The sequence below is a fragment of the Alosa sapidissima genome, chromosome 7 (genome assembly GCF_018492685.1).
Source record: "Alosa sapidissima isolate fAloSap1 chromosome 7, fAloSap1.pri, whole genome shotgun sequence".
Classification (NCBI taxonomy): Eukaryota; Metazoa; Chordata; class Actinopteri; order Clupeiformes; family Clupeidae; genus Alosa; species Alosa sapidissima.
In genome coordinates this window covers 23,838,556-23,904,402 of record NC_055963.1, presented here as the reverse complement: position 1 = coordinate 23,904,402, position 65,847 = coordinate 23,838,556, and the positions used below count along the sequence as shown (strand labels likewise).

At 40.9% G+C, this 65,847-nt stretch overlaps 2 protein-coding genes and 2 long non-coding RNA genes across 6 annotated transcripts in view; 2 read left to right on the top strand and 2 right to left on the bottom strand.

The window, feature by feature from the left end:
- Positions 1-9,565, bottom strand: part of LOC121714010 — a 24,489-nt gene extending 14,924 nt beyond the window's left edge. Inside the window, exon 1 of the long non-coding RNA XR_006033004.1 lies at positions 9,452-9,565. This is a non-coding gene — a long non-coding RNA (uncharacterized LOC121714010). The remainder of the gene's footprint in view (positions 1-9,451) is intronic.
- A 3-nt stretch (positions 9,566-9,568) lies between these two features.
- On the top strand, positions 9,569-34,343 carry LOC121714012. The gene is made up of 3 exons (XR_006033006.1): positions 9,569-9,580; positions 15,280-15,288; positions 33,474-34,343. It is a non-coding gene; the product is annotated as an uncharacterized LOC121714012 (long non-coding RNA).
- si:dkey-8e10.3 (serine/threonine-protein kinase SBK1) lies at positions 17,444-27,367 on the top strand. 3 transcript variants are annotated; one of them, XM_042099130.1, is made up of 5 exons: positions 17,444-17,493; positions 18,271-18,368; positions 23,632-23,798; positions 24,621-24,823; positions 26,139-27,367. In XM_042099130.1, the coding sequence occupies exons 3-5, from the start codon at positions 23,636-23,638 to the stop codon at positions 26,796-26,798; spliced, it is 1,026 nt and encodes a 341-aa protein (XP_041955064.1). In that variant the 5' UTR covers positions 17,444-17,493; positions 18,271-18,368; positions 23,632-23,635; the 3' UTR covers positions 26,799-27,367. The 3 variants fall into 3 exon arrangements, with proteins under 3 accessions (XP_041955064.1, XP_041955063.1, XP_041955062.1); XM_042099129.1 differs by lacking the exons at positions 17,444-17,493; positions 18,271-18,368 and adding an exon at positions 21,858-22,054; XM_042099128.1 differs by lacking the exons at positions 17,444-17,493; positions 18,271-18,368 and adding an exon at positions 21,858-22,062.
- Positions 34,344-35,734: 1,391 nt separating the features above from the next.
- LOC121714008 (scavenger receptor cysteine-rich type 1 protein M160) lies at positions 35,735-61,362 on the bottom strand. The gene is made up of 17 exons (XM_042099127.1): positions 61,306-61,362; positions 56,963-57,280; positions 50,262-50,369; positions 47,454-47,651; positions 46,744-46,962; positions 46,258-46,542; positions 45,150-45,461; positions 44,315-44,602; positions 43,844-44,164; positions 42,220-42,504; positions 41,428-41,727; positions 41,049-41,327; positions 38,828-39,109; positions 38,353-38,487; positions 37,790-37,894; positions 37,393-37,512; positions 35,735-36,241 (listed from the first exon to the last, which is right to left on the bottom strand). Exons 1-17 carry the CDS (start codon positions 61,349-61,351, stop codon positions 36,060-36,062), a joined length of 3,783 nt encoding a protein of 1,260 aa, XP_041955061.1. The 5' UTR covers positions 61,352-61,362; the 3' UTR covers positions 35,735-36,059.
- Positions 61,363-65,847: the final 4,485 nt, after the last annotated feature.

Genomic DNA, 65,847 nt, shown 5'->3' with positions numbered 1-65,847 from the left:
CATACACATCCACATTCATCCATACATACACACAGACATGTTCCTCCATTTTAATAACACACGTAGACCCAACTCACTACCCCCAACCAAGCTCATTAATTTTATTGCATGGGGATTAGCTAACTGTGCACACAGACAGAAGATGGATGAAGACAGCTGATGATCCTACCCATCTTCTGCTGAAAATCTTGCCAGAGTCGTCCGAATTAAACACACAAACGTACGGCTGCTTAAGTTGCACTTACGCTCAGATAACGCTCCCATTACTCGTGCACATAAGGGTTTTCAGACGTCTCTACAGATAGAAGAAATCCTCTGGGACTCCTAGGTAAATAACATTCAGCTAGCTTGTGTGTATTCACTGTGGAAGAAATGTAGCTTAAAGATCTATAAATACTGAGAGTCTGAGATATGCATCAGGCAATCAGGATACTGAGACAAAGTCTGTGTACCAAAGACACAATCAATTGTTTCTCACACATACATTTATGCTTCGCATCGTATCATAATAGCATTGTATCATTACACCTCCCTGCACACACACGACTTTGTCAACACAATGAGTTCATTACAAGGACATTAAAAACTGGGATAAGAACATTTCTATCGTCATACAACACGATTTGCCATCTGCACACCAGTTACCGGAACAGAAGTATCAAATGAAAAGAACTTTAAGAACTAGGTTAGTCTCCAATGGAAGGATGAATTGAAAAGGCAATAGAAGTGTCAATCATAAGGAGCATTACAAACTAGGTTAAGCTTTAACAGAAGAATCCATTCAAAAGTGTAAGATCGTACAGAAAGTAGTATCAAAGCAAAAAGGTTTAAAGGTTAAAGTCCATCTTTGTCATTTTCCTCTCACATCACCAACTCATCCTTTACATTGCTAATGAAAGACAATGGGCATGCATTGGATTGGAGAGGATTTAGCCATGTCTATTGATTAAACAATTTGAGGTATGGTATAAGTCAGTGCCTAAGTAAACGTGTGAGAGCTCAAGTGAGTGACAGGATTGAGTGTGAATAGTCGCAAATGAGTAAACAATGCGACAAATCAACAATGGAGTTTATCTTCCAAAACTTTTCATAAATGATTGACTTTTCCAATTACATATGAGGCTTTCCATATTCAGCTACTTCCATTACATTTGAGATTTTACTAATCTCAACTAACTTTTGAGTTTCAAAGATTTGTTTTGGAAATGAATAGTCAATAATCACAAAACTGATAAATGTGAAAGTCACAGGAGTGCTTCATTCAGGATCACCGCAGGTTAGAAAGTCATGGTTATTCCAGATCCAGTCAGGACTCTTCAGCCAGGGCCACAGCCCGGGTCACGTATCCCAGACCTCCCGCCCAAACCCACCCCCATGCCCATCCCCAAATCCGCTCATGTGGAAACTGGGCGGCCAGAGGGTACGGACAGCTCTTGTGATGTCCCCAGGCCTCCGAGGTCACTTTTTGACATTAATGAGACCCCAGCTATTGTCTGGGAGGCAGACCCATGACACTGACGGTCTGTGGGTGATTTATATGCATGCGGATGGCACCATGGAGGGACCATTCAGGGTTAAGCACTTCAGATACACATTCTTACAAGTTAAAGTGACCAGTTAAGTGTCCTATGACCGCAAAGAGTCACCCCCCCCCCCCCCCCCCCTATTGTTATTGTCTTTCTTCTGCACCATTCTCTGTGCTTGGTGGTCAGCAGGCAAAATGCTCTTGACATAAGGACAGCTCGTAAAAAAGGGGGTGCTTCAAAGGACTGTTTTGTATCTTTGGAAAGAAAAGAACAGATTTTGGAGACAGACAGAGAGACAGAGAGAAGACCAAAAAGGTTGAGAATAGTTGTGGATGTCCTCTCATTCTTTGGCAGTGGATCAGCCATACTGTGGTCTGTGCACACTACAACATGCACTATCACTATACGGGGGCTTATTTGTGTCTGGCACCTCTCACTGTTCCTCTTCTCCTCCAGTCGCTGACGCTGTTCCTCTTCTCACTGACTGCCACTCCCTCTCTTTTCTCTCTCTCTCTCTCTCTTTCTCTCTCTCTCTCTCTCTCTCTCTCTCTCTCTCTCTCTCTCTCTCTCTCATGTGCTGCATTTTCTCTATCTTTCTTTCTCACAGTGTAGTCACCCGACCCAGTTAGAATGAAAAGGAAACATTTCTCCCCTATGGCCCAGGCCCCCTGTGAACTGCTCTGAAAAAAAGACTACAGCCCTGTGAACCTCAACCCCCCCCCCCCCCCCCAACCTCATTCCCTCTCCCTCCCTCTCTCTCTGTCCCTCTCTCTCTGTCTTCCTCTCTCTCTGTCCGTCCCTGTGTCTCTCTCCCTCTCTCTGTCTCTCTCCCACACATGCACACACACACACACACACACACACACACACACACACACACACACACACCCTCCCTATCTGACCACCCCACCCTTACCCCTCCCTGGCCTCACACCCCCTCCTCTCTCCACTTCAGAGAAGACCATTGAGACGCACTGGCCGTGAAACAGGATTGGGGAGTGAAGTGGCGGGAATCCTATCAGTGAGGCCTGTGAGAACCATGCTCTTCTCAGGCTTCATGCCACTCCCCTCCCCCCACCTCCACCCTCTCCTACCCCTCTCCCACCCTTCTCCTACCCCACTCGCTCATAGATGGGGGGAGCATCGCCGGCGGCCGCATGGTGGCCATGCGAGATGGCCACGAGGGGACAAAGACGGACACCGAGAGAGAGAGAGAGAAGGTGGGGGTGGGGCTGTGGGAGGGGCTGTAGGTAGGGTCAGGGGGTTCGTGGTCGTGGTGGCGGGAAAGAAAGAGGGGAACACATGAAAGGACATGAGACTGTTGGCAGGAAAGAGAGGAGTACAGAAGTGATGGGAGAGGAGGACAGGAAGTGAGTGGAAGAAGAGAAGAGGAGCAGGAAGAAGAAAGGAGGGAGAAAGGAGATGAAAAAATAAAGAGGAAGTAAGAGGTGCAGTAGAACAGTTTATAAAAACAAAGGTGAAGGCAGACCCTAAGAGATTGTCTGCCCTCCATTCTCAGTTACCTTTGCAGGGCACCCAAAGCTTTCCTGCAAACCAACACAAACACACACACACACACACACACACACACACACACACACACACACACACACACACACAGGAGTATTTGTACCTTTACCAAGGTCAGTCGGTATAACAGGAGTTGGTCGGCCTGGCCGCGGAACGGCAGACGTGGAACTCCTTTCTGGTGATTGATGAGACCATTAATGAAGCCCAGGCTCACGAGCCACAAAAGAACTGCTCCTCCATCTTGGAGCTAGACACCAGCGACAAATGGACATACTAAGAAGGGAGAGTCAATAAAGCATCTGCAGAAAGTTGCATAAAAGTATCAGTATATTTGGCAGGGTGTGTAGGGTATAGACAGACAGACAGACAGAGAAAGAGAGAGAGAGAGAGAGAGAGAGAGAGAGAGAGAGACTGCAGTCTGGGAGCTGAGTGCTATCCAGTGAAAGGTTGCCGACTCCCATTTCAGAGGTCTAATGGAGCAGATTCAATATGAGACACTTAGAGGAGCGGGCCGGAAGACACAATACAAACAGGAGGTTCAGAGAGCTGCTATTTTCAGCCTGGGCCCCCTCTGTGTGTTTCGTGGAAAAACCTCGATAGCTTAACATGCATGGTGGTAGTGGTGGTGGTGCTATTTGTTTAATGGTCCCCTTGTCTAAATTAGTAGAACGGGAAAGCCACATCTGTGTGTTGCAATGAACGGGTAGCTCAGTGTATTCTTAGAAGTCATTTGTGGGAAACACCACCAACCATGGCTCATTTTCTTCCAATCATCCAGACTCAGGGTCTGCTTTTTTTGTGCAAAAAAAAACAGATATAAAAATATTAAAATGCAAATGCGCCCAGAACCTGCACCTGCATTTCAAATGAATTTATGAGTGTACAACCTACAACACCTGGAGTCCCACTTTCTGGGGGAAGGTAGATATATTATTCTCAGCTTGAAATATGCACCACATAATGAATTTGAGCACACATGCATGCTTTTCCTCTCTCTCACACCCCAGAAATATGACCATTCACTTCAGACCTCTCAATACGCATTACTGTATCTGTCATTGCTCTTTTAAAACAAACCCCCTGAACTTGTGCAAGCGTGAAAGTGGCTGTGCGAGCGATTCTCTTCGGAATGCTAAAACACTCTTGAAAGGCTCCTCTCCTCGCGGGCCGGTTCCCCTCCTCTGCCTCTCCTCTTTTGTGTCGCACGGTCAACTCGCTGGTGCTGGATCTCACACAAAGCCTCCTGAGGAGAAAAGGGTCCAATTTTTGCCGCCGCGCCACACACACAGCCAGCGACACACACACACACATACACACACACACTCCCACCAGGCTAGTCAAAAACTCACAGCAAACCAGATCTGACCAGAGCAAGCCTGCCTTCATGCCAAAGGGGGGAAAGTTGATGTGAGAAAATGTTAAATTGCAAATTTCTAAATCAGACTTTTGAAATTGAAAATTGGTAGTTTCGTTCACAACAAAATTATTCTTGTTTCATGTCTACAGAGTTGTGAAAATGTTTTGATTAACAGGGAGGGTGTTGTTTACACAGGAAACCATAAATATGATTTAAATGGCAGCCATTGTTGTGACGGGGCTGTTGGCTTGTAAACAGTCTGTATTCAGAGCGGCTCAAGGCGAACAAGGGCCCTCTTTTCTCCCCCTTTTGATATGCTATTAAAAGACTATCGCCGACTTTGTTTGCGGTGATGGGGTACGCAGTGGCCGGCTCGGAAGGGCCCCCTTTGAGTGGGCCTGAAGGGAGATAGAGAGACGCTCGTAAATAGAAGCTAAACTCTTGTGAAAACTTCCTACTTGGTTTCCTCTGCTCTGACCCTGGCTCCATCCCACCCACCATGCCCCTGTTGGAATGCCTAATGGGTGGGTGGCACCCGGGCCTCGCAAACATTCCACGACTGGGATTCCAACTCTCTGGCTGGTGTGGGATTGGAGTGGATAGGATAGGGAAGGGCTGGGAAGGATGGGTGAGTGAGCGGGATCTTGGGGTGTGTTACGACTGCTATTCTCATGGCCCCTGCTGGACACGGGACCCCACAAGCCTCCACGCTCACATGCACCAGGGAAGAGCAGCCGCCAGAAACAATTACCACTGATGGGGAGCCCTCCCAACCCCCAACTCAATCCCTGAACCTCACAACCCCTCACTCCCCTAAACAAGGCCCGGGCAAGGGGGGATCAAATTGAGGTCAAGCAGTGGATTGATAAGCGTGAACTTGGACCACGGGGTTATGCAGTACCTTCAGCAGACTTTTTAGTCAGACTGAATGACACGCAGCCTTTTTTACAGGGACCTTATGTTATAGAGGAAGCGCATATCAGGAATTTCAGTGAACGGGTAGACTAATTGTGAATACATGGTTGGGGGATGGGGTCAATTTAAAAGACTTTAAATTATTCAGTGCTGGCTGTGCAAAAGATAATCCTTTATCTTTTAACTGACATGACAGACACATATAGAATTTCACACTTGAGGAACATAGCATTTTAGCAGCATTAAAAATAGCCTTATTGCACTGCATTATTACATTCAATTATTAAATGCATTATTGCATTTAAAAAATAATATTGTGTATATTATGGGTCATGATCTTTGCAAGAGTATAGGACATTGAAAAATGTTGCTCAATGCAAACACTTGAAAAAAGATCATGATGCACTGAACAGCTCTAGTGCTTATGTGTGTCAGGTAAGGTGAGCACCTGAATGGCGGGAGTGTGGTTGAAGCTAATTTCCTCCAACCCCGACATCTCCACCCCACCCCCACCTCCCTTCCAAATTGTCTTCAGCCTGCTGCAACCCATGCTTAATGCTATTTTCACCAGTCTATTAAAATGACATCTGAAATTAAACCATTTAAAAACCCAGTGACCCTGATATTTTCAGAGTGTTGGCACAAGCTCCAGAAGTGTGCAGTTTCAAAATGGCTTTTCCAGGCCCTTTCGTCTTCCCGGCCACAGTGAGACTTGCTGCCATACTGGCATGCTCTATGGCCAATCCGTGTCTCCAAAATGGTGCCAGAATCACAGGGTATGTCCTCCGTCCTGACATTTCAAGGAGAAGGGAAGGGCTCCTGATCCCACCCAGTGGCCATTTGTAAAAATTCAGGGAATCTTTCCAGCCATAAAAATCCCAGCTTGTTTTATGCATAAAAAGTCCTATCACAACAAACTAGTGGCATTTGTTTTCTGTTTCATTTTTATGAATTTTACAATATTTTTGGAAGAATGTCAGTCCCTTCCCCTAACAACAGCGACACATGCTGTTCCATGCCAGTAGACATATCAATAAAAACAACATGACTCAGTCTTATTAGCAGGAACTGGGGGTGGGGGTGATGTGTTTGTGCTAGTCAAGCAGAAGAAAAACAGACCCAACTCAATCTGACTCACTGGGAAAGTCTGACGTCAGCCACAGAACCGAGCACTGACCCCGTGGCATCCCCTCACTGTAGCACTGACATCACACACACACACACACACACACACACACACACACACACACACACACACACAATCCCCCTACTGACGACATAACTAGCATCATCAGAAACGCTTTGGGATTTGCAAAACACCACATACCCCAATTCTTGTTTTGGCCACAAGGACAATATTATGTTGGGTGCGGAGAAGAACAGATTGAATCACATTAGGATTGCCCATCATCACACTGTGTTCGTGTGTACATAACCATGTCTGTAGACATGTGTGTAGGTGTGTTAGAGAGTGTGTTAAATATGTTTGTGGGGTGTGTGTGTATGTGTGTGTGTGTGTGTGTGTGTGTGTGTGTGTGTGTTTCTGTGGAGTGTGTTTCACTCTATTCCACTCTAACATATTCACATTGAGTGGGTAACTACTTCCATCCAGGCTAACGAGACAGCCAAGGAATGAGCGCTAAAATGGCTGGGCTCATGGGAGGATGAGAGGCTGAAGGTGAGTGTAAAAGTCGATGTGCCATGTTTCAGTGGACGATGTGTGTGTGTGTAAATTTAGCCAGGCTTTCAAGGCAGTGGCACTCTAGACTGCAGGGTCTGGCCCTTAGCCAAATATCCCTGTTACCTTGGAAACCATTCACTACAACCCCAGAATAAGAACACAATTTTTAATGATCTGGCCTTTTTAGAAAACAAAAACAAATAAATAAATAAACAAGCTGGACCTTTGATCCTACAACACAGAGAGTGGCAGAAAGAGATAGAGAGAAATATCAGCATATTTAGAACATATAGTTAAAAAGGCAGAAAAAAACTGCTCATTCTATGAACTCATTTGAGCAAAAACAAAACAGTCTGCTACAGAACCCAGCTCGTTGTAAAGGGCTTCACAACCATGACTGTAGGCTTAAATCACGCACAAACCCAATTACCAATCGAGATATCTCAATCTGCGCAGCAGGCACTATAGTGCAGCAGAGAGGCAGTTGGGAAAGAGCAGAGGAGTGAGGGCCAATCTAATCATCTCTCCAGCAGGAACAGTAGACCATGCCCCGAACTCATTGGCATTAGACTGGAAGCTCTCTGCCATCCCATAATTCTGAATCAGTGAACACAGACAAGCATACGGCGCAAATACAGTATGTAGTTCGTTCACCTTAAAATAATGGCAACAAACTCATTTTGATGTTACAGTAAGTAAGGATACGAGGTCACAGACATTGCCCATGCATGCCCTTAATGCCTCATATTGCACTATGTAATGTTGCTGTTGCGGGTAGGAGCGTGATCCTTTTTAGCGTTTTTTGTCCGTAAATCAGTGCCCAGTCTGTTGAAAATCTACGAAAAGGGACATTCCTACATTGTGTAACTTCAAGGTTCACTGTGGTGTGTAGTTATGAGATGTTGAACAGTTAATGTTGCACAAATAATGTGTGTTATAATAATGTATGTAATGTGTGCACAAGGCAAATGGGCCAAATGTTGCTTAAAAGCATGCCTACCCCATTAATATGTCTCTGTGTTTGTTTGTGTTTGTGTGTGTGTTTGTGTGTGTGTGTGTGTGTGCACGCGCATGTGTGGTGTGGGTTGGCCCTTCTGGAGTTAGCCAAAGATGGCCAGTGAGTTATAATTCTGTTCTGCAAGGCATGGGTATGCTATGGCCAACAACAACCTGGAATTAAAGACAAATGTGTTCCATGATTGTTCATTATTGTGTTCTGTAACAGTAGGGGGATGTCTGTTCAGAATAAATAGACAGAAATTTATGAAATTTATGAAGAGCCCCACCAGCATAGAGAGCCATCGTCAGGGGGAATTCTGTGAAAATAATGTGACCGGGTCTCGAGCCCGGCATGAGGCTTACGGTTGACCTTTCCAGTAACAGTGACTGATTGAGCAACCTCCACAATCTTCGGGCAAGGAAACGCCTGGAACAGAGATTGGGGTTGGCACAAAGGATGAAAGATCAGTTTTTTGTGTGATTCGCGGAAATATTGGGTATTAGTGTTTTTCAGAGGTCAGGTAAAACCAGCTGAATGTAAATAAATAAAGGATGTTTCACAAGATGAGCAAATGGAAGAAGTTTATAAATGGCTTAAGAGCTCCCTCTGCTGGCTATGCACCATCATGTGTACAGTGGTGACTTGTTAATATTTCTTCCTGTATACTATGAACTTCATCTCCTTTGAGTGCCAATAATGAAGTTGTTCCCTGTGATACAGTTTAAAAAGGTCATGACCACAGATTTCTTTTGTTTCTGAAACGTGTGGAAGTTGTAGTGAGAGGAAACTGACACCCCTTTTGCCAGTAAATGGCTCTGTCACTTCTCTATTCCTGTCAGCCAGAAACCAAATTTCACTTTTCGCCATGTCCACAAACAGCGTTTCCTATTTTCACAAGAATCCGTATGACCATACATAATGTACTCTCTTTCTCTCTCTCTCTCTCTCACACACACACACACACACACACACACACACACACACACACACACACACACACACACACACACACACACACACACACATTGTGACCATGTGCTTACAGCACAAAACAAATACACACAGCCAATGGGAACTAAGCAGAACATCAAGATATTTCTTAATTTCCTTGATTGCACATAAATCTATTTAGAGTACACACAGTACTGACTTTGGTAATTCTGTTATTGCACATTCTTTGGTGCTTGCATAATCATTTTTTGAGATACACCCCTAGCTTGAGATTTGGAATCATAAAGAAGAAAAACAAAGAAAATGCATATAATCCTTATATTTAAACTAAAAGAATGTATAAAGAAAGAAAAATATGTTTTTGACAGTATATATACGTTATATAGTGTCCTGCTACCAAGACAGCCCTTAGATTTAACTATTTCAACTTAATAAACCCGTTTAGAAATAATTTGGATGGTTAAATGACCTGTTCCGGTGAAAACAGTGACTCTCCCTAGCCTGGTCCTACCAGACTCTCGTACATTTCATAATGTACAGAGAGTCTGGCCACTTTCCATTGCCAAGCGTTAACTTCCTTGAAGGCGAGTACTCTGTTGAAGTTTAACACATAACTTTCAGTGTCCCGCCGGCGGGACGGTTGCCCCCCTCCCCCACCTCCCCCCAACATTCTAAATCAATTGTGTGCACCATATTGCTATGTAGCATAGTAATGTTATACATTTCAAAGCTTTGACTCTTGGGAATCCAAAAATGACAACTTTTTTCATGTACAATCTGTATAGTGCTTTACATTCTTAGATTAATCTTATTATGTCTCAATTAAATTTGATCCAAAATGCCCCCCTCCCCCCCTTCCGCTTTTGGTGCTACCCTGACTTCTGGCTGCAGTGTAGCTGCAGCACAATAAGTAGATGCAACATATTGGGTACTGAAATATTCACAAGAATCCATAGAAATGGAATCTTCATGTTGTGTTATCCAATATTAGTTGTACAGATGTATAGTCTATCTTATACACACTCATTGAACCAACAAAGTAAATGCAAAAATAGAGACATTTTTGTAATCATTCCATATTTAGTGTAGTCATTCCATATCAGAACCCCTGAAGTATAATCCAAATACAAGCTTGAAACCTCAAAGTGTTACCTTTCATTTGAGACCAGGATTATGCTTCTACACAAAGGGGTTCATGTGCAGTAAGCATTTGATTGTCAGTATGCATTTTGGATAACAAAAAGTCCTATAGGGAGTATCCAATTCATTCTATATTGATCTACTTTTGCACACAACTTCACAAGACCTGGTGCTAGGGCTCAGTTGTGTTTCTAAGGGATATCAAGAGACCTAGAGGGCTGAAATGTGGTCAGTTCAGAGATGCTTGTAATCCGGCAGAAAGGAAAAAATATATTCTAGCCTCTGTAACTCTTTGTGAGTACATCACACATTTATTTTGATTGTTTCCTACGAAAACTAGAGGTTCTCAGCTTTCTATAGAGGTCCAACATTTGATGATAGGCCCCAGAAGAGGTGGGAACAATGCCAAAGGTGGGAACAAGGCACAGTGCAATTTCAGGCAAAAACTTGAAATTCTTTTTGAGAGTTATGCTGTTAAAACTATTGGATCTGCCCAGAGCCACTCTGGATCTGCCATAACCAATCTCTAACGTTTGGTCGTGACGTATGCCTGGCTCAAACTAGCGCACGACCTCAACGTCGTTCTCAGCCACTCCCGCTGTTCGCTGATTGGACCTGCAGATTTTTGCAGGAGAAAACCCGCGAATATACCACAGACCCAGACGGTGTACTGAAGGGGAATGAAAATTGAGCGGAAGTACGTAGGACGGCAGAGCCAGGCTAGACTTTCCCCGCTTCCCCATAGCGTCCCCAGGCGGAAAACCTTTTTTACACAGTTTGAAATAGCATAACTTCTCCAGCAGAGGGGGGAATATAGCTAATCCTACCAAGGGGGGTCTTTAAAATCTAAGCATCAGACCAATATTAATGTAAGGTAGATGACAAAAGGTATGGGGATGCTTTCATCCCATACCGAATGAGCACCTGCAATTGGTTCCTTGGTTTTGGTTGATTTGAAAATTGGCTTGAATGAGAAATTCGCTACACAGATCTGCTGAAAAAATTCAAAAGTGTTCACAGATTTGTCTGGGTTCACCCAGGTTACAACATAAACATAAACAAATGCGAATTCCTGCGCAATCACAGACTGCACCTTTAATCTACATTTACCAAAAAGCCAGCATCCATGTCGCTTGGCCCTATGGTCTTTTCGGTGATTTCATAGGCCTTCACTTAAATTTGACTCACTATTGTAAATTTCAAATCTGTTATAAACACTAGGCCAATAATTCTAAAAATCCACATTAGTAGTTACTTTATTCAAATGCATTAGTATATTCAATTTTGTGATTTATTTTGACACATGATTTGATACTTGATGAGGAAGTGTGTAATGGCCAACGTGGCCTATCCCTTTCTGACAAATCAGAAGCGATAACGTGACTGGGTTTCTTAGGTTCAGTTATTAGACCTACTGTGAGAGAATTAGTTCAAGAAGCATAACAAATGGACAGTTGTTACTGGTTAGCTAAATCTGCTCAAATTGAAGCTTGTGTGGTCTTTCGGGGGGAGTTGTGAGCGCTGGGATAGAACAAACCCACACGAGCAGATAGCACAGTTGGATCAGCAGGTCCTGTCACACCTCATCGCCAGCCTGCCACCTTTGACTGACAGGGGAGGGACCACCGGCTAACCAGACGCTATGCTGACGCACCAGCTGCCTCCAACTATGAGCCAAAATGGCCTCTCACACAGCCCACGCGGCCTCTCTGCCCAGCGTGAGTGCTTTATTCCTCCATTCCTCCATCTCGCTAGCCTGTTGGACCACCCAGTTGCCAGCACTGAAGCATAAACAGAGACAGTAACTGAAGCGCTGGTAATGTCACGACCCGTGGTACAGACGTGTCTGGGAGTCGTGTCAGAGTGCTCAGTCTGCTTGGTGGTATCTCCTTACGTCTGCCTGCGACTGTCAACTGTGCACATATTTCATTCTTACTATATAGAGAAATATCGGAGATGCTTGGCAAACATGTATCTCTTTGGCCCCAAAGGAGTTCCTTGATCATGTTAATTTTTTGTGTTATCAAAACCTTGACACCCTTCAGTGGATAAGTCTTTACATGGGGAACCACCTGACCAAATTCTTTTATCAGCCTGGGTGAACTGAACCCAGACAAACTTACTGTAATCGCAAATTTGAATTTCCTCTGAAATCTCCATCTGGAGAGGATTCCATTGACACGGGTTTCCAAACTTCGTTTTTGACTTCCAGGGGAGTAACCAGCATTAAATGAAACTTAAATTGGTGTATTAAAACTCTTACCAAATTGTTTCAGAAAAGCACAAACATATATTTTGTGTAAACCAAGGTTTTAAATGCAGTTGTACTCAATTCCAAAGAAAATACACGTCAATTTCTGTTTAACCCGCCATGCATCAGTGCAGCCCTTAGTTGTGTTGAATGCACTGCTCTATCTGTCATCATATAAAGCCCTCCCCAAGCCGGATAAAGCTATATTGTGATTGGATCTTGGGTTTTGGGGGTTTCGGAAACAGGTGTCAATGGGATCCTTTCCAAACTGACCTGCAGAGCACATTCAAATTTGCTAACAGGTTCGTCTGGGTTCACCCAGGCTAATCTTTTATCCTTGCACTGACAGGAATCCCCGGACTTTAGCTGAATTCAGTGTTCATTTTTCATTAGCAAAATTGCCAATATAAACCTGTGCCAAATGTGTTCCAGCATACATTTTCCTGGATTAAGGCTGGAAATACAGATGTTGGGGAGCTGGTATCTGCTGATGTCTGCTGCATTTGGAGCTGGGTCAGTCTGATGCAAACACTCATACTGAAGTATGTTTGCACCTGGCTGATAATGGTCCCGTGTCCCTATAGTGTCTCAAAGAAATTGATGTTTGTAAGTATTTGGGTAAAATTTAATAGAGGGATTAACTATAAGGTTTCCAAGAAAAATCATTCTTACTCCCGCCTTACTTCCTTCTCTGCAAAGTCTACTGAACAACCAACTGTTGTTGCCTCGCCTGTCCCCTTGATGTTCACTCTAATCCCTTCTGTCACGTCCCAGTCTAGGGGTTTTGTGAGACATGAGCAAAAGATAGGAGACGGCCAAAAACGGAAAGTAACTGCAGAGCATAAATTCAAAAATATTTACTTACAAAAAATATAACAATAAGAAAAATGTGGAAGAACAAAAATTAAGGCTGCCCAAACGAAAGGCCTCAAAAGTAGGCCCAGGTAATCCCCAGCCTTTTCAAGGATACAAGGATACAAGGAAGTTTATTGTCACATGCATATAGTTGCTGGAAGTAAGAAATGCAGTCTATTTGTGCATTTATGGGGGGGGGGGGGTGCAGTAGAAGGGGTTTAGTAGATTAAGTGACAAGGGCTGCATAAGAAAGGTGGGGGAGGATTGGGATTGGGCGGGGGGCACCAACAAGGAGCACCCAAGAGCAACAGGGGCAAGGAAAAACTCCCTTACCAAGGAAGAAACCTTGGGCAGATCCATGGCTCAAGGGGCTAACCCAACTGCCAGGGGTCTTGGTGTGTGTGTTGGGGGGGTGACAGGGGAGATGGGATAGTGTGCTGTGTATGTGGGGAGAGGGCAGTGTGCAATATGTGTGTTGGAGAAGCTTCATCATGAGACAATGTGCTGTGTATTGGGGGGGGGGGGGGGTCAGTGTGCTGTAAGTATGTTGGGTATGTGTGTTGGAGAAGCTTCCTGATGAAATAATGTGTATGTAGGGAGGGGGGGGCAGTGTGCAGCAAGTATGTAGAGGAGGCTTACTGTAGCAAGCAGTGTGCTGTATGTATGTGAGGTGATGACAGTGATGATGTAAGTGTGTGTGTTTTTTTTGTGTGTGTGTTGGGGATGGGGGTGGGGTGGGGGGTGGGGGCAGAAAGGCTAGGCAATCAAGGACATGGATAGATAGATGGAGGAGAAATTATATAAATAATATAATTATTATTATATAAATAATAAAATAATAAAAAGTTCTATGGAGATGTGCAAAAGTTGGAGAAAGTCAGATATGTGTGTGTGTGTGTGTGTGTGTGTTTTGACGTGTGATGAAATAAGAAAATAAATAAAAGGTCTGTAGCATAGGGAGAGGGATGTAAAAGTGTACAGTCATGTACTGTAGGTGTGTGTGTGGGGGGGGGGGGTCATGAGTGCTGAGGAGTGAATGAGTGCAAAGTCAGTATAGTGTGAGTTCAGAGTTGGGAAATGTTTGAGAGTGCTGAGGAGTGAATGTGTGCAAAGTCAGTATAGTGTGAGTTGCTTCGGGAAACAGGCAGAAGCGACAGTGGCGGCAAAAACCAGAGCGCGTGGCTTGCGCAGAGCAACGGAGCGATACAGCATGGAGTGGTAGCGGCCAACCCAAAATCCAAGAACGCCCCTCCTGTGATGTAGGAGGCCCCCTTTTAAAGGGCGGAAACCCAATCACAGTGCAACGCAATTAGATAGAGATAGATAGATAGATACTTTATTGATCCCCAAGGGGAAATTCAAGAAGGAGTAGTTTGCCCAAAGGACCGTCTGAAATTAACAGAGCACAAGACACAGAGAGAAACAAGCAGACAGAAATACAAAAAACATGCAGATGTAACACCTTCCCATGTTCTTCTGTGTTCCCGGCATATTTGATATAGGCGGGCCAGACCTAGCGTTCATGGGCTTCGGAAAAAACTTTTTCCGAGTGAAAACATCATCATACCGCATCATTCACGTCAGGTAATGTGTGAGTCAGAGGTCAGAAACTGGGGCTAGATTTTGCTAACAGAGTTGCCCAGTTAGGGGCTCGTCATCACTTTTGTCGTCACGTTGTAGTTCGTTTGTAGTCCATGTGGCCTTTCATGTCCAACAGTTTTAATGTGAACTTGGGAATTTGCCGTTTTTGTCACTTGAAAGCTGCATATCTTTCTTTCACAAGCGTCTTACACTATATTTTAAGCAAATACAGTTGTTTGTTTAGGATTAGTGAGTGTATGTTTTAACCTTTGTTGTGGCATCCGTGTTTGTCACACATTCCGACGGCAAAGCACATGAACACTTGCTGTCGGAAAAACAAAGTAGCCATGGGGGCGGTCCATGTCATTCCGAAGTGCCCTGAATGCACCAAGAGGCGAGCTAAACTGATGACGACAGCGCTGCAACATTGGAGGTCAGTAAACATTGATCGTGGTGTTATCCAATTGCGTCGAAGTCCGGAATCATTCAGAGAAAACATTGGTCTAGTGTTATCCAATTGCGTGCAGTGAGATTTTCAAATGCATGGTGCCGGGTCGACCCTCGAGTTGGGCCATTACATTGTTCGTGGCCAGACCCTTAATCTTTCTAGATTATCAGGGTCTGGATTTTCCATGCTAGGCTGGAACACAACAGAGAAAACAAAGAAAACATTTCACAGCAAAACATTACTGACTATATCACCAAAAGACACCACCTAGAACAGGGGTGGGTAAACTTTTTGGCTCAAGGGCCACATTTTTGGGTTTTGAAAATTGACCGCGGGCCGCACAACTTCCCACCCATCCCCACACACACACAAAAATACATTTTTTATAGCCTATCATTTAGTATCAAAATTAGTTTTTTTTTTTATATATTAACCCATTCGCGCTGGATGCTGCATGACGCAACATTCTATCTCCCGCCTGATACTGCATAGCGCAACATTGAATCTCCCGCTGGCGCAGCATGCTTTTTATTTCATGTTTCTAGGTGCTACAGAGGCTTATATATTAAATTTTGGTAGGGGGATAGGATTCTATAGGCGTTTTTAGCAGGCATTTTAGGAGTAAATGGGTTAATTGCTTAAACAATACTGCTAATTTGATGCTGTTTAACAAATGTATAAATTGTGCACTGTCGCTGTCGCTATAAGAACAATTCACGTTTATTTCTCAATGATCTTCTGCCCACTCCGCTATGGCTAGTGCTGTACCTATGGCTGTGCCCTCTCACAGTTTATAAATGGTCAGTTGTGGTAACTACTGTTGCCTTCATGATTTCCTTTTAAAAGTTTCTTTTGAGAAGGAGATATCAATTATCAACAATCAACTCTTTCTCCCTCTGGTGAGTGCAGACGCGTTCCCAATTAAATGGAGTAGCATAACGTTCAAGTTAGATCTGCTGCAAAGGAGATAATTAAGAGTAGGCCTATCAACATGATGTTGTAACATTGACATTGTAAACGTTCTCTAAGGAGAGTGAAAAGCAGTTTGCAGTAAAGCTAACCAACGTCTCTATCGCAGGAAAAAAATATCAGCCTGATAACCAAATAAAAAAAAAAATAGCAACCTGATAACCAAATTAAATGCTTGGCGGGCCGGATGAAAGTGCTTGGCGGGCCGGGCCGCAGTTTGCCCACCCCTGACCTAGAATGTTGACAAGCTTCTAACAGTGCCAGAAAGGATCTGGGTGTTTGCTCTTTTAGGTTGCTGGCTCACTAACTTTATATGAAAACTCACCTAATGCTGCTGTCAAACCACAGCAGATTGCACTTCATAATTCAATGATATAGTGTAGATGAATCTTTTTCATCTGTAGGCCTACCCTAAAATCAAACATGTAGTTTTGACAAAGGTTCAACAGCAATTCAATGCCACTCCTTTCCATATTATTGTTAATAAATATATGCTCAAACCTTAATAATAATTTCAAAATTATACTAAAGTCGGAAGTCCAGACTGTTTATGTTATCTTTCAGTTTACAGGTGACAGTAATACTAACTCTGCTAGTACTGCTCTCTACCAATAGAGAGCAGTGTTACTCTAGGACATGCATTTTCGGCCCTCTCAAGCACCACCACATGGCATAGATGTGCCATTTAACCTATAGAATGCCACAGAGACGCATTCTCATGGGTTATATATAGGGAAAGCTTTAATTGCCTTGCTGTCTGAATAAAGGGCAAACGTTAAACTTAATTCATGGCTCAGAAATCAACATCAAAATGATTTCATGTGAGAGGATCATCATGATGGCAGCGACAGCACGCCCCTTGTGATAAAAGGCTACTGTGTACGTGTGTGTGTGTGTGTGTGTGTGTGTGTGTGTTTGTGTGTGTGTGTGTAGTACATGTGCGGGCATGTGTCATCAAATGTTAACCTCTTTGAGTAGGACTCATCAAAGTTGGTGGCAGTATTGGCAGAATGTCGCTGCGTCCTTAATGATGTGGCCTGTCCTTTTGTGCTCAACATGTCAGCATGTCGTAGGTCACAGGTCTTCACACATCATTATGAGGACCTGTAGAGTCCAGATGCTATATTTATTTAGCACAGTTGGTGTGTTCTGGAGACGCATCAAGGAGCATCACACCCAGTGGCATCATATCCAAATCCAGTCTTTTAAAGAGGAACATGACCCTGGGAGAGGTAAAGTGTTTAAAGGCCATTTAACAAGAGGAGATAAACTACAGCATCCATTACATGGTAGGCAGTATGCTTGTTTTTACATTGTGAGGGGATGATTTTGACCATGTTGATTTTTATTTTCGTTATCACTCACTCGGGCCATTGATTAAATTAAGATAAAGTTAAATTAATTGAGAAATGGGCATTCAGTTCTTTATAGTAATATTTTAACTGAATCTCTGGCTGTGATCTCAGTATCTAACCGATACCATATTGAATGACTTTTATTCTGTATGTCTATTGTGATATCCAGTACAACTGTGACTATAATTGGTAATTAGCCCGTGAAAACTATACATGTCTGTTTCTGCACACACTGGTTTTGATTTCTGTGAGAAAGTCCATCGGAGGGTAATATTTGCTTTGGCAAATTCAGGCTGAGAATAGTATCTGGTGAACTATATTGTGACTCATAGCAAGCATGTGGCACACTACCACACACGTGTGCACGCACACACACACACGCACACACACACACACACACATACACCCTTTGGCAGTGCGACAACTGGAAGATTACCTCAGGGTATTCTGTGCTTTGTTGACATCGGATTTGTTTCTTGTATTGCAGTGAAGGGGGTAAGAGGGGCTTTTGCATGTCTCTGTTGAACCCCCCCCCCCCCCCCCCCCCCCCCCCCCCCGCAAACCACCCGCCCCCCAGCCCAGAGGAATTCTCCTGCCCGTTTATTACTCCATAGCACAGATGCCTCCACTGTGCACAGTAGACCACTGTTACACTTGTATTTAATCATGACCTCTTCCATAATCACATCCAGCGCATGTGTTCTTCTGCAGGTGTTGGAAATGGTGGGAAAGCAAGGCACAGTGAGCGGCTGAAGCAGTCTGCTGAGAATCGAACTGCACAACTGCGTGACTGTCTACTAAATGTGAACGTAAATATGCTATTAAAAGTACAGCATGACTGGCACATCACTTCAAAGCCTTTGTATTTACACCCCAGCATGTGTTTCCATTGTGTAATATTCCTACCTTGGCCACCCGTGGCATTCGCATAGGACACATGGTGGTTCAAGTTTCCATTGTAAATTACTGTAGGTATGTGAATATACAGTGACAGACAGCTTGTTGAATACCACACAGCCTCTAGGACCTTCACAGCCTCTAGGACCTAACACACCTCAAGGACCTTCCAGTGGATCAATTTGTTTCACAAAATGGCCGCCTGGCGATGTTAATTGGCCTGAAAGAGCTCTGGCCAGTTCATCATTGGGAGGGGGGGGGGGGTCTAGGACTCTGAACTCTAAATGGGTCTTCTTCAGGACTTCATGAGTGCCTACTCATCACCTCAGGGTGACGGATGCGGGTGAGATCCAGTACTAGGTCCGGCGCTTCGCGGCTTGCCCCTGGCTGAAATGATATCTCGCGTCACTGTCCTCACCCACTTCATCTGCACCTCTGCTGTAACCCATCTCCTTCAGAAACTCTTTAATAACCTTTCTATATTAAGTCAGCTGCTTCCTGTGCCTAAACCCACTTGCCTACCACCTACTACTGTGTATGTGTGGGTGTGGGTGGGTGTGTGTGTGTGTGAGGGGGGGGGGGGGGGGGGGGGCATATTGACCTATTAATAGATGCATTGCAGTCACTGATCAAAGATAGTGTTAGTGATGGGTTAGAGAGTTGGTGAAAGATGATTGTTGATATTTGAACTAAACTGCCAAAAAATAGACCCCTCCCTTCAGTGATCTATAGGTTTGTGGGTGTGAACTGGTGCCACCTGTTTCTGACTGGCCTGAATAGTGTTGTCTGTTTGTTTTCAGTTTTCGCTGGCAGTTACACAAAGTTTTATTTTCAGTGTGTACACATAATGGATCGCTAGTGGATCTTTATGAGATATTTGCTGAATGTGACAAAAAGTGAAAAATAATTATAATCCCTGACTATTCCTTTAACCACCAAATAACTGCATTTCAGCTAAAATACCAGCAGATAATTTAAAAATATCTCACAGAGGTGCAGTACAGTGTATGTGGATCTCAGTCCTGGATCATTTCTGGAACATAGTACATATCCATAATGTAGGGGATGCTTTGATAAGGTAATATAGAAAAATTAGACATTTCATTAGGGCATCACAGATTTATTGCTAGTTGTCCCAGCTTTCAAAAGTTTTCCACCAATTTCTTGATTTCAGATTTTTCTTTTGCTGATAGGAATACTGTTGAGTCTTCCAAAAAATCCTTAAAAATACCGGAGGAACCCACTTTGGAATAGTTCTGTCTTTTTTTGTAATTCCTTATTCTGTGTTTTGCACATGTGTGTGCTTCGCGTTGATGTCTGAGGCTGCTGCTAAACACTCACTTTCTCAGAAAGAGAGAGAGGCCGAGAGAGAGAGAGAGAGCTATTGAGTTCGGGAGAAGCCGAACAACATGTGACATGTGTATATGTGTCTGGACCGGTCATTCAGATACCAAAGACGCAGTTTGACACGATCAAGAACCCGACACCCCCTTTTACAGCACACAGAATTTTAGTTAATCTGTTAGGCCACAGCAGGTGGGTGGTTTGGGGCTTGGGGATGGGGAGGGCATTGGCAAGGATGTAAAACTGACCGTTCTGTGCTCCGGCGAGAGAAAAACACTTCACATCTTAAGAATGTGAGATGACATATAATCATTCTCAACTCTGGGAGCTTTGCTTTTGTGGCAGATTAACATCATACCCCTGTAGTCCAGCATGCAAAGATGATCAAGTTAAGAAATCATCCCCATTATATTTCTATGAGACTTGAGACTTTCTGCATCGAATTTCTCAACAGGGAGCGAAACAACAATCCCAAGCAGGGGGTCAGAGTGAGAGCGACAGCTGTTGGTTGGTAACATTTGGTTGCTCACTCCGCTTTGGAAATTATAGCCCCGATTGTGGTGGTTATGTTGAGCCCGTTGTCTTTCCTCACCATTCTGTAATTCCATTCCTGATGCACCCCTGGGATGTGTCGTGAGGGACGCATACCGGGATACTGGCGCCCACCTCGTATGTCCCTTGGATGCATGCGGAGCCAAAACATCGCCTAAATCCCCCCTCCGCGACCCCCTGTCCCCCAACAGCCTATCTCCGCTCTTCCTGTGCCTCCTGTGTGTCAACAATGATGCTGAAATGTGACGACAGGCATTCCCATACAAGTTGCACATTAATGTAAATGCACATTTATGCAAAATAAAACCAATGGGAATCTGATAAATAGCATCAACCAGATCAGTTTCAGTTTCTCACAAGGATACAACTTAATTAGACACACACACACACACACACACACACACACACACACATATCACATATGTATAGGCACACAACTGAAACAAAACATCTCAATGACAGGGATGATTTATCATTGTATATACTCATGATCATCTGCCATCTAAATCTGTTTACAACAAAAGATTCCACAGTGGGTGCTCACTTATTTAACTGGAATTTAACAACTCCAGAGGCTCTCGCCCTGAATCGAATCTAGCATTTAACACTGCATGCCTGCTGGCGGAGAAATACCCGCAGTGCCACGAGGGGCACGCGCTGCCACTGGGGCACTCAGAATAGCCTTCGCCAGGGTGTTGAGTGAGGACACTCAGGAGTGGAGTGCTACTCTTGCCAAAGCAGTGTAGGGCAATCGTTACGGCAGTGTGTGTGTGTGTGTGTGTGTGTGTGTGTGTGTGTGTGAGATTCAACCTGAGTGCCTTTGATGGCAGACACTTCGGTAACACACTCAGGGGAATGTATTATTTCCAGGACACTTCGCCGGACATGCCAAGGCTGTGTGAGAGAGTAGACTGGTTTGCACTGGGCTGCTGCATCTGGTTAGAGTAATTATTTACAGAGGGACACTTCAAGAGAATAAAGAAAGAATAAACTCAGAGAAATTATTTTGTTACACCCCAGTGTCAAGTGGATTGAAAACAGTGTGACAACCCAAAATAGCTCATTAGTTTATTGTATATTTTGTTTATAACATCCACAAGTCTATCCTATTCTATATTATATTATATTATATTATATTATATTATATATTATTATATTATATTATATTATATTATATTATATTATATTGATAGCTGCGTACGTGAGCATCTAGAAAAATCACGTTGTGTACACGTGTGTGTGTGTTCAAATGTGTGTATGTGCAAGCGTGCACGCCCATGTGTTGTCCAGATACCCGCGCAGTCAGCAGTGGCACAAACTTTTTAATCTTCCCACAGCGGTTAGGAGCACAGCGGACAGCGGTTAGGAGCACAGGGTTAGGGCGCTTCTTCTTCCATATAAAGCGTTAGTTTGCAATCTGCCGCTGAGCAGTGAGTTGGTGAATGAGTGTCAGTGAGACTCAGTGAGTGTGCTATAGCCTACTGGACCTCTGGGTGCACTCTGGGGTGGACAGTACAGCTGCAGCTGAGGTGAAAGAGGGACAGAGGCTGACACGGACAGACACAGGGGCCAGCAATCAGTGAGCGTCCCAGTGCTGGTGAACACATGTGCCAGGTGGACAGAGTAAAGCAGGGCAGTGCAGGTCACATACAGGGCTGATTTCTCTTTTCTCTCTCTCTCTCTCTCTAAAGACTCTCTAAAGGTGTGTGGGTGAGTACATACAAGTGAAGACATCCATGCATTTACGCTGTTCAATACAAAGATGACATGCATGTCATATTATCTGAGCTGTACACATTTTTAAACAAATATTGAATATGATAATGTTGTTATTGGAATTGCATAAATAGTGTGTTTTGGTTCTTGAATAGATCCACAGAAGAACTTTTGACATTGTTTGGTTTGTTTGGCAGCTTAGGTTAAAGATAAAATTGTAGCTTTTATTGACAAAAAAAAGAATTCTCTAAACAACTGTTTTATTACATCAATTATGTTGATGTAATTTTTCTTTCAGAAAAAGAGAAACATGAACAATTCAATTAATGAAAAACAAAAGGAATAGTGTTAAATTGTAGGCTTATATATGTATTTATTTTTGTCTTTGAATTAACATGGATTTTTGTTTCAGATTTCATTCAACCCACAGTATTTTTGGCATGTTCACACTTTAATTTACAATGTATCTAAAAGTAACGAAACGGAGTTTGTTAGTGACTAGTGACTTTGTTAGGCAATATGAGCTCTTTCATGGGCAAGTCTAGTGAGATGATATGCATGATGTAATTGGATAAGTTGATATTTTGAGACATTAGAAGGCCTCCAGAGCACACATCATAATTCAAACTCCATATGATCAATACATTAGTGCTTCTGAGTTGTTTACATTGTAAAGTGTTTAATTTGCAAGCCTGTTTTGTTAATTGTTAACAAATCATTTGATTGAACACAAGAATAACTTTCCTCATTTGCTACCTAATGGACACTTGCCCACAGTGTGTAATCTATTTGACCAAGTGTTAAATAAGAAAGTGTTTGGGGGTTGAAGAAGTGTGTAAGGCATGTGTGAAAGCAGCTCTGGTAATCTGATGAAGAAGGTGTTGAAAGATGCCTGTGACAGACGGGATTGATCCTTGTCTTGTTTAAAAAGAAAAAAGAAAAAAAGAGGAATGCACAGCCTTACACAAAAACCAAGTGACTGTGACAGTGAATGTTGTAGGCAGATGAAATATAAATGACAACTAACACAAGTGTTTAGAATTAGATGAGCTTTGGCAGTGACAACCTCCTCATCTGACAATGTTATAGTTGGAATAAGCACAACATTTCAGCGATTAATCATATTTATCATAAGACAAGTCAGTCTTTCAGCTTCATGAATTCAGCAAGGACTTGTTCATCACCAGCTGTAACCGTCATCAGTGCAGTCAAATTGTTTGAGTAGAGATATGATATGTATCCATGTAAATCTTATACAGTAATGATATGTCATAACAATGTATATATCATATACTGTACATTGTTTATATATATATATATATATATATACAACAATGTACAGTATATTGTACTGTTTAAATCTCAAATGAATGTTATGCTATGTTATTTGTAATGATTTTACGTAACGGTAAATACAATGATTTCAATCCACATTTAAATGTATTTCATAGGTGTGGATGTAAGTCCGATCCTCAGTGTTGACATAAATCTAATGTGTGGCTTGAAATGTAAATGTGTGTGACATGACATGCGTGTCTTGCTGTCCCTGTGGCCTCTGGGCAGGACGATGATTGAACTGGGGATGCCGGCCGGGAGTCTGATCGACGAGCTGATGGAGCTCACTGCCCAGAGCCTCAGCCACCTGGAGATCAAGGAGCACTTCAACATCATCAAGGAGATTGGCCGCGGAAAGTACGGCAAAGTGCTGCTGGTCACACATCGCTTCAGGGGTAAGGAGGACGGCGGGGTGGGGGAGGGGGACCGGTTGCACGGGGACAGGGCAAGGTCAGTACAGGGCTGTGGTTCAGAGGATGGGGCATGGTGGTTAACGCTCATATTGCAGGGTTACTGATGAGTGTGTGGATTTGAGTAAAGAGGGGGGTGTTTACAAAACATGACAAATTGGTTCAGGCTTAATTATAACAGTGAGATACTGACATTTACAACGTTGTAATGCACTGAAATAGGAAGTGTGGAAAAATGATAGATAGATAGATGAGTTAGCTATGACAGTGTGTATGACAGGGTGTAATAGTGTCATGCTACCATAATCAGAAACTGTGTTGACAGAATGATGACATAACATGACATTTACTTTTAGTGATAATGACCATGATAAGTGATTGGACTTCAACTGCCAGTATTACAAGGCAGGGTATCTGCCATAAAATTTCCATGACATGGTTATATCAGGCAGGGTTAAGTGTTACCAAATTTTGTAAAATAATTTGCTTAAAGAATATTAAGGCTTATGCAACTGGAAGCAATGTGGTCTGACGTAACAGCAATGTAATTTCTAACTAATCCCTGTTGTGACAGGTGGTTAAAATACAGTATATAACCCATCACCAGTCAGATTTTGGGGCAAGCAGTTGTGTGCTGAAAAGACACACACACAAACTGGACCTTAGGAAAGACCTTAAGAAAAATGTTCATATTGATCTAAAAGAAACTGTAGAGATGACAGTGTTTCATATTTTGGTGTCTTGTGTGTTTTTGTTGTTTGTTGGTGTTTGCTGGTGTTTTGTGGCATTTCTCGGGTTAACGAACAGGGACACCGATGGCACTCAAAGTGATGCCCAAAGCTTCGACCAAGCTGCAGGGCTTCCTGCGCGAGTACTGCATCTCCCTGCACCTGTCACGCCACCCGTGCATCGTGGGACTCTTCGGAATCGCCTTCCAGTCCAAAGAGCACTATGGCTTTGCCCAAGAGCTGGTGATTGGCCGGGACTTGTTTGCGGTTATCAAGCCAAGGGTAAGACCCATGCTGTGTGCATAGGTAGAAACTGCTACCATGTTCAGTTGAATTCGGGCTTCTCTTTTTAAGCTATTGCGAAAACAGTTGAAGAAAACAGAGGATGTGCAAATCACAACAAATATGTTTTTGTTTTCCAAGACCACTGTTATTAGTCAATCGATTGCACTTTCCCAAACCCCTTGAAATGCAGACTTTAAATTGGGAAACAATACAAAATACTTTACCACCTGCATTACAGAGAAGGCAATGTTTGGTATCCATACAAGAACATCATCCAAAGTAACCAGAGCCGCCTTGGAACATGGAAATTATTTGCAAGATTCATAACAAGATCAAAGGTCAGATTCTTCAAACTCGATATGGCAGGCAAATTAGAGTGTGAACTATAATTATCAGGCCCCTAACTTCGTCATTAGTAAGACTGATGTATCTCTTCATCTGTCAAGGAATCTATTTAAAGTCCTGAAGAGTAGACTTCTAACTTATCAATCAGGAACTTCCAAAGAGATTTGTGAAAGCTCAAGATGTGGATGGTGAAGTTAATAAAACAGGTGGAAACCTTTGCCCTGTGAGTGCTATATTTTTTATTACAGTGGCCTAAAGTGCCTTAAGTGAATCCCGAAAGTTAAGCTCTTTGTGATCCTGGGGATTACAAAGGCATCTGACATGGAATGCAGTTAAATTAAATTCAGTTCCACGGTCACGTGAAGTGAAGGAGGTGAGCGTGTGGCACCTCATGGTATGTGCATTTGTCACTCCTCAAACTGTGCATTATAGATAAAGCCAGTGGTCACGGTCTGGACCACACACGCACTCCAATATTCCCCTTCATTTGCTGTGTATTATAACAATAATTGACACTAAGAAATACACTCACGCCATCCCAAGAGTGCAGACTGTGGAGAGCCTAAGAAGGATGGCATACCTAATCCCTTTCTTTCTGCCACTGAATGAAAGATTTCATATGCAAAGCTCATGGAATTTCATTACAATCTGCTCTTTTAAACTAAGAATGACCATATACTGTATCTATTTGTGAAATATGTTTTAACCAATGTTTCATGAGATGATTGTATATGTTAAAAGAATCAATGCAGTACACATTTAATATTTGTAAATGATGGTATTTCATATCATTTACACCACTCTCCTGGGTGGTGAGGGTGATTAAATGCAGGATAATTAAAACTTTTTTCTCTCTTTCATATCTAAAAAAGCAATACATTACAGAAATGTTTTTCTGATCTGAAAATATGAATGGTGAGGCTGTGGAATACAGGCACACACTTATTCTAAACCCCTCTTCAATCAGGTGGGTATTCCGGAGTGTGCAGCGAAGCGCGTCGCCGAGCAGGTGGCCAGCGCACTGGAATTCATCCACGACCACGGCCTGGTCCACCGCGACATCAAGCCCGAGAACGTCCTGCTGCTCGACAGCCACTGCCACCAGGTCAAGCTGGCCGACTTCGGGCTCACCCAAAAGAAGGGCACCCTGATCCGCATGATCTCGGGCACCCTGCCCTACATGGCGCCCGAGTTGTGTGCCATGGCAGTGGAGGAGGGTGAGACGGAGGCCAAGGCGCCCCCGCTCAGCGTGGAGCCCAGCCTGGACACATGGGCATTTGGCGTGCTCGTCTTCTGCATCCTCACCGGCTTCTTCCCCTGGGACCGCTGCGTGCCATCTGACGACTTCTACGAGGAGTTCGCAGATTGGTGCCAGCAGCCGTCCATCGCAGATGTCCCGTCCCAGTGGAAGAAGTTCAGCCCCGCCGCCCTGGAGATGTTTAGCAAGGTGCTAGCCTTGGATGCCACCCAGAGGTGCTTGGTAAGTGAGGTGAAGGCGTATGTGGAGAAGGACTGGCTCAAAGCAGGGAGCTCTAATGGCCTTCCATGGGCAGACAGCAAGAAGGTCAATGGCACGATCAGCCCTAGCTTGGGCAGAAGCAGCCCTGTCCGTGAGGCGTTGGCATGACGTAAATCATATCATTCTCAAGGACTTCCCAAGGGTTCTTTTTTAGCATGCAGTGGAGGGAGGAGGTCGGAGAGTGAGGATAAATGATAAATTCCTTCAGGACTGTAGGTCATCTCAACTGGTTGCGGCACTCATTTTATGGGGGCCGTTAAAGTGTACACACCTTCCGCTTGCAGCAGATGGATAAAGTGTCTGGGAAAGCCCTGAGCCCTGGTGGCCTTCAAGAGCATGGACCAAGAGCTCTGATGTCTGATACCTAGACATACCATATTCCCTCGGAGAGCATTGCTTTATGGAGAAGATCCTGTTCCTTTGTGCTCTGAATCTTCAACTTTGCACGTCAACTAAAAGCCACAAAATATAATCTTGCTGACTGTAATGTTATTGGAACTACACTGACTTATGTGAGAACCAAGCCAATATCAATATAACAATATAATTCAATGTCACTAAAAATTCATTATTTTAAGTTGTTGACAGGTGTCTGTTGCACAATGATATAAACACATAATATTAATTTTGCACACACATCTAATATATTGTTTGAATGTAAGATTTGTCAGAGTGTAATGCCTGTGCACGATACAAATAAAATTATTGAATCTGTCCATAATCGCATTTATCTTATTGAAACCCCTATGCTACACTGTCAAAGACCTGCCAGTCGAGGCAAGACTAGACAGAGAAGGGAAAGAAGACCAGTTCTTCCTCATCTTCCTCAGTTGTTCGCTGAGAAACTTCAGAAAGAAATAACTCTGTGACACTACCAAGGCTGATCAATGAGCAAGGACTCCACACTCTAGCTTCAAGTTTCAAGTTCAGGAGGATGTAGAATTGGTTTGAAACTCATTAAGTCGTTCAGCAATCGTTTTAGGGCGGGTTGGTTAGTAGAGGGGTTAGGACAAGTGTGGGCATTCACATCTGTGCATTGCAATGTAATTGTCCAACATGTTCTGAAGACACTTCTGTAGAAGCACAATCAATACAAGAGCACTAAGCCGGGGCTCTGGGACTGTTATCTCACTCAGGGGAGAATGTGTTTCATGTTACGGGCTCTTTGAAGTTGGCAGCGGTAGTTGTGGTAAGTGATCCGTCCATGGCCTTTCTTTCCCCTGCGCTCCTTCCTCTTTGTCCCTGATACCCATCAGCCCTTAACATCGAGTAATCTCATGGCATCTGCTGCAGCTGGCCCGTCACTGACTGACGTTGTCCCATCTTCGTCTGTTCGAGCAGGAGCGCTAACAACGGCTGTCCCAGTGAGACCGCAGCATGGCGCGTTCGTTTAGTTTACGCATGGGTGGCGGTGTGGTTGTTGGGGTTGTTGTTGTGGGGCCGAGTTGTGAGTCTGGCATAGATCCTGAGGTTAGTTGCCCCCTTGTGTCCCTACTAGTGCATAGTTCGGCAGTTACACCAGCCAGCCGGTGGTCATCTTACAACCCCCACCCCCTAGGGGTCTAGACATGCCCTCACTGCTGGGCCTATCTGTGACCTTTCCAATACAAACAGTCACCAAACACATGCTGGGACATCTGACCACACTCATACTTGGATTCTCATGAACCAACAGTCATCAATCAATCTATCAATTGCTTCTGAGAAATAGATCTATACCTGTCACTACTTCAGACTAGGGCTGTCACAATATCAGATAGTCACTACATATATTACACTACGTACACTACAATAATTGAGTCCAAATGAATTCACTATAACAATGTTTGCACAAAGTAATAATCTTTGAATATGTTTATTGCCTGTTTCTAGCCAAATGAATTACACTCAAAATATGGGTGTAGTGAGGTGGAGAGTCTGTACCCATAACAATTACACTTACACCAGGATTGTTATAAATTCTAAACAAAAGATTTTTCCAATATTATCATATTTGTACTAAATACAAATATGATAATATTGGAAAAATAATACAAAATGAATACAATATTAACAATATTAATACAATATTAATTGTTGCATTTTCAAATATTATGGTTATCGTCAATACCGGCAGGCCTACATGATGACATCCCTACTTTAGACACACACAAGAGAAACCATTTACAGCATTTGCACTATGCATCAATGAGCTTTATTAGAGTTGATGGAGTTACAATGGCTCCGTCATGACACCGAGAGGAACAGTGTCGGTCTTCATGGTAAATATGACAGTTCTGTGACTCCTTTTGGAACACACTTGTAAGAAGCTTCCAACTGCATCACTGTTCCACACTGAAGCGTGACATCAACAGCTGCTGCACTAAATCTAATTTCTCTAATGTTTGTACAATAAACTGCCGGACAGTGTTTATAGTCCTGATTTATGGTTGGGACGTGCAGTATGTAGCTATTAAAACCACATGTCATCAGGGCTACAGCAATATCAGAAAGGTGCATAAGATTTTTGTTAAAGACAGATCATTCATGTTGGATGAACCCTACATTGACTTCTTCTATTTGTGATTCAGTGCACTCATTCACAAATTATTGTCAGTTTTCAAAAACATGGTTATCAAGTAACACCTGCCAAGTTCTGCCTTTAATTATGCAATCAAGTTAAAGGCAACAGCAAAATATTCTATGATATGAGCAATCTTTATCCTATTTTTATTTTTTTCATTACTCCGAGGACTTATTGTAAGTTTAACCAGAACATGGATTCCAACTAACTTACAACAGATTACTGCCATCTGTTTTGGATGTTATGCTTGCAGTCCTATCTAATAGACAGACTGAGGGCAATCGATGACCTCAAAGTCAATGTTGTTACACTTCTGCTAACATGTGTCAACCAGCTGTGGAACGACAACGCGCATCCATTCTTTATGTATTAGCTAAACTTTCCAGGGAACAAAAGGAGTTCCCAAGGGGTGGTGCCATTTGTTTCTTTCTGCATTACATCAGTGCCTTTGGTACCCAAAGTGCACCATGTTCAAACAAACAGGTGCCATCGCAGTCGCACGGTGAGTCCTGAAGCAGAGCTGAAGAAAGGACGGACAAAGATTTGCTCAGGGGCTTTCAATCTGTTAAGAATACTTAATGCTGCTGTTGTGGAAAATAAACACAACTCGACTCGGGCCTTGTAACAGCCAAGAGCTCCCTTAATGCTTCCATCAAAAACGCATGTGGTGAAGTGAGGGAGAAAATGTGTCATGACTTCACCCAATGGCAAACATCACAGGGAAACAAGCGATGGTCTATGACTGAGGCGACAGATGACACAACGCATTTCTAAGTGTTGATGTATTATTCCCTCGCAGTCAAGCGACAAACACAGGCATAGACATTTGTCAGTGGCAGCATATGCATTGCCACATGTTGTCAAACATTAACCTATGCTATGTTAGCTACTTGCAGTTGTTCTAGCAGATTTTGATGACAGACAGAATTGTGCTGTAGGCCTACCCATAATATGCAATGAGGAATTGAGATTTTTTGACAAGTTATTGTTATGTGAAACAGCTCTGACTTGTGAGTTCTGCTAGGCTCACATTGTTACAAAAAGTGCTTCTAGGTTATTTTCGCATGACCTGTCTCTGGCTTCATAGAAAAATTTAGCAACCCAACTACTGTGCAAGAGAGAGAAAATTACCACAATACTAAGACTAAACTAAATGTTTATGTGGACTGTATTTAAAGAAGCACTATGCAACAATTTTAGCAAAAATTACCTTAGTTATGCAGGTTGAGAGTCGTTCTGATGGTTCTACAACACTTTCTGGGTCGTTTGGTGGGTGCTTCGTCTCCCCCTATCGATTCTACGCGGAAAAAACGAATATGCAACTTACTGGACCCAGTCCGGGTAAATCCGGGTGTGACTCAGCGGAAGTATCCAATCGCGCCTCGAAAATGTAGTCAGATTGTAGTTTCGAAGAAGACTGCAAAACGGACGCCGACTTGGCTTTGTTGCTGTTGAAATTGTAAGTAGCCTACCCTTGGGTGAACTTTGGCTTTTGTAATGTGGTTTGATAGTCTCTTGCTACCGAAGCTGCAGGTGGAGCTGTGTAGTGAAAAATGCAAGCTGGCGAAAACCCAGAAACAGCGAAGGAATAACCAGACCATAGTGCTTCTTTAACACTACAAGAGACAACAGAGAACTGATTCTTTTGTTCAAAGAACAGTTAAAGGACACCTCCGATCTAAGAACAACTTGGATAATGGACAATGGACAGTAGTTTGCGTGACATTTGTTAATCAACTTGTATGGAGTTTTCTTAGCAAGATGGCACCAACCAGAAAGAAAAGGTACAGTGTAGGGCCTAATGCACTAACTGCACAGACCTTTTTGTAGCACCCTTTCCATACATTTAAAATTTAATAGGACTCCAGTTGGTCTCCAGGGACCCTCTCCACACTATCACAGATGTGTAATGAATGATATTCTCTGCATTGTCAGTGACTTAAAGTAGCAATTTACTTTGATGTAGCAAGCTTGCCTCCAAGGCTATTCCATTCTGAATGCATATTCTGGTCTTACTAAAAACTACTCTGATTTTTAGCCAGCAAAGAAAGTTTACACCTGTTATCATCTAAAAATAGACCCTAGGTTGTTGTTTGACCAGAGTTGTCCTTTAACTTGTAAAAAAGTGTAACATGGTCAGCAATCCAATGAACTTTTAACACAACAGTTAGCCTACTGTCATAAATACCACTCATGGCTTGCAACCTTTTACCTGGACACAGTACATGTGAAATTGGCAGCAAACTGGCAAATCTCTGATGAGCCATGTCGACTGACAAAGTAATATTACACAATTTCATAGTAGGCTGCATAATTGCCATAAAGTAATTTGTGATTGTCAGGGTCTGGGGAGAGCGAAGTTGCAAGGCTGGTTCTCTATAGGATACGGTTGGGAAGGCAAGCCATTCTCCTTATCACAAGCTAGTTTACCAGCAAAAAGAACTAGGCTATATAACATGTTGGGACAAAATATAATAGTAATCTTATAGGAAAACGATTGTATTTTGGGACATGCTAGAAGTATAGTAATTTGGGACATACTGTATATGGAAGGATGTACTGGGTAAGGATATTATAGCTTATTAGAGAACATCATAGAAGTAGGCTATTATACTTCTCTAGAACTACTATAGAAATCTTGTAGTATGGCTAGTGCCGCTATACTATAGTATAGACTTCAGAGCTGTTATATTAAGGTAAACAAATAGGATAGGATGGCTTTAATGGCCTTTTATTATTGACGGTTCTAAGAGTTGTATGTCTCCTGTTCTATTTCAGGTTGTCTTTACAACAGATGTGCTAATATTGCATCACCAGCCCACTATAGCTTCAGGTTGGAAGGTTGAGCCCATGTTAAAGTATCAGGGTTAGCATTCACAAATTAGCCCCCCTGGGCATATAGTCACAATTCTACAAATTTCTGTTCCTACACCTTACACGTGGATGGTGGATGGCCCATGGAAAAATATTCCATGAACACAGAACGAAATAAAGTACAGGCATGCTCACCAGATATTGAAAAAAAATGTCACATTAAAATGTCACAAAAAGAGTCACATTAAGTCAATTTTATAGAATGTGTTAATTTACTGAGTTGATTAAAACAAATGCACAGCCAGTTGTCAGTTTAGATCAATGATCATGATATAATTGGGACTCTAAACTTACAGGGAACCTCTCATTGCATCATTTGCTAAGATGAAACATCAAAGCACAGAGTAAGAGAGAAAGAGAGAGAGAGAGAGAGAGAGAGAGAGAGAGATTTGCTAATAGGAAAGTATACTATAAACTAAAAACTCCATGGCTGATAGTGAGTGAAAAATATGGATATAGAATGAATATTCTTTACTCTCATTAAATAATGGTGGTCCTGAAACAACATTTGTTGTTAAATGGAAGTCCAAACATTTAACAATTTAATTTGTTGTTAAATGGAAGTCCAAACATTAAACAACAAATAGTGATGGTCCAGGAATAACATTTGTAAGTATATCCAGGATCCATGTATCCAAGTATATCCATGTTGCATGTCCATGGTGTTCCAGGACCACCATAACTATGTTAGTATACTTGGAAATGTTTTGATGTCATTTGAAGTCCACACTCTCATATCAGACACAAACACTATGACATCACACTGTTGAAGAATGTAGAACTTGTAGATCACAACACACAAAACAGTGCACCACAGTGCTGAGTTAGCAGGATCTGTGAGAGGGCTTCCGTGTGATCGCGTGATCGTGGAATGTATTCCCATTGGTTAACGCTGAGTAGTTTGACTGAAAGAGAACAGTGTACCACAGTCAAGAGTTAATACTGGAAAATGGCTTCTTGTGCTGTGTATCAAACTATAGGCTTCCCAGATCATACAGTTTAAAACACAGCACCAGAGCAACCTCCAAAAACAACCCAAAGAGACCTGTGGCTTTCTGTCCATGACTGTGTGCTCATGAGAGAATATTAGTTTAATCTCCTGCAAAGAAAGTTTCTGCGAAATTGTAACAATGTAGCTACAAACAATTTAAGAGATTTATGTTCAAATGCAGTTCATTTATTTGCTAATAAGGCAGAAACAACAATCAGTTAACGGAAAATAAAATTTACTTTACTATTCTGAGTAAAAATATAAAAAAATATGTTGATATTTTCAGAAATCGTGCACTATGAATAAAAACTAAATCAAACTTTTGATGTTTAAAAAAAAAAAAAATCAGCACAAGCTTACAATGACATAACATTCTAAAAATATTGCTGTAATATAAAAACATTCAACTTTACACTTTGAAACTGACTATCATACTTTATTTGAGCACAAACAACTCCTTGACAGTTTAAGAGCATAGGCTGCTCTTCATTTGACATGCATGAGTAAAGGAAGCATTGGAATTCAAGGCAATTAAGAGATTCCCCAAGTGTTCTGTAATGATCAGTTCAGCACAGCTGCGTGTCTTGCCCTTAGAAATGTGCGTGAATCATTTTACACTTGCTGTCGTCCAACACCCAGGCCAAGCACTCCACTCACTGAGGTCATATTACACCAGTGGTGCGATGCTGTTGGATTATCAATAGACAGCAATTGTTTGAATATCCCTTGCATAATTTTTTCCCAGATATACTGTCATAGAATACATACTGTGGACCACAGGTATGGTTGTTACAAGGGCTGAACCCTTTGTTGCAAATAAAAAGTGGATATTGGTGTCACTAAGTATATGATCAGAACTTGATATATAGAGAAATGTAAAGTTAGAATGTTTACAATGATAAAGTTGTTCCCAGAATTTACATTCATGCATGTGTTTGGTGTTCTAAAGCTACAGTAACTGCACTATTTACAACATGGTTTTATGTATCTATAATAGTATATAGTATCTAACAGTATAACAGTCACTAACATGCATTAAATCCTGTTTAGGTAAAATGTAAGAATAAAAGAAGTTTAACAGCTGCCAAATCATTAAAGCAGGATATACTAGACATAAGCATTGCAATAAACTCCCTTGCAGCATGGCAACAATAATGTCAATTATTTGTAGCTCAGACTTCAATAATCTGCAAATCTCTTAAACTCATATTTAATTGCAAAAAGGACAGAAGCAACATATCAAATGTTGAAAATGACAAATTTGATACCAGCAACATGTTTCAAAAAAAGTTGGGACGGGGTAACAAAATACTGGAAAAGTTGTATAATGATAAATAAAACAAAAGGAAGAATGTTTCACAACTAATTAGGGTAACTGCAACACAATTGGGTATGAAAAAGAGCATCCCAGAGAGGCAGGGTCTCTTAGAAGTAAAGATGTAGGGGTATTCATCACTCTGCGTAAACTTGTGTGCACAAATGATGAAACAATGTCATTTTATTACTTCTTAACATGAAATTGTGATGTGTTTGGGGAGTTAATCATCTATAGGACATAATATTATTAAAACATTCAGAGAATCCAGAGAAATCTTTGCAAACAAGGGATAGAGCTGAAAAACACATTGGATGGCCGTGGTCTTTTGGACCTCAGATGGCACTGCATTAACACCAGACCTGTTTCCAGACCTGTCATTGTATGAGCTTAGGAAAACCTCTGATAACTATTGTCTATGTGCACAGTTTGATACTCAATTCAAAAACTGCAGCCAAAATTGTAACAGCTAAAATTGTATTGAGACATGATACAGAAAATACCACCCTCTTATCTGGGCCTGAGCTTGTTTAATATGGACTGAGGTAACATGCAAAAGGTCCTGTGGTTAGACCAGTCAAAGTTTGCCATTCTTTTTGGAAATCATGGACTCATCTGGGCTAAAGAGGAGAGGGCCTATCCAAGTATCCAACCTATCCAACTTGTTTTAGTGCTCAGTTCCAAACCCAACATCTATAATGGTGTGGAGGAGCATTAGTGCCTACAGCATGGGCATCTTGCACATTTGGCAAACCACAATCAATTCTGAATGATGTATACAGGTTTTGAGCAACATATACTGCCATCCAGGCAATGTCTTTTCCAGGGACTACCTTGAATAATTCAGGAAAACAATGGCAAAATGAATTCTGCACATATTTAAATAGTATTTCTCCATAGAGGAAGAGTCTAGGTGCTAAGATGGACTGTCTGCAGTCCAGATTTGTCTAATTAGGTGCATAATGGAATGAAAAACATGACTAAGAATACCCCTTACTGTTGAGCAACTGAAATCCTATATCGGGGAGTAATGGGACAACATTTCATTCTCAAAACTCTAGCAAATGGTCTCCTCAGTTCATAAATATTTACCGAATTTTGTTAAATGAAGAGGTGAAGCAGCACAGTGGTAAACATGCTCCCATCCCAACTTTTTTTGAAACATGTTGCTGGCACCAAATTCAAAATTAACATATATTTTCCAGGAAATAGTCCAAATTTTCATTTTCAACATTTGATATGTTGTCTATGTCATTTTTGCTGCTAAATATGGGTTTACGAGACTTGTATATTATCACATTCTGTTTTTATTTACATTTTACACAACGTCCTAACTTTTTCTGTTTTGGGGTTGTATATATATTCTAACTTTTACATGCATCAAGCTCTTTCTGATTCATTTGGGAGGAAAACAAATAAAAAAATAAGCAATGCTATTGTGTTTGTGTGTACCAATTTGTATTTTTAGGAGAAAGGAGAAAGACTATTTTGTTGTTTTAGAGTAGATGAACATGGGGGCAGGGGGTGCAGACACACAACATTTAACCTGCCATGAGCTCAATCTCACCCACAATGTTTACATTTTCTGAGACAGTAAAAGGTCACCTCCACTCCACTCCGCTTTCCTCACTTGTCGTCATCTGGCTGGACGTAGTCCTCCTCATCCAACGGCACAGGCACCGAGCTCTCCTCAGGCTGGGGCGGCACGCCCGGCTCCTCTGGGTCTTCTTCCTCTTCCAGTGGTAGTTGGTCCACGTCGTCGTAGCCATCTGTATAATCATCACCATCGTCCAGTTCTCCACCAAGGGCTGAGAGGGACAGAGGTCGCTCAAGACTCATGGGAAACAGAACCAAGGCAAAGCCGCATACGTGTGCCTTTACGAGTTTATGTTATTTAGCAGACACATTTGTCCTTACAATGACATCAATACATTACATTAACATTAAAAGTTAAACAGTCATATAGCCTAACCTCAATAAAAATATATATGCAAATATATAATAGTAATAGATTGTATTAATAGACTGATGACTTGCGCTAGCCTAGCATCTGCGAACTCTGCAACTAGAAGGACTGGATGAAACGTGTTGAAAACGGTCTCCACTGATAAATATCACACTTGCTAACTTGGAAATGAGGTCCTATGTCCAAAATCCTGAACCATCCCTTTAAATAGATTTAACAAAATAATAATAACCATAAACATATAGAAACCAGAACTCTAACTAGAATGAATTAGTTAGATACAAGGTAAACAGATGAGTCCTCAGAGGAGATCTCAGAAGACCCCAAAACTCGGCCAGGAAGTGACCGAAGAAAACTGAAGCATGTGACTGCTTGTCAGTCGAATTGTAGAGTTTTTTTACAATTATTGAGTCAAACAGAAATAGTGGTATCTCTGGAGGGCTCCTGTCCCTGTTGCACAGCACTTGTAATGACATATTGAGCCTCTTGACATCCTGCCCCCATATGGTATTTTAGATGCCTATAGCCATTCTTGCCACTAGCAAGACAGCTACCTCAATGTTGATGTTTTTTTTTGTTCATTTATTTTCCTAAGGACAGCACTCAAAGACCTCTAAGAACAGGAACTTGGTGGAAATGTGCCAGAGTTCTCCTTTAAACAAACTGCATCAGTTTCTCAAGAGCAGCTTTTCTCCCTATGTAATAACCCTCATAAATAGCTAACCTGAATCACATATTATGCCACATACTCTTCAGTCACTTCCCAGATAGCAAGAGGCTGATGGAACACTGTCGGCCCAGAGGGGGCATATCTGGAACAAACTATTTTTTTTTATTCAGTTATACTCGTTCCTTCATTTTAATATTCATGATGACAGTATTCAGTCTACTCATTCTAGGAAGCTTATTCAGTTTGCAGTTGTTTTTAGTTTAATTGGTATCTCCAGACCTATTCTATGTGATTTATATGAATATCTGGTCTGCCTTCTTCACCTGGTCTGTCTGGAAGAGGGGGGGCTTCATCTGCACTGTTAAATCCAGCGTCTGCTTCCTCATCAACGTCATCATACTCGGAGGAGGCTTGGCTATCCAGACCTTTCCCCTGTCCATTTGCTGGCAGATAAAACAGTCAAATTCTTTAGTCAGTGTAACATGAGTTTGAACCTCTCTCATCCAGGATAGTAGTACAGTATAAATAAACTAGTAAATAAATAAACTAATAAACTATAGACTAAAAATCTTTTTTTAAAAAAGAGATTTAATTAGAATGTTCATTTGGGGTATTTTTGGCCATTTTGAATCCGGAACGCATAAGAAGACCTTTAATTTTTTATAGTGTAATTTTAAAGTGTGACCATACATTGCTACTTTGTGTCGTGATAATGCCCACCTTGACTCTTCAGTCCAATATCTCTCTCTTCTTTCACATTGAGCTCTATATCCTCAAAGTTATCACTTGCAAGAGTTGATCTGGTCTGGGAAAAGGCCCGTCTCCCTGTGAACAGAAAGGTTGGGTCACCTGAGTCAGGGAATGCTGCATGTTTTACTGTAGAGGGAGAACAGCATTCACAGCCGACTGGTGTGCATGCCTAGCATTACTTTGTACACAGTTTTAATCTTACAGGTCTCCCTTCACACATCACAGACTCATTCACTTCTTTTACTCTCCTTTCATTGTCTTTCATGTCTTTTCATCATATTTTCACAAATGCAGCCTTTGAATATTCAAAGAGAGTGCCCTCTAGTGGCTTCTCACAGACTCACACTCAACATAACACATTCCAAACTATTGCTCTTGCATTCATGTTTAGTGTCAAGAAGACAAGTATCACAGCAACCATGCAGACCTTGTGAGACTCTCCATACTGCAGCTGTAAGAGCAATTGACGTGTGAATCTAAAACATAACAGATACATTTTAAAGAATTAAATCTCTATGTGGTCTTGCACTCACCACGCAGCCTATACAGAATATGTCTTCTTTGCCACAGTACCAGTGCGATCGCTATCACCAGCAGTGGCAGTCCAACAGAAACTCCCACAATGAAATTGATGGGGAGTTCAGGAGGAGGGGTTATCTCTTTGAAACCTTTAAGAATCACAAGCACAAATCCATTTGTACAGTTTAGTTTACAGTACAGTAAGAACTGCAAATGAAAAGTTTTTATAAGTTACAAAAGTCACAGGCAAAACCGTGTGTTCTAAGGTAAATTCATGGTGAATATACTTAATCAGTTCATAAATATGTATGATGTAGATGTAGTATTAATACATCAGCATACAGCAGTGTTTATTAAGAATGCAGCATAAGAATGTAACATTGCAGCAACACATCTAATTTTGAAGTGACACCAAATCCTGAACTGTTTCTAACTAAACATGGATGAGTAACATGCTTCTTATCAGAGATCACTTAAGAAACATCTTACCATCACAGTATAACTCAGTTAAGTCATCCTTCTCACAAGAGGAGAGTCTCATACAGTACTCTAGGTCTTTGTCCAAATCACACGAGAATGGAAGATGATCTTTTCTCTGGCCACGTCTGGGCAAGCTTTTCTTGCTGCTGTTGACGTTCCCGCATCCTTTGACCTGGTTGCATAGAAGACTGGGCGTATTTCCTTTCTTGAGGCATGCAGGCTTCAATTCACCACCGTAGAGCACTTGGATCTCCCCTCCGCACTGGTCCGTCAGATTAAAGTTCAAGCTCTCTGATGGGGACATAGTGATATGGTACTCTTATCACATATTATGCGGATGTGGCTCAGTGACAGGATATACAGCATCATCTCCTCTTCACGGCAGGCACAAACTGATATATGAAAATATGTTTATTTTGAATTTGATGCCAGCAACATGTTTCAAAAAAAGTTCTTTACTTAGCAATCTTCACATAAGAGACTAAGTGATGCTCTTTTTTATACTCAACCATGGTGGCGATTACCCTAATTAGTTGTGAAATATTCCTCCTATTGTTGTCTTTTATCATTACACAACTTTTCCATCATTTTGTTGCCCCTGTCGCAACTTTTTTGAAACGTGTTGCTGGTATTTCAAAATGAACATATATTTTCCATGAAATAGTCAAATTTGACATTTTCAACATTTGAACATGTTGTCTATGTCCTTTTTGCAGCGATGGGTTCACAAGACCTGCATATTGTCACATTCTTTTTTTATTTGCATTTTACACAACGTCACAAATCTTTCTGTGTTGGGGTTGTATATCATATGTTAAATGGGCTCCTTCAGATTACTGAAGCCAAAGGAAGAACTGCAACACACAAATAACTTTAAGAATATTTACTGTTTTTCTCAGTCGCTTTGTTGCATTTTACTCAGATCTGAATCCAAATTCCCCAAACTTCTTGTCCAACCTCTTCATCATCTCTTATGCACAGCAGAAAACCAAATATTCTTTATTTTGAACAAAGAGCAACTGCGTCTGTGCAATTGATTGTGTACAACTTTTACACTATAAATCGCTCATCTCATGTTGGTCAAAGTGCATTGTACTGGTTCTCAGCAGTTATCTTGTTCATAGCAGTGTCACAGAAACTTTCATTGTGATGGCATATTGATAAGCATTTTGAGCATGTTACATGCAGATAATCTGCTGTGTGGTGAAAATTGCTAGCCTGGCCACACTCTCCTAGATCTCCTTTTAGGGAGATATTAGTCTGGAACTCCATAATTCGCTAACGTTTCCATCGGTCCGCAGACGACTAGGGCCAATTAGCAACGAGAGGAGATGATACTCTAGTTTTGAAATCGAAAGCGGCTATGGTAAACGGTAGTAGGAACACCTGTAAACTTCAAAAGATGCAGTCGGAAGAACATTTATTTACAGCAGTGGTTCTTAAACTTTTTCCATCATTCCCCACTTTGGAGGTTGGGAATTTTCAAGCCCCACCTCACCCAATTACCCCAGCAAAATGGTTGAAATACCATTTTCGCATTTTGGTTCCACGTTACATTTCTTGTCTCGGTCTGCTGGAGCTGGTGTTGTTTTAATTTATATGTAGGCCTGTTTATAACTGTGGCAATTATGTTTTGAATGTACAACATTAATAAAGCGCAAAAAGGACAAATTTACTTGTGGCTGTTGTGCCACACCTGTCATGTCTCTATTCCACCCCACATTTTGAGAACCACTAATTTACAGCAAAGGTAGGCCTACATACATTGTTTCCTGACTGCTGATACTGTTAATTGTTAGTTTGTAAAGCTTAGGCAAAGTAGGAAGTAACGTTAGGAATGTCTGGTCAATGTGATATGTTGGACTGGACCAATGATTTCAAAGTTAACACAAAGTCTACTGTATGCCCGTCACAATGCTACAGTAGTATTGGAAACATATCCCAGTCGTGAGCCTCCAGACTCTTTTCACAAAGTGCATGTCTGGTTTTAATTTGCAGAAATTGTTTTGAAAAATGCACTGCCGTGCAAACGTTAAGAAATGCACCAAAGCGACTGAGGAAAACTATAATAGGTGCAAACAACCAACATTTTGAATCTTGTCTAGATTGTTGAGGAGCTGTTCATGGATAACCACTTGTGTTTATGCTGAATTGATGCTTATTGCAGTCTTTGTGTGTGTGTGTGTGTCTGTGTGTGTGTGTATGTGTGTGTGTGTGTGTGTGTACCTACTTGAACAGACCACAGAAGCTGGTCCACTATCACATTGGCCTTTTTCTGATTTACACTGCAGGGGGTTTATTTCAGCACCAGTGCAACTGAAATGATGCGCCTCACCAGTCAATGGAGAAGCTGCATAATCAGTGTCTACAGGGTTGCCACATTCCAGGTGTTGACATAAAATTCTGGACATGAACTCGGTCCACCCGGTTTTGCAGACCCTCTCACGACTTTTACCACTGATGATCACCTCTCCATAACATAAATCAGTCAGATTTATGAACCGATGTTCTGAATATGGAAGGGGTGAAGTGGAAGAAAACATGTTTTGAAAGTTTTACATAGGAAATGTACTTGTTGTCAAATGTCAAATGTTCATAGCTTCCCCTACCCTGGCAACTGATGTTCAACTGTTGCTTTTCAACTGGTAGGTGTTTTTCCTCGCAGTTCCAAATGCTCTGGTCTCCATCGTTGCAGTTGTAGGTTTTGTTCCACCAGTTCTCGAAACTGACGGTGGGCCCGCTGCTGTTTGTCACCAGGTCCCCGCAGTCCAGACTCTTGCACAGTGCTCTTGATTCCCTGTCGCCCCAGCCGGTTGAGCTCATGGCATGGAGGCGCTCGGGGGCTTCCGTCTTGACGAACACGCCACCGCTGCACGCACTCTTCCCCACCACCACCGGACGACTCCAGCCTGTGAACAGCCAGTGGAGAGGTAAGGGGGTGAGTGAGTGCCTTCCGGGCTCACGCCTCTGGATCTACAGGACATGTATAAGGCATGGCCTGCAAGATCGACTTAGCCATGTCCTGTCATGGTGCTCAGTTAAGTCATGATTTCCCCTTTGCTTTGTCTTTTATAGCTGTGTGGATATGCATTGTGGTGCAAGAGTAGCTTTTTAATTATGTTTTTTTTTATCAGCTGTATTTTTTATACCTGTATTTATGCAGGTAAAAGGTTTATATAGGTAAAAAGGTTACGGCTCTTTCAGTATTTGCTCCACAGTGCCCAATAGCCCAATGAATCAGAATTAAACATGTTTTCATCAGAAATAATAACTAAGAAAAGAAATGCAAAAGAAAAGAATATCAATATATATAAACCTTGGGTAATAGACTGTACATTACGGTATGCTTTTTGTGTCATAACATTTTGATTACCGTTGTGGTGAATACCACCCAAACTTACCTGAGCATCTGACTCTGGGGATGCGCTGTTTGTCACAGGGTTCTTTCGTTACTGTGCAGTTCACTAGGGACTGGAAAGCCTGGTCACATTTGATCACTTTGGCCTTCGAGTTGGTCATTCTGTCTGCTGCTGTAGGAGTTATTACTCCTCCACAGCCCGTTTCTGTGCAGATTGTTTTCATAACATTAACATCACCACATACAGGCTGCCAGGACCCTGCTAGAAAGGCCTCCATTTTGCCTCCGCACTTATCCCGAGGATCACTCAGCTTGGACTTGAGGCTACCTAAAAGCAAACGAAATAAATGGACGGGACAAAATAAATAACTGAATAAAAAACATACACATAGATAGATAGACAGACAGACAGTAGATAGACAGACAGACAGACAGACAGATAGAGAGAGAGATAGAGAGCACTCCAAAAAATCCCTCTAAGCCAAACCGAATTGCAGAGTGTGGAGTAACACGCTCTGGAAATTCACAATTTCGTTGCCGTTTAAAAAAAAAAAAAAAAAACATAGTCCAATATTTCTTTCGAAATTGAAATGAAGTTGTATGCAACAGCAAACCCTAGCTTACTAACAGGTTGGAATTTTGAAATGTCACGTGACGTGATGTCATGCAACGACGTGATGCAATCAACTCCTACGGACTTTCCCCTAAAGATGCCAGCTGCAGCAGCAACATTTCCGGAAAGGTACTGGCTTGATGAAATTCATTCTGGACTCTCTATCCGACCAGATAAAGACCTCGGGATACTTCGGTTTGGAGTAGAGGGACCCTCTACTCACTACCACGTAAGTGTAATGTTGGTTGGAACTGTAGAAGAGGTATAAAAATAGCATTTTGTAGCGGCGAAATGACATGCCCTGGTCACTTGCAGGCTAACGAGTTTTGACTAAAAACGTAAAATCGAACTTTCTCAAAACACATCATGACATGATTTTGATCAACTCAACGTATGTACTCCCAATCATCCCTAAATTGATCTAAAGTGCATTTTACTCCGGATAATTCCTTTAAAATAAGCTAAATTATCTGGCAAGATTTGCCAATAAAACAATATGTTTTACTTATAACCAGGGCTGTGGAGGCCAAATGCAAGTTTATCCATCTCTGAAATTTCAGAAATAGAGTTTATCCACATCTTATTAGAGATATCCACCTCTCAGAAGAGTTTATTCACCAATTGCAACTTTTAACATTCAGATATCACACTGTATTATTGACATTCACAATATGTACACTCATCAACAATCTAGGAACCATTTAATATCAGTGATATTGTTTAAACATAGGAGAGTAACCTCCACCATCATCAAACATGTTCTGAATGCCTTTTTAAAACATCTGATTCCACCTGGTGCAGTCCACCTTACCGTGATCACAGAATTCATAGTTTACCCACCTCTTATTTTACAACCACCCCCCTGCTTATAACAAAGTCAAAAAACTTAAATCAAGAGCAAAATGTCTTGTTATAAGCAAATGATAGAAAAATAAGAATATAATCACTTGATTTTATGGTTATTTATTTCAGATTTGCAGTGAGGTAGATGGAGAAATAGATAGTGATATTCAATGGCAACACATCTAGCTTGTGGATGAATTAGTGAGTGTACCTGAGCAGACAACATAGATAGTAGACACCTTACAGGTCGCGTTCATTACAAATCTGCAGCGGCTCAAGTCGGACACTTTGGACGGGCAGTGCACACTGCTGACGGTCGCTTTGAGGGTATTCGGGGACTTGTGTTCGAGGTTGGTGACAGGTCTTCCACAGCCCAGGTCCTGGCACAGCATCTCGGAGTGCTTTTCGCTCCACACATCCCCGCAGACCCCATGGCAAGCATCTCCGTGGCACACGTTGACCTCACCCCAGCACCGACGCTTGCTCTTCTCCAAATCCTTGTTGTCGTTTGTTAATTTCAGGGTCACCTCATCTAACATGAATAAAGCACAGGGGGAAAAAAACTCACACAGAGACCTTTCCCACACCCTCTCTAAATAAGGCAGGGCTATATGTTTATCATGAGTGAAAGAGAATACTATTGAATTATAATTCATGCAATGGGAACATGATATTGGATTACCAGTGCATGTCACTTCAGCAGCCTCAGTGGTGATTGAGCTGGCTCGTCGAAGCGTGCAATTGTCACTGGACACTGGGCAGTCAAGCTGCATCCAGTCACTGGCCGTGTGGTTAACGGATGTGCTGTAGTTGGCCATGTGGCCACACTGCATCTTCTGACAGACGTGTTCCGCGGCGCTGTCATTCCAAACGCCTGGCTGTCCGGAGAGGGAGTAACTCTTCCCTGCCTGCTCCACTCCAACCATTCCTGAGCAAGAGGATTTCTTTTCCACAAAGAACATCTGGCTATCTGTGAAAGGGATTCAAGGTTAACAGTCATAATCCCTCACACTCAACAACCCCACATTTCATAATCCATTGACAATCTAGTACAAATAGTTAATTTTCATTTGATGTTCTGAGGAAAATCATATACGTAACAATAAACACATTTTATGTTTTAAAGACCACCTCTGGTGAAAATTAAGTTTTTAACCTTGTTAACGTGTTCATATGACATCTGCTACTTTTCACAAGACATATCATGAGTGAATTCAGCAGTGAATGTCATGGCTGAGGATTTCTGCTTTGGATCTATGTTTCAATCAGTCACCACCTGAGCTATCAAGGCCACAAGCAGATTTTTTTACATGAAAATAACTTATAAATATTTACTTTAGAGGAACAGAGAATAGGAGTGTAACAAACTGCTGGAGTCCGTCTTTAAATGCATTGAATCTATGAATGGTGTTCATGGTAACAAAACCCAATTTACAAGAAATTCTATGTTTTCTATGGGCTCAGCCCAAACTAGTGGAGTCCTACAGTGAGTTGGTGTGATTGGGATAGTTCATTACCTTGGCAGACAACCTTTATGAAATTATCTTGAGAATTAGACCTGCCATTTTCCTCCAGACATTTATGAATGGGGTCGTCGGACTGACATTGGGCCTTCAGTGACAGTTCCAGTGTGTCCAGTGCGTCCCCATCAACAAAAAGATCATGCCCCTCCCTGTAGCCCTTCCCACATTGTAAATGGGAGCAAACTATGTCAGAGTGCACACGTTTCCAGTCATTTGCGCGCACTCTCTTCCATGCGCCCTTGTAGTAGATCTCCACTCTTCCAGAACACTTATCCAGACCATTACTGAGGCGCACATCAATGCTTTCTGTTACATTGCAGGAACGAAAAGACAAATTAATTGGTGTATCTATCTGTCTATCTATCTATCTACAGTATCTATCTATGTGTGCATGTGTGTGTGTGTGTGTAAATATGTACATGAATAAATAGGAAATGCACATTCATGCAATTGATTGTGTACAATAGTTTTCTGTTTTTTACATTATCAATTGCTCATGTCATGTTGGTCAAAATGCATTATACTGGTTCTCTGTTTAATCGTCCTACCCCAAAAACATCTAGGCATTATTTCATTGCTTGGCCATTACATGTAAATGTATTGAAGCAGCTGTCATATGTAATCTGTCAAGTATAATATTGCCATTTTTATTACACTTGATTAATATTTCCTGGATTCATGAATTGTTTTCGGGTGAATCTTGATTTCACAAAGGGGAATGTTAAATCAATCAAAGATCAACCACCTCTACGGTGTTTCTTATGTTTACATTTCTAAAATGTTCTTTACTAGAAAGTACTGCAATATTGTAAAACAGTATTCCAATCTCATTCATAGGAATGACTTTGGAATTTGTCATTCTGATGGCTATGACTATGCTTAACTATGATTAACTTTTGCTTTTTGGGCATAAAATAATCACTTTGAACAAGTTGTGATGAGTTTTCGCTGGTAAACCACCGTGTGATGCCGTTTGTCTGAATTATTTTGAGAAATGCACTAACTGTGGTGCAAATGTAATGATTATTCCTTGAAATGCACCAAAGTGACATGTGAAAATGTGTCCACTGTATTGAGGGAGAGATCAGCAGGGTGTTGGTACCTGAGCAAATAATGGCTGTGTTTTTTTTATTACAGTTGTCACTCTGGCAGTGCCACAGGGACTCTGCATGGTTTTCGCAGGACATGCCCGTCCATTGTGCTGGCTGGAAAATGCCTTTGTTGCTGGTAAACATGAAATCACCACAGCCCAGCTCCCGACACACCAAACGACCAATCATTTCACTGTTGACACACACTGCCTCTTCACTTTTCGTCTTTTTCAAGTAGACAACCCCATAACAATGGCTTTGCTGTCCTGCATCTTTCAATGATATGCTGACTTGCTCTGAGGGAAAGTGAGGGAAAAGAAACTGTAATGGCCATTTCATTCCATAGCTGATATATGATGCTAAGAAATTAACATGAATCAGAAAGTGAGTTGCCTTGGGTGGTCAAATGTACTTCCTCACAATGGCACAGACAACTGGTAGTTCAAGACAACACCTGAGTACATTGCTCAACTCAACTGCACATTTTCCATTCGTACCTGAGCAGTTGAGATAGACATTTGAGGATGTTTCATTTGGTTCTGTCAAGCTGTCTCGACAATTCACCTGGTTACATATGTCATTGGGGCTCCAATGTTGCGAGATGTTGCGATAGTCCTTCGAGCTCACAGTCTGCCAGGTAGTATCCTTATATACTTCCAGGCTACCTGAGCACAGATTGACTTTTGCATTTCCCTTTAGACGGAAGAACAAATGCTCTGTGGAAAGATTGGAAGGAATTGAGGAATTGTGGCATGGTACATGGTATTGCAGTAACTCGTAGAGTGGCATTGCAGTAATTGCCTAATTCCCTGTAATTCTCCATTGTAGTCCTTAAGTAAAAGTAAAAAAAGTAAAAAAACAAAAAAAAAACAATAGTTGTTGATTTCAAGTATGGAAATGAGTGCTTTGAGATGCATACAGCATCATAATGCTACTCACACCACCAGAATACTCTTATATAAAGTCATATAATACAGTATTCTCTAAAATCCTCTAAAGATGAATACAGCCCCCCCCCCCCCACCACCACCACCACCACCACCACCATCATTCACAGGGCCTATATATTCTAATACATTCTTTGCTCTGACATGTAGGCCTACCGTTAGTATGCTGAGTCATCTCTACCACAGAGGTGATGTGCAATACTCCATGGAAACTGACTGTGTTAAAGGGAAGTGAAGTGAAGCAAGCATGACGGACTCACTTGAGCAGGTTACACTAGCAGGTGTAACACAACGGGCAGAAGTCCAGTCCACACACTGCCAGAGAGAGAGATCATTCCTAAGGCAAGTGTAGGGTTGAATTTTGCCAGTTTCTTTGAATCCATGGGACACTGGACTCTGTGTGGCTCGTCCACAGGACAGCGTTTTACACAGCTGTTCTGCGTGGTCTTGATGTTTCTCTATATAAGATGAAAAACATGGTACATTTTGATAAGTAAATAATTCAGTCTCCATTTTGATTTTTTCCCCCAGTCACATACAGGGGAGTCACGATTGTAAGGGTTAGCTTCAGCCAGTTAGCATCCGTGTCTTTTAAAATTGCATCTCTCAAGTGCTCACTTCTGCCTACTTTCAACAAGCCAATTATGTGCCACATCACTGGTGGACACAAATTATCTGTGAGGAGGTGGTAGAACAGATGCAAATGGAGCAGTAGTTGCACTTGATAGGTCAGACACATTGGTTTCAAAAATATTAATTATGAAAATTAATATAAATATAAACATCCTATTTAAAAAGGTGCATAGTTGTGATCATAAACATGAGGAAAGAAAAGAGATAGAAATCACTTTAAAGGGTTATGTATTTCCACAAGATTTTGCTTGTAACTCCATTAAAGGGGTGGTTCAGGATTTTGGACATAGGACCTCATTTCCAAGTAAGCAAGTCTGATATTTATCAGTGGAGACCGTTTTCAGCACGTTTCATCCAGTCCTTCTAATTGCAGAGTTCGCAGGTGCTAGGCTAGCGCAAGTCAACGGTATGTGCTAGCCTGCCACTAAAGACAGTCTTACCCACTCCAAAGTACACCTGAGGCAAATTCCAGACAATCGATGTAAATGTCTGTGTTGATAGAATAGTGTAAGAAATACAACTACCCTTGCATCGCGTTGCAATAGTTATACTTTGGTCCCTAAAGTTGTTAGTAGTCATTTTGCAACTCAGCGGCGGACTGATATTACCAAGGCTACTACTAGGTATCCCCATTGGAGTGCGCTTTACTGTTTACTTTTCGGCGCAGTACTACTAACCGGAGCAAGTATAATTCCGCCGCTGCTAAGAAACTAGTCCCTCAAAATGTAATGCGATTGTTGAAATGCAAGGATAGAATAACGTTAGAAATAACACTGTCAATACAGACATTTACATCGATAGTCTGGCGTTATAATTTATTTGCCTCCGGTGTACTTTGGAGTGGGTAAGACTGTCTTTAGTGACAGGCTAGCACATACCGTTGACTTGCGCTAGCCTAGCACCTGCGAACTCTGCAATTAGAAGGACTGGATGAAACGTGTTGAAAACGGTCTCCACTGATAAATATCACACTTGCTTACTTGGAAATGAGGTCCTATGTCCAAAATCCTGAACCAACCCTTTAATGGATTATTTTCTTTGGAGGAACTTAAGCATTCAGAATAAAAATGTTACACAGTTTAAATATCTGGGCATTATTCTTGATTCTACTCATTAAATTTAATCATTTAAACATCAAGTGAGAAAAGTAGTGCAAATAACCAAATATAACCTAGCGAACTTTAGGTATATAAGGAACTGTTTGACAACACCTGTAGCAAATCTATACATGAATACTATGATAATCCCTCACCTAACATATTGTATGACAAGCTGGACCCATGTAGCACAACATCAAGGCCTATTTTATCACTTCACAAACAAGCACTTAAAGTCTTGGACAAGAAAAACAAATTTTACCACCACTGTAACATTCTTAACAAATATAACCTACTCAGTTGGGAAAATATTTTAAAACGCAGTGATGCATGCCTAATTCAAAGATCATTAATAGGAAGGCTCCCCCTGCACTCAGCACTTTTATACAGCAAAAGTCATCTAGCACAACCACAAGGTCTGCCTTAAGAGGGGACTGTGTAGTCCCTCTTAGGTCCAGTTCCTTTGGCCAATTATGTTTTTCTGTGAGAGCCTCTAAACTATGGAATCAATTGCCAGTGGACATTAGAAACTCCACCTCTCACCATACATTCACACACCATCATAAGGACTGGCTTTTGAGCATACAAAAATGTGAGCACCTCTCATAATACATTAATGTTGGTCTGCCAGCTATAGTTTAGCTGTCTTGTAACCCATGGTGTATGTATGATAGATAGATGGATAGATTACTTTTGATCCCTTATTGATCCCTTAAGTGTTGTACTGTATGGCTGTATGGTTACATGTCTTATGTTCTAAATGTTTTAATGGAGCCAGTCCTATGGCATTGTGTTTTATTGCTGTATATCAATTGCAATGTGATTTAATATGTTCTTTTTTTTAGCCACCATGTGCCTAGTATAACATCTTGCCAATGGACTACAGTTGAAAATTAGCCTGCTGGCTAACACTGGCACATTTACAGAAATGTTGATCAATGTGCACTGTCCTTTATATAAATAAATGAAATGAAATGAAATGAAATGCAGTATTTTGGAATTGCAAAGAAGAAACATTAAATGTACTGTATGCGTCTAAAGATAAGAAATGTATTTGTAATTCGCTGTGTGTAGTGTTTTGCAAAAAGTGTGAGGATGACATTGTGCTTAATAGTGCAGATGGGCCACCTTGGGTGTAAAGTTTCATTAAACATGACTTGTAAGACTTTAGTATATGATTTTAAAAAACCCTGTTCATTGTTTATCTGTGTTCATGTAAAGCAGGACTGCCACAAATGTTCAGTTTTGCAAGTGATTAGAGTTTTATTTGTGTTTCTAAAGCCATAGGTTGAAATGTCCAGAAATAACATTATGCAGTAAATCAATATTTATACTCACCCCAATCACCTGAGCACAGATAAACGTGATTGTCTTTTGTTGTATTGAGTCGCACAAATCCAGCACATCCCGTTCTTCCCTTCAGTACCAGGCTGGGTTCAGGTTTGTCTAAGACAAAAAGGGAAAACATAGATAAAGTCTTTGAGCCAGAGGGGTTGGTTGGTACCATCTGAGGAGAATAGGTCTCATACTGATTTTTGGCAAGGTCACCCTGTTCATGTCTATTATGCTTATGCAGGGATATATTACAGATGAATAGGCTAAAAATATTAATACAGTAGCCTCCAGAGTTATTGCCACCTTTGATAAAATTGACTATAAACAGTCAATTTTTTCCACTTTGAGTAAAAGGAAAATCTCATAAAGAAATAAATATTTCTAACAGAAAAATGTTGGTCACAATTATCGGCACCCCAAGAAAAAACGTACGAAATGTAGCAGAAGAAATTATGCAACTTGGGAAAGACCAGAGAATACTGGTACATTTAAATAAAAAGAAAGTGTGTTGACATTTGTAAGTCAGGGAATGGCTATACAAACTAGGCACTTTGTTGAAAATGCCTATATTTACAGTTAAAACAATGATTAGAATGTTCTAATCAACTGGAAATGTGACAAACATGGTTATCTTGCTCCCACGCACAGTATAAAGGATGGTGAGATATGCAAAACTAGATGTACCGCATAGCGGTACAAAATATGACCGCCGCTCAGTCCTGTACATCCATTCCGCGAAAATAAATAATATTAATGATTTTGTCTCCATCTTCTACTCCATGCCCCACTCTTGAAACTTTTGTGTATGCTTGTTTGGAATGTGTGTTTGCGGGCCGCACACAAAGTAGCCTACTGGCGCTGCAAAGGTGAATAGATTTGTAGCACTTGCCAAAACATTTGTAGCATTGTTATAAAACCTTTAAAATCTCTTAACAATCACAAGTAGGGCAGTTCATCACAGTCCATCCATTGCAACTGGACTGATGAAAGGTACACCTGTAGGCTACATTGTATTTGGGAAAAGCAGAAGGTAGCAGCATTAATGTATTTTTTTTTTTTATTAAACAAAACAATCCCTGTCAGTTCCATGCAGTTTTCAACAGCTATCAAGAAGAGAGGCCATGTCATGGATTTTTGTGAATGATACACATTTTAATTTATTAAAAGGCCCTATGCTAGGCCTATTACACAACTTTAATTGTCACTAGGCTATGCTGGCGACCCAAATAAAATCTCCTTTGAGAACCAATGGCTTACAGCAGTGATGCCAGGGTTATGGCCCGTGGGCCGGCCCCGGCCCGACTGTATGTCACATCTGGCCCGCGGGTGATAAGGGGAGAATATATTTTTATTTTATTTGTATTTAATTTTCGGTGGAATCCGTCAGTTGGTCTGTTGCTGCTGCTCGCCTCAGCTGCAGCAGCGTGCTGACGGTACTAGTCGCTATCGAAATGTTATCAAACTCGTTACAAAGTATTATGATAGTGTTTGTGCTTTTCAAAGTAAACTGGCATTATGGAAGACGCAGCTCTCCAAGCGCAATGAAGCCCACTTTCCCTGTCTAAAATCTCAGCCTATTAATCGAGTATGGACAAGTAGGCTACGCAAACTTGCTTTCCGGACTCAGGCATGAGTTTGACAATCGATTCACGTTTTTTGATGAACTGGAAAAGGACTTTACGCTTTTTTACGCTCTCCATTCACGACTGACGTGTCCGAGGTCATCATGGGTGCGTTAATAAATCTATAAATCTTGCCTTGAGCCCCGCTCGGTAACCGGCTAGCTCACGTCAAGACACACCGCGTTGCCTTGAGCCCCGCTCGGAAGGCTAGCTAGTAGCTAACATTCCATTCCTTAAGTAGGCCTAACATTACCACATTGGTTTTGTAAAGGTAATTTGAGAGTAGGGGGGAGAATAACGAGCAGCAAACATTTATTTGAAAACATGATAAGTAGTGATGCATGTAGTACACTTGTGCATTTAGGTTTAGTTATCACCATCTGATAAATCAAACTTTTCCCAAAGTCAGTTGGAAGGAGAGTTATACGACGTCCTTGCCATTTATAAAATTGACAAGACAAGCCTCTTGTTCCTGCTTTAATTGCGTGATGCCCTCGAGAGTTGAGACAACTTCGCGGATAGCTTCTAGCGTCTCTTCCTCCGTCGCCATTGTTGCTATGCTGTTGAACTACAAGCTTCGCTGGACTACAAGCAACTCGGCAGGCAAGTTCCGCGCCATCACTCAACTGTTCGCTGAATGGCTCGGCTACACGCGAGCCGTATAATGTGGGTCGGGCCAGACTACATGCGAGACCTAAATCAAATTTAGGGCGGAAGTACATAGGATGGTAACGACCAGGCTAGCACAGTGCATGCATACATTTCAAGTACAGGAACCTTAACATTGGGTACATTTACATGTATTCATTTAGCAGACACTGTTGGCCAAAATGACTTACATATACCAACTGCCGTATATTACAAGGGATTACATTGTCCCCAGAGCAACTTCGGGTTAAGTGGAAGCCCGGAACTGATCTCATAACTTTCAGGCTAGTACTGCATGCTAGCACAACTCCTTAACCACTACACTTCCACCGCCTGCATAAAGTCCCGCATGGATAAAGTCAGGTTCAAAATTCCTCTTTTTGTTTTTCACTTTGGTGACATTTTAGAGTGAAATGTAATTCCTGAAATGCTGTATTTTTGAGAATGTCTTCATACATTTGCTGAAAACCCATGTTATATATGTTTCTAGAACTTGTATTTATTTTCCATATTATAGGTTACAAATCATACATGAACAGCATCCTCTATAGATCCTCCAACATTTAACTAGAAACTTTAGTGTTTGTAAGTTTGTAAATTTTGAAGTGGAGATTTTCTGGTTTTGTGAAAATGGTGATAATATATATTTTTAATGGCTGTTGGCAGTATTTTGATCTATTTAAAATACACAAATTCAAAACACCCCACTGTAATAACATTTCACTCTAATATGTCCAAAATGAAAAATAAAAAAAATAACAATTTTGAACCTGGCTTTATACAGTGTGAAGGTTTCTGTACTTAAAATGCATGCAAATGATTGCGTGTTTCATATAATATTTTAGATAAGTTGCAATACAACAAAATATTGACTTAATCATCTGTGGAAGTTTTGAGGGGATGTCTATTAGTTAAAATGTTTAGCCTATTCACCTGTAAAATATTCCTCATACAATGGACATAAACAGGCTGATAAAACACAAAAAGCTACCCAAAATGCATGATCATATTTAATAATTCTATGGTGGTATACAAATTTGTCAAAAATCACTATATTACATGACGACATCACTTATTCCCCTTGAATGGTACCAATTGGTCTGGCTCAAGGACTACTAAGTAAGGGAGAACAAATGGTACAGCATGCAGGTAGTAGAATGTAATGCATGCCGAATCTTTAATGTGAGGCATTTTTGTTTATGTAACGCACATTGAATGACCTCTGTGTATGAAATGTGCTATATAAATAAAGTTGACTTGACTTGACTATTGTGTCAAAGTGGAAAAATATTATTAAAATATATATTTTTAATATAATTGTATTGAGAATTAAACAGCAGTGCACATGCATAAACTTGCCAAAACTTCGATATGGTAGTTGTAAATGAAATGTCAAAATCCGTTTTTTTTTTTTCAAATTGGATTTATTAATTTATTTCTTTTCACAAGAAGACTATACCTAATAATACAATTCCTAAAAATATTATATGAATATTTTTGTACATATTTATATATTTCATATGTATTATATTTAGTGCAATCAAAATTAACATGATTTGTGTGATCATTGTGATTAATTAACTGTCATTCAGACTTTTGAATTAATTCAATTGATGATTAATTGATTAATTGATTAATTAACTGTCATTCAGACTTTTGTATGCTTGCAGTGGAAAATGATCTGCACATCTGACGCAGAATATCACAGAATACCTCACACACTCTTCGGTGGCGCATAATTTGTGGGCTAGAGGGAAGAACCTGTGGGTGTAGCACTCTAAGGCAGATATTTAGATAACAGCTTGTTTCCCAGCCAACTAAGCAACTTAAACCACAGTCCTTAGCAACAAAACTGCCATCAGCTTCAAAAAGCTCAACCCCAACCCGGTCCCTAAACGTCCGCACTTACTCGAGATTTCGTTTTTTCAACTTTTTTTCATATATACTTCTGTGATATCAATTTTGAATTTGCTGCGTAATGTGTAATGATTAGTTACTTTAGATATTTTAAACTTATGAAAATGTAGCATTTTGTTTTTGAACACAGCCTGTAATGTTGGCATAATAGAGACAACATGTTTTATTTACATTAAATTTGTATTTATTTAGTTATATTAATTTTTTATCTAATATTTTTCGTGAATGTAACACTAAATGTGACCGCCCATTTGATTTGAGCAAAAACATTTATACTTTTAGATAATGATCAAATGAGCACCAAATTGCAACTTATTGGGTCAATTGGCAATAGGCCAACATGAATGGGTGTAAAAAGAGCATCTTGGAGTGGCAGCGGTAAGTAAAGATGGGCAGAGGATCACCAATCCCCCTAATGCTGCGCCGACAAATAGTGGAGCAATATCAGAAAGGTAGCCTGACGAGCCAGACCCACATTAAAATGTAGGGTCTGGGCACTCACCGTTCGCAGCATATTTAATAATTCTATGGTGGTATACAAATTTGTCAAAAATCACTATATTACATGACGACATCACTTATTCCCCTTGAATGGTACCAATTGGTCTGGCTCAAGGACTACTAAGTAAGGGAGAACAAATGGTACAGCATGCAGGTAGTAGAATGTAATGCATGCCTAATCTTTAATGTGAGGCATTTTTGTTTATGTAACGCACATTGAATGACCTCTGTGTATGAAATGTGCTATATAAATAAAGTTGACTTGACTTGACTATTGTGTCAAAGTGGAAAAATATTATTAAAATATATATTTTTAATATAATTGTATTGAGAATTAAACAGCAGTGCACATGCATAAACTTGCCAAAACTTCGATATGGTAGTTGTAAATTAAATGTCAAAATCCGTTTTTTTTCAAATTGGATTTATTAATTTATTTCTTTTCACAAGAAGACTATACCTAATAATACAATTCCTAAAAATATTATATGAATATTTTTGTACATATTTATATATTTCATATGTATTATATTTAGTGCAATCAAAATTAACATGATTTGTGTGATCATTGTGATTAATTAACTGTCATTCAGAGGCATTCAGAATCTCCTGGCTCGCTTTGAGCTTCATTATAAGGAAGACATTAATCGTGATTAATCACAAAAAAATCTTAAAATATTCGGTAACACTTTATTTTAATGTGTCGCTGTTACAGTGTACCTACCTAATTAGGTACAGTGGTACAACCTGTGTAACAACATGTACTATCAGGTACTATCATTGTACTTGCATAATGTATTTGTGAGTACCTACATATAGTTGTTACACTGTAATACTGAGTGCTTTTACAAAACTTTGCCAATTTGCCTACATTTTCATCAGAGGCAAAGAGCTGACCTGAGACCTGCTGGATGGGGTAAATCTGGTCATGATAGATTTGATATACAAAGCATTCTTAGCTCCAGTCAAGGCCTCATTGTCTTCAGTACATGTAACAGCTGTGCTGCTACAACCTTGTTACTCTTTGATACAGTGGAATAAACCTATTAAGTGTACCAGTTAATTACTTACATGTACATATGACATGTATGTTATGTCTTCGATGTCTTGGAACAGGTCTACTAATTCACTACGTAGTACATATATTAACTGTGTTGGTACACACTTATTGCTCTTTGATACAGTGGCATAAACCCATTAAAATGAAGTGTACCAGTTAAGTACTTACAATTACATATTACATGTATGTTGTGTCATTGGTGTCTTGGAACATGTCTGCCATTACCCTACATACTGTAGTACATGTATCAACTGTGTTGGTACACATTTATTACTCTTTTGATACAGTGGAATAAACCCATTAAAATAAAGTGTACCAGTTAAGTACTTATATCTACATATATACATCCTGTAATTGATGTGTTAAAACGTGTCTGCTGTTACACCACACAGTACATGTGAATTAGTAGACCTGTTCCAAGACAAGACCTGTTCCAGTTTATTCCATTGTATCAAAGAGTAACAAGTTTGTAGCAGCACAGCTGTTACATGTACACTGAAGACAATGAGGCCTTGACTGGAGCTAAGCATGCTTTGTATATCAAATCTATCATGACCCGATTTACCCCATCCAGCAGGTCTCAGGTCAGCTCTTTGCCTCTGATGAAAATTTAGGCAAATTGGCAAAGTTTTGTAAAAGCACTCAGTATTACAATGTAACAACTATATGTAGGTACTCACAAATACATTATGCAAGTACAATGATAGTACCTGATAGTACATGTTGTTACACAGGTTGTACCACTGTACCTAATTAGGTAAGTACACTGTAACAGCGACACATTAAAATAAAGTGTTACCAAATATTCATATTATATTATATTATATTATTACACTCGTGTCATCAGTTCCAGTATATTTTTTAGTCTAAATATTACAGCACTTAATAATAAAACTATACAATATGTATACATAGATTAATGAAGATTAATGACTCATAAATAGTGAAACACTCACCAGAGCATTTGATATAAACATGCTGCAGGTGGCTGGACTTTACAATACCCCATGTTGGAGACGGGCAGTCCCAGAGGTGTTTCTCAGTCCCTTCACACTTAATATCATCTGCCCAAACCTGTTGTGTTAAATGGTGGTCATCCTTGAACCCAAACGTAGTTTCGAGGGCAGTGCCACAATTCAGGCTTCTGCACACAACATTACTGTTTTCGATGTGCCAGTTGATGGGTCCAACATGGCCCCATTTGCCCTGATGGTAGACATCCACTCGGCCTTCACATGCGTTGGAGCCACCGCTGAGGATCAGTTTGTTCTGCCCTGCAAAGCACAAGATGGGCTTGTTTTCAAAGTTGCACAGGTGTGATACTATGTGGTGGTACGACATTTTAAAATGTCTCTGAATGCACCAGAATGCTAATCATTTATAATAATAGTTTACCTACTGCTACTATGAAGGAATAATTATTCTATACACTGTACATATCATATTTATTAATATTATGTATGTATTTTACATGCATGAAAAGAGACCCGATCATGGCATACATGAGAGACTCGAGACATGGTAAAGTTATTCACCATGAATACTTGAATGTATATCAGGTGATTCTATTACATATTATTTCACTCATGCTATCACAAGGTAATGTATTGCCCTTTATTATTCAAACAAATGTTCAGCAAATTTCAGTCTGAGAAGTATTTGTTAGACTTTTGTATGCTTGCAGTGGAAAATGATCTGCACATCTGACGCAGAATATCACAGAATACCTCACACACTCTTCGGTGGCGCATAATTTGTGGGCTAGAGGGAAGAACCTGTGGGTGTAGCACTCTAAGGCAGATATTTAGATAACAGCTTGTTTCCCAGCCAACTAAGCAACTTAAACCACAGTCCTTAGCAACAAAACTGCCATCAGCTTCAAAAAGCTCAACCCCAACCCGGTCCCTAAACGTCCGCACTTACTCGAGATTTCGTTTTTTCAACTTTTTTTTCATATATACTTCTGTGATATCAATTTTGAATTTGCTGCGTAATGTGTAATGATTAGTTACTTTAGATATTTTAAACTTATGAAAATGTAGCATTTTGTTTTTGAACACAGCCTGCAATGTTGGCATAATAGAGACAACATGTTTTATTTACATTAAATTTGTATTTATTTAGTTATATTAATTTTTTATCTAATATTTTTCGTGAATGTAACACTAAATGTGACCGCCCATTTGATTTGAGCAAAAACATTTATACTTTTAGATAATGATCAAATGAGCACCAAATTGCAACTTATTGGGTCAATTGGCAATAGGCCAACATGATTGGGTGTAAAAAGAGCATCTTGGAGTGGCAGCGGTAAGTAAAGATGGGCAGAGGATCACCAATCCCCCTAATGCTGCGCCGACAAATAGTGGAGCAATATCAGAAAGGTAGCCTGACGAGCCAGACCCACATTAAAATGTAGGGTCTGGGCACTCACCGTTCGCAGTGCTCAGTCCGAGGGGCGGGATAATCAGTTGTCTTTCAAATTCCCTCTTCACGCAATAGGACAGCGGCAGCGCTATGAGTCCCATGCGTTTCCCACCAGCGGAGCTAGTTGGCTAGTTCAAACGTTTGCCTACTTAATAAAAGCTTAACTCGTGTCACACTGTTCGCCAGCAGCAACATCCATCTTATTTGTTTTCAAGTAGCAGGGAATTTAAGCCAAACCGTTGCAACTCTGCCATCAATCATTATGTTAAGCCCGACTAACGACTCTATACACGATTTCATTGGCCTTTCGATTTCTGGAGCTCACAAGCCAACGGAGAGTTGCTAGACTAGCCATGGCAGCAAATGTAATTTGCGGCCGTTAGGGGCGCGTCTAGATTTCTAGGCTGTCAGAAAGGAGTTCCACAGTGTAAAATTGCAAAGAGTTTGAACAGATCATCAGCTACAGTGCATAATAGCATCCAAAGATTCAGTGGATCTGGAAAAATCAAGGCCGGAAAAAAATACTAGATGTCCGTGATCTTCGGGCCCTTAGACGAAACTGGATCAAATATAGCCATGCCTCTGTATTGGAAATCACAAAATGGGCTCAGGAATATTGCCAGAAAACATTGTCTGTGAACACAATTGACCGTGCCATCCGCTGTTGCCAGCTAAAACTCTATAGCTCAAAGAAGAAGCTGTTTCTAAACATGATTCAGAAGCGCAGACGTCTTCTCTGGGCAAACTTCTCTAGGAAAACTGTTCTGTGGTCAGACAAATCAAAATTTGAAGTTCTTTTAGGAAATCAGGGACGCCGTGTCATTCAGACCAAAGAGGAGAGTTCAGAAACCTGCATCTCTGATGGTATAGGGTTGCATTAGTGCGTGTGGCATGGGCAGCTTACACATCAGAAAAGACACCATCAATGCTGAAAGGTATATTCAAGTTCTAGAGCAACATATGCTCCCATCCAGACGACGTCTCTTTCAGGGAAGACCTTGCATTTTCCAACATGACAATGCCAAACCACATACTGTATCAATTACAACATTATTGCTGCGTAGAAGAAGGGTCCAGGCACTGAACTGGCCAGCCTGCAGTCCAGATCTTTCACCCATAGAAAACATTTGGCGCATCATAAAATGGAAGATGCAACAAAGAAGAGATAAGACAGTTGAGCAACTAGAATCCTACATTAGACAAGAATGGGACAACATTCCTATACCTAACCTTTTGCAACTAGTCTCCTCGGTCCCCAGACGTTTACAGACTGTTGTAGAGAGACGAGGGGATGCCTCACAGTGGTAAACAAGGCCTACTTTTTTTGAGATGTGTTGTTGCCATGAAATTTAAAAACACCTAATGTTTCTCTTTAAATTATACATTTTCTCAGTTTAAACATTTGATGTCATCTATGTTCTATTCTGAATAAAATATGGACTTTTGAAACTTCCACATCATTGCATACCGTTTTTATTTACAATTTGTACCTTGTCGGGGTTGTACTTTGAAATAGTAAATGCATGGGTTTGTCACTGCTTTAAAATATTTATGAAATACAAGAAACCTGACAGACCATAAACTACAATTAATTTGCACTATTTACAGTAAAAGGCAATAACTTAAAATATAATTATGTTCTATATTTAAATTATAATGATTGCTGACATCTCTGGTTTTACGGATGTCTCTGACCTCGGATTATTTGGCTTCCACCTTTTTTTTAGATGCTTCAGCGGATGTTTTTCTATCACACACCACTTGGGAAAATATCATTGTGGGATATTGTAGATGACCATATAGAAAACAAAAACAAACAACACATTTCATTTAGTGTTTTTGACATTATTTAGCACACTGGAGTATCCTCTTATATTATGGCAGCTGTGGCCGTAACTGGTTAGGGCTTCGGGCTTGGAACCGGAGGGTTGCCGGTTCGATCCCAGTAGGAACAGCTGAAGTGCCCTTGAGCAAGGCACCTAACCCCTCACTGCTCCCCGAGCGCTGCTGTAGCAGGCAGCTCACTGCATCATGCAAAAAAAATATTAATACATAACTAAATTAACATTACATAACTAAATAATTTTTTTGTATTTTGTATTACTGTATTTGAAGAGTTTGGTCCCTAAATGCTCTATTTTTTAAAACATTAAAAAGTCAATTTGAATTCAAATTCGATTCAAAAGTTAATCTAATATCAATCAAATTGCACTTGTGTTGTATTGACTGATTGAAGATGAATCAAATAACAATATCTGATTACAGTTCTACTAAAAAAATACTTCCTCAAATGTAAAAAAATATTTATGAAAATTCATTAAAATGATGGATATAGCATTTTGGAACCAAACTCTTCATGTGTTTTTTTTTTAAATATATGTGAAATCCAAAATCCATCCAAAACAAAAAGCACAACATCAAAAGTCCTGTATCTGTTTCTTCAAACTGAACCTGACATTGTTTTGTGTTAAGTGGGGCTGAGCCCTCATTTAAAATGTGCATGCATTCAGCTGCAGATGTGTCTTTTTTTTGCTCACCCTTAAAAATGGTCTACAGTTTGAATCAGATATCATAAAACATGATGGTGATTTATTTTTGTCAGATATATAATAAAATATGTTTTATAAGGCGAAACTGAATATACATTTAATTTTATTTTAAAGAAACACAATATACAAAGTAATTGCATTCTGAAGGTGTCAATTGATATCACAGAAATCATACTAAATCTGCCAAACTCTTTACAACTTTACACTTGCAAACACCACTTTGATAAATTCTAAATATATATATATACATTTGTATAAAAAATATAACATATATTTATATAAGTATGCTAGTGTTTAAGTAAAGTAAATAAAAAAGATCTTACCATGGATGGTCTGTATGTGCAAGTATAGTAGTAAGAAAATCATCATTGCAAAGGGGAGGTAACACTACGGCTCAGAGCAAAGGTGCATGGGTTTATAATGTGAATCATGACATCAGCAGATGAAGCCTCTGTCTCGGCATCCTGCATTTCATGTGCTTCACCCATGTTAGGGCCTCTCCTCTCTTCCTGTGTTCACCTACACTAATCTAAACGTTCAGTAAGATTGTTGTTGGACTCCCTGATGAAAGCTTGATGCTGAGATGCATCAGAGTGTTCTAAAATGTTTAAAATGACCAAGCCATGAAAATAAAGTTTTTTTTAACTATTTTGAGACAGAGAGTGCCTTGGAGCTCAAACGGACATGCTGCATTGATTGAAGATAATATGACGGTGACGGTGACGGTAACGGATGAGTAGCAACATCAGTGGCAACATCACCTGCCTTTATTCACAGGCTGGTGGGAGATGTGGAGTAAAGGGCCTCAAGGGCAGGTGCCCACAGTTTACCAGACTGACCACCTGGGGCCATGAAAGGGCTAGGCCTGTACCTGGGGCCATAAAGGCCTATACCTGGGGCCATGAAAGGGCTAGGCCTATACCTGGGGCCATAAAGGCCTATACCTGGGGCCATGAAAGGGCTAGGCCTATACCTGGGGCCATGAAAGGGCTAGGCCTATACCTGGGGCCATAAAGGCCTATACCTGGGGCCATGAAAGGGCTAGGCCTATACCTGGGGCCATAAAGGCCTATACCTGGGGCCATGAAAGGTCTAGGCCTATACCTGGGGCCATAAAGGCCTATACCTGGGGCCCTAAAGGCCTATACCTGGGGCCATGAAAGGGCTAGGCCTATACCTGGGGCCATAAAAGGGCTAGGCCTATACCTGGGGCCATGAAAGGTCTAGGCCTATACCTGGGGCCATGAAAGGTCTAGGCCTATACCTGGGACCATGAAAGGGCTAGGCCTATACCTGGGGCCATGAAAGGGCTAGGCATATACCTGGGGCCATGAAAGGGCTAGGCCTATACCTGCCATTCCCTCTCTCAGCATGCCTCTGTGCTAGTTTGCTGGAAAGAAATGACAGGCTGGCATGGGAAAAGGTTTCATTAGAATGACGTGTCCACTGCATAGCTCTGCCATTTTTGTCAGAGTCTTAACTACATGATTGAGAACACCCTAAGGTGGTGGATGTACTCAAATGAAAAACTAGATGTACCGCACAGCGGTACAAAATATGACCGCCGCTCAGTCCTGTACATCCTTTCCGCGAAAATAAATCCCACTAATCAATTTGTCTCCATCTTTTACTCCAGCCCACACTCTTGAAACGTTTGTGTATGCTTGTTTGGCATGCCTGTGTGTGTGTGTGTGCGGCTGCACAGAAAGTAGCCTACTGGCGCTGAAAAGGTGAATACTGTAGATTGTAGAATAGCCAAAGAAGTTGTAGCATTGTTATAAAACCTTTAAAATCTCTAAACAATCACAAGTAGGGCAGTTCATCACAGTTTTTGTGTATGTTGTAAATGTCTGAAACAACAGACTTAAATGGACCACTTTCTGCTACCATGCCTTTTAATTTAGACATTTAGGCATTTACACTTCATGTTGATGAACTACATCGTATTTAAAATGCTTATTCATCACGAGAAAGCCTTTATGCAATTACTGAATGTCTGTGTAGCTGAAAACGTACACTACAACCGGCTCCGTATCTGGAGCATCAGCACTTCTGGATTCGAAATAAAAAATAAAAAAAATTTAAAAAGAGCTTCGTTCAAAAACTCATCAGAAATTCAAAAATATGCACTTCAGAGAACAAAACTCAACAAACTGCCTTGAACCAGGACACAAGGGCAGGCAGGAGGTTCTGATTTGAGAGACAGATGCCTCATGCCTCATGCATTCCTCATGCATGTGTGTACTTTACAACGTAGTACACAGAAATCACCAGTCTTATTTTAAAGAGTAGAGCCCTGCCCAGTCCTTCTGGGTAAATTCAAAGGAAAAGCCATAGTTGTAAAAAGGAAACAAAAAGTGAATGGAAGTGAAAATGATATCAAGGACAGACAAATCTAAGTTTATATGTACGGATCACAGATAGGAAATGTTGTGAGATATAGAAGCAATAAAAGAAATACTGCATTGTAAAGTGTTTTAAAAAAATGTCAAGTGTACTTGCTTAACTGTAGTACAACGGTGACCGTGATTTGTTCAAGTAAGAGTTGTTCCTGGACCAACATTCTAATGACGGTCCTGGACCAACAACTCTTTAACCAATCACAGCCTTGTGATGTCTTCAATGTGAGCCTTCTGCTTCTCCCATTGCCATTTTGAAATTTCCCTCCAGAAACAACCAGTGGATCACCAACTTGTATCTCAATACAGGTAGGTCCTTGCATATTTGTGTGTAAATTAGCTGTAAAATAAAATAATTCTGAGTGGAATCTGAATGTATGCACCTTTGATTCTTTTTATTTTCGTTTTAGCTGACTTGGTTCCAGGCTAGGGACCATACATTTACTGTAATACATTAGCTTCCTAATAGGTAATTCAGTGGCTATGCATCTTTTAAATAACTTATTTCAAAGGGATACAGTAGTTGAATTAGCTTTGAAGCTCATTTAGCAATCTTGGTGCTGCATGCTATTATGTTAGGCTAGGCTAGGGAACATACATTTATGCTACCAAATTAGCTTGCTAATAGGTAGGTGCAGCATGCAACTATGTGAAGTGCCAAGCCGGTATTATGTTAGTTCACTGGCTAAGGACCACGCTTTTGGATTACTAATGTAGCTTGGTATTAGGCTAAAGCAGTAGCTTTTGTTTGTACATGGTCCTGGAGCGACGTTGTCATGTTGGTCTTGGACCACCATTAGAATGTTGTTCCAGGACCGACTTTACAATGTTGGTCCAGGACCAACATTGTCATGTTTGTCCAGGACCGTCATTACAATGTTGGTCCAGGACCCACATTGTCCTGTTTGTCCAGGACCATCATTACAATGTTGGTCCAGGACCGTCTACAATGTTGGTCCAGGACCCATATTGTCATGTTTGTCCAGGACCGTCTTTACAATGTTGGTCCAGGACCGACATTGTCATGTTTGTACAGGACCGTCATTACAATGTTGGTCCAGGACTGACTTTACAATGTTGTCTTTACAATGTTGGTCAGGGACCGTCTTTAGAATTTTAGTCCAGCACGGTTTTTACAATGTTAATCCTGGACCAACATCGCCATGTTGATCCCGGACCAACATTGTAAAGACGGTCCTGGACCAACATGGTGATGTCACTCCTGGAAGATGTACAACAAACAAAAGTCACTGCTTAGCCTATTACCAAGAAGAGACCCAATCGTTGATATAGCTTTGAAGCTCATTTAGCAATCTTGTTGCCATGGTAATTCATGCTAATGTTAGCTGCTAGGCTAGGTAAAATACATGTACAAAAAATAGCTTGCTAATAGGGAATACAGATCTGTCAGTTGTCGTTAGACAGATTTTTTTCTTGCTACATTTCTAAGAAACTTGCCATGTTTAAACCTTTATACAAAAAGCTGCAAAATATTTTTTCTGCTTTGTTTATTCCAGGTCCATCATAGGGAAGTTTGTCTAGGTCTATCACAGGGAAGTTGGTTCAGGTCCATCACATGGAAGTTGGTTCAGGTCCATCACAGGGAAGCTGGTCCAGGTCCATCACAGTGAAGCTGTTTCAGGTCCATCATAAGGAAGCTGGTCCAGGCCCATCACAGTGAAGCTGGTTCAGGCCCATCACAGTGAAGCCGGTCCAGGTCCATCACAGGGAAGTTGGTCCAGGTCCATCATAAGGAAGTTGACCCAGGTCCATCACAGTGAAGCTGGTCCAGGTCCATCGCAGGGATGTTGGTCCAGGCTGGCCCAGGTCCATCATAAGAAATAGCACTCTGCAGTCTGCACACACTCTGCTCTGGTCTGGACCCAAATGAATGGTCAATAGCCTTGTGCATTCATCTGTTTATACTATAATTTAAGGGGGTGGGACATTGAACAGCAGTTTAAGAAAGATAAGTTTAGTAGGAGATTGACTTTTGCCATGTTAAGATATGGAGACTGACGGAGTGTGGGTCGGTAAGAGTACTTATTTGGAAAAATATATTGAATTATATTTTAAGTGTCCAAATGATATATTTTTGTCATATTTGTCAATATATATTTTGTCAATATATATTTTTTGTATGTGGGTCAGTGACAGATAAGGGTTGGTAAGATGAGAAAATTAAAAATATGTTTAAACCTTTAAAACAAAACATGCCTGAGGTTTGCTAAAGTGTATACTTTGTATTTCTGTTGTATTCATATTATTTAATATGACGTGTATGCTATTTTTTAACAAAAAATAGAACTAACAGCCTGTTAAATTGTCAAATGGTGTAACCACAAAAATGACAAATATCTAATATTTCACACCTCCTAGAGTTCATGCAATTGCTCTCATGAAATTATTAGTTTATTTTGTAATATCCTATGAGAATATGTTTTATTATATTTATTTCTAAATTTA

What these genes read in the sequence shown, in the direction of transcription:
- si:dkey-8e10.3 (XM_042099130.1), top strand. Translation starts at nt 23,636, where the DNA reads ATGATTGAACTGGGGATGCCGGCCGGGAGTCTGATCGACGAGCTGATG. An exon ending in GGTCACACATCGCTTCAGGG is followed by an intron (nt 23,799 to 24,620) that starts GTAAGGAGGACG and finishes GTTAACGAACAG; the next exon opens with GGACACCGATGGCACTCAAA. An exon ending in TTGCGGTTATCAAGCCAAGG is followed by an intron (nt 24,824 to 26,138) that starts GTAAGACCCATG and finishes CTCTTCAATCAG; the next exon opens with GTGGGTATTCCGGAGTGTGC.
- LOC121714008 (XM_042099127.1), bottom strand. Translation starts at nt 61,351, where the DNA reads ATGATGATTTTCTTACTACTATACTTGCACATACAGACCATCCATG. An exon ending in CCCCAGAGTCAGATGCTCAG is followed by an intron (nt 41,728 to 42,219) that starts GTAAGTTTGGGT and finishes GGCTGTTCACAG; the next exon opens with GCTGGAGTCGTCCGGTGGTG. An exon ending in TATTGGACTGAAGAGTCAAG is followed by an intron (nt 37,513 to 37,789) that starts GTGGGCATTATC and finishes TTTATCTGCCAG; the next exon opens with CAAATGGACAGGGGAAAGGT.